At 43.5% G+C, this 72,089-nt stretch overlaps 3 protein-coding genes, 5 long non-coding RNA genes and 1 pseudogene across 8 annotated transcripts; 5 read left to right on the top strand and 4 right to left on the bottom strand.

Moving 5' to 3' along the window:
* The first annotated feature begins 40,380 nt into the window (after window positions 1–40,380).
* LOC127308443 (alpha-amylase/subtilisin inhibitor-like) lies at window positions 40,381–40,796 on the top strand. The gene is made up of 2 exons (XM_071822067.1): window positions 40,381–40,709; window positions 40,754–40,796. Exons 1-2 carry the CDS (start codon window positions 40,381–40,383, stop codon window positions 40,794–40,796), a joined length of 372 nt encoding a protein of 123 aa, XP_071678168.1.
* A 31-nt stretch (window positions 40,797–40,827) lies between these two features.
* Window positions 40,828–45,410, bottom strand: LOC139832080 (uncharacterized). The gene is made up of 3 exons (XR_011746606.1): window positions 45,149–45,410; window positions 44,580–44,704; window positions 40,828–41,416 (listed from the first exon to the last, which is right to left on the bottom strand). It is a non-coding gene; the product is annotated as an uncharacterized lncRNA (long non-coding RNA).
* Window positions 41,778–43,582, top strand: LOC127310630 (uncharacterized). Its single transcript, XM_051341287.2, has 3 exons — window positions 41,778–42,068; window positions 42,165–43,514; window positions 43,556–43,582. Exons 1-3 carry the CDS (start codon window positions 41,778–41,780, stop codon window positions 43,580–43,582), a joined length of 1,668 nt encoding a protein of 555 aa, XP_051197247.2.
* Window positions 43,602–44,558, top strand: LOC127310631 (uncharacterized). Its single transcript, XR_011746607.1, has 3 exons — window positions 43,602–43,807; window positions 43,877–44,032; window positions 44,108–44,558. It is a non-coding gene; the product is annotated as an uncharacterized lncRNA (long non-coding RNA).
* Window positions 45,411–45,725: 315 nt separating the features above from the next.
* On the top strand, window positions 45,726–50,293 carry LOC127308445 (uncharacterized). The gene is made up of 3 exons (XR_007856578.2): window positions 45,726–46,174; window positions 46,618–46,742; window positions 49,901–50,293. It is a non-coding gene; the product is annotated as an uncharacterized lncRNA (long non-coding RNA).
* Window positions 46,977–47,720, bottom strand: LOC127308444 (uncharacterized). The gene is made up of 3 exons (XR_011746605.1): window positions 47,515–47,720; window positions 47,290–47,445; window positions 46,977–47,214 (listed from the first exon to the last, which is right to left on the bottom strand). It is a non-coding gene; the product is annotated as an uncharacterized lncRNA (long non-coding RNA).
* On the bottom strand, window positions 47,742–49,151 carry LOC139832079 (uncharacterized; annotated as a pseudogene).
* Window positions 50,294–54,110: 3,817 nt separating the features above from the next.
* On the top strand, window positions 54,111–57,602 carry LOC139832331 (uncharacterized). The gene is made up of 2 exons (XM_071822066.1): window positions 54,111–55,833; window positions 57,568–57,602. Exons 1-2 carry the CDS (start codon window positions 54,111–54,113, stop codon window positions 57,600–57,602), a joined length of 1,758 nt encoding a protein of 585 aa, XP_071678167.1.
* Window positions 57,603–61,768: 4,166 nt separating this feature from the next.
* On the bottom strand, window positions 61,769–64,926 carry LOC127308446 (uncharacterized). The gene is made up of 4 exons (XR_007856580.2): window positions 64,474–64,926; window positions 62,446–62,605; window positions 62,195–62,310; window positions 61,769–62,021 (listed from the first exon to the last, which is right to left on the bottom strand). It is a non-coding gene; the product is annotated as an uncharacterized lncRNA (long non-coding RNA).
* Window positions 64,927–72,089: the final 7,163 nt, after the last annotated feature.

Here is a 72,089-nt window from a genome sequence, read left to right as displayed (position 1 = left end):
CAACCTAAGTCCAACTTCCGACGATGCTTCGTCCATGAACACGGAGGAATTCAACAAGGCTTTGAAGGAGTTAGAGGGCGAAGTGGAAGTGATACGTCTCCAACGTATCGATAATTTCTTATGTTCCATGCTTGTTTTATGACATTACTTACATGTTTTGTTCACACTTTATGTCATATTTATGCGTTTTCCGGAACTAACCTATTGGCGAGATGCCGAAGTGCCAGTTCCTGTTTTCTGCTGTTTTTGGTTTCAGAAATCCTAGTAAGGAAATATTCTCGGAATTGGACGAAATCAACGCCCAGTATCTTATAATTCCACGAAGCTTCCAGAACACCCGAGAGGGACCAGAGGAGAGCCACAGGCCCACCACACAGGTGGCCGGCGCGGCCCAAGGGGGGGAGGCGCGCCCCCCTATTGTGTGGCGCCCCCGTAACCCTTCCGACTTCGATTCTCCGCCTATTTAAGCCGTCCTGACCTAAAAACTTCGGAAGAATAAGCCACGGTACGAGAAACCTTCCAGAGCCGCTGCCATCGCGAAGCCAAGATCTGGGGGATAGAAGTCTCTGTTCCGGCACGCCGCTGGGACGGGGAAGTGCCCCCGGAAGGCATCTCCATCGACACCACCGCCATCTTCATCACCGCTGCTGTCTCCCATGAGGAGGGAGTAGTTCTCCATCAAGGCTAAGGGCTGTACCGGTAGCTATGTGGTTAATCTCTCTCCCATGTACTTCAATACAATGATCTCATGAGCTGCCTTACATGATTGAGATTCATATGATGAGCTTTGTATCACTATTCATCTATGTGCTACTCTAGTGATGTTATTAAAGTACTCTATTCCTCCTCCATGATGTAATGGTGACAGTGTGTGCATCATGTAGTACTTGGCGTAGTTTATGATTGTGATCTCTTGTAGATTATGAAGTTAACTATTACTATGATAGTATTGATGTGATCTATTCCTCCTTTCATAGCCTGATGGTGACAGTGTGCATGTTATGTTAGTACTCGGTATAATTGCGTTGGTCTATCATGCACTCTAAGGTTATTTAAACATGAATATCGAATGTTGTGAAGCTTGTTAACTCCGGCATTGAGGTGCTCTTGTAGCCCTACACAATTAATGGTGTTCATCATCCAACAAGAGAGTGTAGAGTGGTTTTATTATGTGATCAATGTTGAGAGTGTCCACTAGTGAAAGTATGATCCCTAGGCCTTGTTTCCAAATACTGCAATCATCGCTTGTTTACTGTTTTACTGCATCTGTACTTCCTGCAATATCTCCCACGTCAACTGCACGCCAGCAAGTATTTTCTGGCGCCGTTACTACTGCTCATATTCATTCATACCACTTGTATTTCACTATCTCTTCGCCGAACTAGTGCACCTATACATCTGACAAGTGTATTAGGTGTGTTGGGGACACAAGAGACTTCTTGCTTTGTGATCGCAGGGTTGCTTGAGAGGGATATCTTTGACCTCTTCCTCCCTGAGTTCGATAAACCTTGGGTGATCCACTTAAGGGAAAACTTGCTGTTGTTCTACAAACCTCTGCTCTTGGAGGCCCAACACTGTCTACAGGAAAAGAAGAGTGAGTAGACATCAAGCTATTTTCTGGCGCCGTTGCCGGGGAACGAAGAAAAGCTACACCACAGAGATTTCTACCTCCCACGTCAACCACGCGCCAGTTGTGGACAGCAGGAAGCCGAAGCGGAATCTGCTCCACCTAAGGAGGTCCTAGCGACTATAACTGGGTTAGGCGAGGACGCTAACGAAGAAGAGACTCCCACCAGCGTAGCCCTCCCGAGACCGTCCACTTCGGATACTCCGCCATCGCGACCTCGTCGCCACGGCGCGTCGAAATCCGGAGAAGACAACATCTCTGGGGACAAGGATACCTGACCCCGGAAGAACTCGTGGAGCAAGCAGGCATAGGAGCCTTAATTCACACAGAAGTCCTCAAAAAGCCTATAACTCCGGAGGAAGCCGCAGATCCGGTAGCTCTAGAAGCTGCAAGAAAGGAGATGCTGGCTACCGCCAAGAGAATTTCCACCACCGCAGCGGCGATGCTCGAAGAAAGGCATGAGGCTCAAGAAGTAATGGATGGTTTCCTCCAAAGAGAGCGCGAAGCTGTTGACTCTTTGCAGAAGGCCAAAAAACTCTGAGAACATTGGGAGTCTATGATGAAGGACGCTCAGAAGGAAGCAGACAAGATCCGACGGGACGCCATTAGCCCCCGCAAGATCACCTTCGCGATCCTTCTAATCAGCAGCCGCTCACAACTCCAAAGGAAAACATGAAGAAGGCCGCTGAGATCTTGGCCAAGAACAATGAGGAAATCGACATCAACCACCTCCGCACACTCGTCGCTTCAGCGGTACGGCAGCAGAGCAAGGCAGACACTTCGCACAAGTTGGAATCTAACCCAGAGTTATGCGTGTCCACTGCGCAAAAGGACGCCTCCAGAAGCAAACACCGCGACGACGAATCGCGCACCGGGTCCTCGGAGCGCAGAAGGAGAACCAGTGAACACCAAATCCGATCCCTGTACCGTCAAAGACGCCTCCGTCAGACCCGAAGAAGGGAAATGATGCGATGTACACTGGCAGGGACAAGTACCGGAACCCGTCACCTCCGCCCAATGGATACCCGCGTCCTCCACCTCCTCGCCGCCGTAGTCCAGCCGGAAACACTAGACCCCACGGGCCTAGTGGAATAAACATCCGCGACAACGTGGTCCCTTAGAGGAATAGGAATAGGGAGCGCACGCCGGATCCCCGTCGGAGCAGGAACGAGGAGCGCGACCCGGAGCCTCGCAGAAGCCGGAACGATGGAGGCAACCAGCACCATGGTGAAGGTATCCATCGAAGCCGGAGTCTGCAGCGCGTAGGACGAGGAGAATCTGAAGGCGGAAGCAAGAGGTCGCATCGGCCCCCTCGCAGGTCTCCCTCCCCACCACCTAGCGGTGGAGGCGAAGGCCGGAGATCTCGCTCGCGCACAAAATCCCCCCGCAATGGCTCGCGTGACGCGCGGGAACGTCTCAACGAATACAGATCTGACTACATCGGCCCAAAGTGCTTTGGCAGGATGATCCGAGAGGAACCAAAGCAAAGGATGAACCTCAAGCTACCAGGAAACCTGAAGCATTATGATGGCAGCGAGAGGCCGGATACCTGGGTCGAGGATTACTACAATGCAATAACCTTCGCCGGAGGAACCCCTAACATAGCCTGCCGCATGCTCCAACTGTACCTTGTGGGTCCAACCCAGATCTGGCTCACCGACCTCGAGGAAAACTCAATCTTTTGCTGGTTCGACCTGAAGAACGCGTTCGAGCGACACTTCAGGGGTACCTACAAAAGGCCTGCCACGACAAGCGACCTACAGGCATGTATCCAGAAGAAGGGTGAAACATCAAGGTACTTCCTCACCCGATGGTTGCAAACCAGGAACGAGTGCGAGAATGTCGATAACCGCACAACTATGCACGCCTTCATAGGTGTATTGCAGAGGGGAGGACTGCTGCGCCACAAGCTCACCTGCTTGGTCAATGCGAACAAGCTGACTTTGGATGACATGATCATCATCGCCAGCGATCACACCGCCGCCGATGACGACGCAGGTGGAGATCTCGCAGCCACAGCCATACCCCTGCACCAACAAAAAAAGAACCGTGATAAAGGCAACAGCAACGGCAGCAAGCGGAAAAATCCCCCTGATGACAAGAGAAGCGGAGGATCCGACTTGATCGCCATGGCTTTCCAACGAGGAGGTCAAGGAGGAGGAAGAGGCCGCGGCCGCGGAGGCGGAGCCGGCAGGGGCCAGCAACGTGGTGACGAGGTCACCACTGCCGGAACCCGCGCTCCCCAAACTTACGAAGAATACAGAGACTTGCCTTGCTTAGCCCACATTGATCCGGCTACCGGCAAGTCCTCTCACACCAATCGCAACTGCAAGTGGGTCAATGATCTCAAAATTGACCCGGAAGCAGGATACAAGCAAGCCCGCAAGCACCGCCCACACGACAAAGGAGGCAAGGGCAAAAACAAGGACAAGGAGGAAGATAGTTCCGAGGCGATGGACGAGGACGATGCTTCGCCGGATCCCAAGGAAGGATCCGCAACTAACAAGTCCAACCCCTTCATCAAAAAGAGTGCGGGTGCGTATCACACCTTCCTCGGAACTCCAACAGTCCGCGCCAGGAAATTAGCTCTCCGGATCCTGAACGCCACAGTTCCGGCTGTGCCACAGTATGTCAGGTGGTCGGAAACTCCGTGTACGTTTGATAGGCAGGATCATCCTACCATCATTCTGAAAGAGTGCTATGCCTTGGTTGTAAGTCCCCGCATCGATGGGTATGATTTCTCCAAGTTCCTTATGGATGGCGGAGCCAGCTTGAACATCATGTACCTGGAGACTCTGGAGAGGATGAACCTTACCAAGGAACAGCTCAAACACAGCACCACTGAATTTCATGGCGTAGTTCCGGGTAAAAAGGCGAACTCCCTTGGCAGCATCAGACTTCCCGTGGCCTTCGGCGATGTTAACAATTTCCGTGAAGAGATGATCACGTTTGAGGTCGTGCCCTTCAAGAGCTCCTACCACGTCATCTTTGGCAGGCCCACCTACCACAAGTTTCACGCAAGAGCGTGCTACATCTACAACAAGCTCAAGATTCCGGGTCCCAATGGTATGATTACCATATCCGGAGACTACAAGAAAGCTCACGAGTGCGAGTTAGGCGAAGCCGCCTTTGCAGAATCTGTGATATCTGGAGAGGAGCTGCAAGGCTACAGAGCCGCGGTGGATCCAACACACTACCAAGAAGCAGATCTCCGAACAGAAAACTTCGTTCAAGGCCGCGATAGACATCAAGAAAATCGACTTCAAGGAAGGAGATAGCTCTAAGTAGGTGTCGGTCGGAGCCAGCATGGAACCCAAATAGGAAGACGTGCTCGTCGAGTTTCTCCGCGCTAACATGGACATCTTCGTATGGCAACCTTCTGACATGTCTGGAGTACCTAGGTAACTCGCCGAGCACTACCTTAACATAAATCCGGGGGCTAAATCGGTGAAGCAAGCTATGCGACGCTTTGGAGATAAGAAGCGCCGCGCCATAGGAATGGAACTAGCAAAGTTACTAGAGGTAGGTTTTGTAGTAGAAGTTATCCATACTGATTGGGTCACAAACCCCGTCCTTGTACCCAAAAAGAATTCTGAAATACTAAGAATGTTCATCGATTACTCCAGCTTGAATAATCATTGTCCGAAGGATCCGTTCCCCTTGCTGCGCATTGACCAAGTCATTGATTCGACGGCAGGAGCGGAACTTATGTGTTTTCTTGACGCATATTCTGGGTATCACCAGATCCGGATGAAAAAGTCCGACCAAAAGGCGACCTCGTTCATCACTCCGTTTGGCACTTACAGCTATGTCACCATGCCTTTTGGTTTGAAAAATGCAGGTGCCACCTACCAGCGTACGATGCAGCGGTGCTTGAAGGACCAAATTGGCCGGAATGTACACGCTTACGTCGACGACATCACGGTCATGACCCGGAAAGGATCCGACTTGATCAGCGACCTCATAGAAACCTTTGAGAACCTCCGAAGGTACAAGATGATGTTAAATCCGCTGAAGTCCGTCTTTGGCGTACCAGCTGGAAAACTCCTTGGCTTCATCGTCTCTCACAGGGGCATTGAAGTTAACCCGGAAAAAATCAAGGCAATAATGTGCATCAAAAGGCCAACTTGTCTCAAAGATGTGCAACGACTAACTGGTTGTGTTGCAGCAATCAGTAGGTTTGTTAGCCGTCTTGGCGAGAAGGCACTACCTTTGTACAAACTACTGAAGAAAACATACAAATTTGTCTGGGACGACGCAGCAGATGCAACACTTCAGGGTTTGAAGGAAATACTCACCTCCCCACCTATTCTAGCAGCTCCAAAAGAGTCAGACCCTATGCTCCTTTACCTGGCGGCTTCCAACAAAGTCATCAGCCTCGTCATCGTGGTGGCGAAAGGAAGAAGGTCATGAATATGGAGTCCAGAGGCCAGTCTATTACATCAGCGAGGTACTGACGAAATCCAAACAAAGATATCCTCACTTTCAGAAGCTAGCCTACGGCGTATTCCTAGGTAGCAGGAAGCTGAGACACTACTTCCAAGAGCATCCCATGACAGTCGTGAGCAAGGCTCCACTATCAACGATTCTTAACAACGCTGACGCAACAGGACACACATCAAAATGGGGCATTGAATTATCTGCCTTCGACATAAATTACAAAGCCAGGATTGCGATCAAGTCCCACATCCTGGCAGATTTTGTCGCGGATTGGACAGAAGCTCCGGATGCAGATCTGGAGCCGGAACCTGAAACTTGGGTCATGCACTTTGACGGATCCAAGCAGCATCAAGGCTCAGGAGCTGGAGTCACTCTGAAGTCCCCTACCGGAGAAGAACTGCAATACGTATTGCAGATTCACTTCGAAGCTACAAATAACATGGCGGAATATGAGGCTGTACTACACGGTCTGCGCATCGCTGAGGAAATTGGGATCAAGCACATCATATGCTGCGGAGATTCCGACCTGGTGGCACAACAAGTAGCCGAAACCTGGAACGCCAGAAACTCCGTTATGGCGGCTTACAAAGACGAAGTTGATGAGATCGCCAAATGCTTCCTCGGATACGAAGTCAAGTACTTCCGGAGAGATGATAACACAGCGGCTGATATGCTATCCAAGCTCGGATCTGGCAGGAAACCCATTCCGCCCGGAATTTTCCTTGAGCACTTACGGATACCCTCGGTAAAGGGCGCTAACCCGGAAAACCCAGATGTGGCAGTTTCTCCAGCTAAGGAGGTGATGGTAATCACTCCGACTTGGACTAAGCCTTTCCTGGACTACCTTTTGGACCGCAATAAGTTGCCTGAGGATGAGGTCCTCGCACGACAGGTCGTCAGACGAGCAAGATCCTACACAATAGTTGATGGACAGCTCTACAAATGAAGCACAAACGGGGTGTTTATGAAATGCGTCTCAAATCAGGATGACATCAAAATCCTCAGAGAGATTCATGCTGGTGATTGCGGGCATCACGCCGCTCCCAGATCCCTCGTTGCAAAAGCGTTTCGACAAGGATTTTACTAGCTCACAACTAAAGAAGATGCTGAGAAGTTAGTGAAAACTTGTCGCGGCTGTCACTACTATGCTACTCAACCAAGTGCTCCAGCTCAGGAGCTCAAAACCATCCCTATCACATGGCCGTTTGCGGTCTGGGGGCTTGATATGGTTGGGAAGCTGAAAAAATCATCTCCTGGCGGTTTTGAGTACCTCTTGGTCGCTATTGACAAGTTCAGTAAATGGATCGAGGCAAAGCCAGTGAGAAAAAGCCGATGGTGCTACAACACTAAAATTCTACTGCAACCTCGTTGTGAGATACGACATCCCACACAGCATAATCACAAACAATGGCACAAGCTTTGCTCAAGGAGAACTCAAGGATTATTGTCAGGACGTAGGGATCCGGCTTGACCTAGCATCTGTGGCGCATCCGCAGTCCAATGGACAGGTGGAGCGAGCCAATGGTCTCATACTAGGCGGAGTCAAGCCTCGCCTTGAAGAACCGCTGCGTCGCGCAGCCGGAGCTTGGGCAGAAGAGCTAGATGTTGTTCTGTGGAGTTTACGAACTACCCCTAACAGATCAACAGGGTTCACCCCTTTCTTCCCAGTATACGGATATGAAGCAGTGCTTCCCTCTGACATCATCCACGATTCACCGCGAGTTTCCGCCTACAACGAAGATACGGCTGACGAGGCCAGACATCTATCTGTGGACCTGATCGACAAAGCTCGGAATTTAGCTGACCAGCGTACAACCATTTACCAGCAGAAACTCAGACGCTATCATAACCGTCGAGTTCGGAATCGCTCGTTTAGGGTAGGCGACCTGGTCCTCCTCCTTCGACAGGTGAAAGAGCATAAGTTGCAATCTCCATGGGAAGGACCCTTTGTCATCAGCAAAGTGCTACACAATGGATCATACTACCTCGTAGATTTCCGCGAGAAAAAAGATAGACCTGCAAACTGGTACCGGAAATGAAAATGAGAGGATCCGGATGACATTTACGATGAGACAGATCGTCCCTGGAATATAGCACAACTACGTCCTTTCCACACTTAGCAATTTTTCTGAATTACATATTGTGTAATAGTTATACATGATCAATGAAATAAAGCATATGGTTCACTCTTTGAGTCTTTTACCTCTTTTACTTGTTCATTTTTAGATCATGTATGTTTTCTGACTAAAACTGCAGAGCTGGATATTTCCGCCTAGGCGTGTATGAAAGTTGTGATTTTCAAAATCGTCCTTTAGGATGTAAGCTTAAGTTTTCTAGTGGATAAATTTTCCGTTGCGAACTCATGGATTCCTGGTAGCGATTTCCGGCACCTTGGCTGGGGGCTTGTTTCCGCGGTTATTGACAGATTGCCAGTGGGCTTTGTCGCCGCAGGTGAGCGTTTCCAGCTAAAGGTCTTCCAGCTCGTGGAAGGTCAAGTGAGCAAGCCGAAAAACTTAGAAAGTAGCACTTGCTTTTTCAACGAACAAAACACGCATTCATAACATATAAAGGATCGCAGGATAAGTTTTCCACCCACATGCAGTCGTTTCATCCCTAGCTACTTAAAAATATTTAAGTCTTATTACAAACCCACTCCGGGGTCAAAATGATGCATTTCATTGTTTTATGACAGATTTAGTCGGAGACATGGTCTTCATCCTCCGAAGCAACATACGCGGAACCGTCACCAGAATCATCGCTGGAATCTTCGTTCGAGTGGTTGGCGCTGGATCCATAGCCTTCCTCGACGTCCTCATCTTCTTCATCCTCCTCCGCGTCAGAAAAACCCTCGGGAAGATCATATTTGTTATACCAGAACGAGTGATTAACTCGTTCGGCTAACATCCTATCATACCCTTGGGTTTCCGCGAGGGCGACCATGATGTTGGTATCCTTTGGAACTCCGCGCGTGACGCTCGCGAAGTCCATGTCACGGAAATGAGCTTTGCACATTTCCAAGGTGAGGGAGGCGACCCCGCGGGAGGAAGACGCTTGCTAGTCCTTGATGAGTTCCGGCACCATCCGCATGAGCTTGGTCATTCTATCGATGAGTGTGGTTCCGACTCTCTTCAGGTTCAAGGACTTGGCGATTTCACGACAGGCTTCGAAAAGATCGTTGATGGAATTACACGCCTCTTCATATGCCTCCAACCTTCTGAGGGTAGACTCTTTGGTCCACTCGAATCCGAGAGATGTTGTGAAATAATGCAATCAGTTTCTTCCGCGATAGAGGCAGAATAAATATGAAAAAGCCAGAGAACAGCGAGATGCCCTTATGGAAGATCATTTTGTAAATGCTCTCCGCCTCTTCGTCTCGTAAGTCTTATTCTTTGCCGCCAAAGTCTTGATTCTCTGGTGACTCTTCTTGAGATTCTCAACCATATTTGATACTTCCTGAGCGTGTTTCTCCTCGAGTTCTCTTTCCATTTTGGTTTCCTTCTCGGAGGATTCCTTGAGGAACTTTTGGAGGGAATCACGCTCAACCTTCACGACTTCGAGGTCGGTGGAGATTTCTTAGATGGAGGGGAGGTTGGAAATTTCTTCTAAAAAGCATAAAGTGCAAAAACAAACACAGTTATACATTATACTCGTTCACATCAGGAATGTGTTGAAAAGCTTGGGGCCAATCCGGAATCCTTACCTTCGTGTTTCTTCACACGGGTCTCGAGGATTGAAATAGCCTTCTAGCTCTCCGCATAGCTTTTGAGCAGCCCTTCAATCTCTGTCTTTTGCTCCAGCACAAGAACGCGCAGATCTTCGTGCAACTTCCGAGTGTTCTGAGAGGCAGGTACGAGTTAGCTGGAAATTCAAATTTCTGGGGGCTGGACGCGAAGTTAAAATCCTTAGTCTGGGAAAAGTTTAAATTTCCGCTAAGGTACACAGTTAAAAGCATCAGCTCACACATATTACCCGGGAAATTTATAAACCAACGCTTGGGGGCTGGTGTTACCTGGTGCACATTCCTGTGCTTTGCAAAAAAGACTTTGAGGCTGCCCTCGAGGTCGATCAAATCTTGTTGCTCGGTTTCCGAGGGACCCCACACTTCGTTTATTAGATTGGAAATCTCCGCGTGACGTTGTGCTAGGGGGACTTTTTGCAGAGTCGGAAAGAACTGAGGGTGCGTCTGGGGCGTACCAGTTGCACGACTCAGAAGCAATTTATTTTCGGCATCATGAGCCGGAGCTTCAGCCAAGGTGACATCAGGTTGTTCAGGCGGAGGGTGAGACGAGGGCGTGCCCTTGCCGGATTCAGCGTTTGGCTCCTCAAGAAGGTCATCAAGGTCGCTGACGTCCTTTGGATTCGGCGGGGCGGACGAAGAGGCCTTTGGCGGAACCTCCACTTCCGATTTAATGGGCATTGAAGCCGGAGACGGCTTGGCCTTCTTCTTGGGGTTCTTGGGGAGGTTGCTTTCGGAACTTTTGCTGCGTACAAGGAAGGACATAGCACTTAGCATATGCCGGCTAATGGTAGCGAAAGAATTTTATATGAAAATCAAGCACTTACGAAGACGTCAGGAAAAACTGATCAATATTGGGCTGGGATTTCTTGCTGGTGTCAATTTGCTTGAGGCGTTGCTTTTCTTTCTCCGCCCTGCGGGTAGCCGCAACGCTTGGCGTTTCGCGGGCACGCTTTGAGGCTGGCCCGGAGGGTGCAGCTCTCTTGCGCTTGGCGGGACCTGAGGTTTCAGGGATTTCCGCGTCAAAAGCGGCCTCGGGGTCGGTGGTTCCGGTGTGAGGGACTCAAATTAGAGTTCCGAGATCCTTCTCCTCGAGGTCCTCCAGCTGAACACATAAATACTTAGACAAATATTGCAAGAACAAAAAGGAACTGGTGATTAAGACAAGAAACATACTGCATCCCGGAACCGTTGGTGTGGATGTCAATGTTGCACACGTGGATCCGAAGATCACGCGGAATCTTGATCAGCACCCGGATCCGTGACACGCGTACAGCACGCGACCGTTGGGAACCCCAAGTGGAAGGTGTGATGCGTACAGCAGTAAGTTTCCCTTAGTTAGAAACCAAGGTTTATCAAACCAAGTAGGAGTCAAGAAGCACGTTGAAGGTTGATGGCGGCGAGATGTAGTGCGGCGCAACACCAGGGATTCCGGCGCCAACGTGGAACCTGCACAACACAACCAAAGTACTTTGCCCCAACGAAACAGTGAGGTTGTCAATCTCACCGGCTTGCTGTAACAAAGGATTAGATGTATAGTGTGGATGATGATTGTTTGCAGAAAACAGTAGAACGAGTATTGCAGTAGATTGTATTCGATGTAAAAGAATGGACCGGGGTCCACAGTTCACTAGTGGTGTCTCTCCCATAAGATAAATAGCATGTTGGGTGAACAAATTACAGTTGGGCAATTGACAAATAGAGAGGGCATGCCCATGCACATACATGATATGATGAGTATAGTGAGATTTAATTGGGCATTACGACAAAGTACATAGACCGCTATCCACCATGCATCTATGCCTAAAAAGTCCACCTTCAGGTTATCATCCGAACCCCTTCCAGTATTAAGTTGCAAACAACAGACAATTGCATTAAGTATGGTGCGTAATGTAATCAATAACTACATCCTCGGACATAGCATCAATGTTTTATCCCTAGTGGCAACAGCACATCCACAACCTTAGGGGGGTTCTGTCACTCACCCAGATTCAATAGAGACATGAACCCACTATCGAGCATAAATACTCCCTCTTGGAGTTACAAGCATCAACTTGGCCAAAGCCTCTACTAGTAACGGAGAGCATGCAAGATCATAAACAACACATAGATAGATTGATAATCAACATAACATAGTATTCTCTATCCATCGGATCCCAACAAACACAACATATAGCATTACAGATAGATGATCTTAATCATGTTAGGCAGCTCACAAGACCCGACAATGAAGCATAATGAGGAGAAGACAACCATCTAGCTACTGCTATGGACCCATAGTCTAGGGGTGAACTACTCACTCATCACTCCGGAGGCGACCATGGCGGTGAAGAGTCCTCCGGGAGATGATTCCCCTCTCCGGCAGGGTGCCGGAGGCGATCTCCTGAATCCCCCGAGATGGGATATGCGGCGGCGGCGTCTCTGGAAGGTTTTCCGTATCGTGGCTCTCGGTACTGGGGTATTCGCGACGAAGACTATATGTAGGCGGAAGGGCAGGTCAGGGGGCCACACGGGGGCCCCACACACTAGGGCCGCGCGGGCCCCCCTTGGGCCGCGCCGCCCTACTGTGGCGGCGCCCCGTGGCCCCACTTCGTCTCCTCTTCGGTCTTCTGGAAGCTTCGTGGCAAAATAGGCCCCTGGGCGTTGATTTCGTCCAATTCCGAGAATATTTCCTTACTAGGATTTCTGAAACCAAAAACAGCAGAAAACAACAACTGGCTCTTCGGCATCTCGTTAATAGGTTAGTGCCGAAAAATGCATAAATATGACATAAAGTATGCATAAAACATGTAGATATCATCAATAATGTGGCATGGAACATAAGAATTTATCGATACGTCGGAGACGTATCAGCATCCCCAAGCTTAGTTCCTGCTCGTCCCGAGCAGGTGAACGATAACAAAGATAATTTCTGGAGTGACATGCCATCATAACCTTGATCATACTATTGTAAGCATATGTAATGAATGCAGCGATCAAAACAATGTAAATGACATGAGTAAACAAATGAATCATAAAGCAAAGACTTTTCATGAATAGTACTTTCAAGACAAGCATCAATAAGTCTTGCATAAGAGTTAACTCATAAAGCAATAATTCAAAGTAAAGGTATTGAAGCAACACAAAGGAAGATTAAGTTTCAGCGGTTGCTTTCAACTTATAACATGTATATATCATGGATATTGTCAATGCAAAGTAATATAACAAGTGCAATATGCAAGTATGTAGGAATCAATGCACAGTTCACACAAGTGTTTGCTTCTTGAGGTAGAGAGAAATAGGTGAACTGACTCAACATAAAAGTAAAAGAAAGGCCCTTCGCAGAGGGAAGCATTGATTGCTATATTTGTGCTAGAGCTTTGGTTTTGAAAACAAGAATTTTTTTTTGTCAACGGTAGTAATAAAGCATATGTGTTATGTAAATTATATCCTACAAGTTGCAAGCCTCATGCATAGTATACTAATAGTGCCCGCACCTTGTCCTAATTAGCTCGGATTACCTGGATTATCATTGCAATGCATATGTTTTAACCAAGTGTCACAAAGGGGTACCTCTATGCCGCCTGTACAAAGGTCTAAGGAGAAAGCTCGCATTGGATTTCTCGCTATTGATTATTCTCAACTTAGACATCCATACCGGGACAACATAGACAACAGATAATGGACTCCTCTTTAATGCATAAGCATGTGGCACAATTAATGTTCTCATATGAGATTGAGGATATTTGTCCAAAACTGAAACTTCCACCATGGATCATGGCTTTAGTTAGCGGCCCAATGTTCTTCTCTAACATTATGCATGCTCTAACCATTCTAGCGGTAAATCTCCCTTACTTCAGACAAGACGGACATGCATAGAAACTCACATGATATTCAACAAAGAGTAGTTGATGGCGTCCCCAGGAACATGGTTATCGCACAACAAGCAACTTAATAAGAGATAAAGTGCATAAGTACATATTCAATACCACAATAGTTTTTAGGCTATTTGTCCCATGAGCTATATATTGCAAAGGTAGAGGATAGAAATTTAAAGGTAGCACTCAAGCAATTTACTTTGGAATGGCGGAGAAATACCATGTAGTAGGTAGGTATGGTGGACACAAATGGCATAGTGGTTGGCTCAAGGATTTTGGATGCATGAGAAGTATTCCCTCTCGATACAAGGTTTTAGGCTAGCAAGGTTATTTGAAACAAACACAAGGATAAACCGGTGCAGCAAAACTCACATAAAAGACATATTGTAAACATTATAAGACTCTACACCATCTTCCTTGTTGTTCAAACTCTTTACTAGAAATTATCCAGACCTTAGAGAGACCAATTATGCAAACCAAAATTTAGCAAGCTCTATGTATTTCTTCATTATTAGGTGCAAAGTATATGATACAAGAGCTTAAACATGAACACAACAATTGCCAAGTATCAGATTATCCAAGACATTTTAGCAATTACTACATGTATCATTTTCCGATTCCAACCATATAACAATTTAACGAAGAAGAAACTTTCGCCATGAATACTATGAGTAAAGCCTAAGGACATATTTGTCCATATGCAACAGCGGAGCGTGTCTCTCTCCCACACAAAGAATGCTAGGATCCATTTTATTCAAACAAAACAAAAAACAAAAACAAACAGACGCTCCAAGCAAAGTGCATAAGATGTGATGGAATAAAAATATAGTTTCAGGGGAGGAACCTGATAATGTTGTCGATGAAGAAGGGGATGCCTTGGGCATCCCCAAGCTTAGACGCTTGAGTCTTCTTGAAATATGCAGGGGTGAACCACCGGGGCATCCCCAAGCTTAGAGCTTTCACTCTCCTTGATCATATTGTATCATCCTCCTCTCTTGATCCTTGAAAACTTCCTCCACACCAAACTCAAAACAACTCATTAGAGGGTTAGTGCACAATCAAAATTTACATGTTCAGAGGTGACATAATCATTCTTAACACTTCTGGATATTGCACAAAGCTACTGAAAGTCAATGGAATAGAAAAATCCATCAAGCATAGCAAAACAGGCAATGCGAAATAAAAGGCAGAATCTGTCAAAACAGAACAGTTCGTAAAGACGAATTTTATTGAGGCACCAGACTTGCTTAAATGAAAATGCTCAAATTGAATGAAAGTTGCGTACATATCTGAGGATCACTCACGTAAATTGGCATAATTTTCTGAGTTACCTACAGAGAATTAGGCCCAGATTCGTGACAGCAAAGAAATCTGTTTCTGCGCAGTAATCCAAATCTAGTATGAACCTTACTATCAACGACTTTACTTGGCACAACAATGCACAAAACTAAGATAAGGAGAGGTTGCTACAGTAGTAACAACTTCCAAGACTCAAATATAAAGTAAAAGTACTGTAGTAAAAACATGGGTTGTCTCCCATAAGCGCTTTTCTTTAACGCCTTTCAGCTAGGCGCAGAAAGTGTGTATCAAGTATTATCAAGAGACGAAGTATCAACATCATAATTTGTTCTAATAATAGAATCAAAAGGTAACTTCATTCTCTTTCTGGGGAAGTGTTCCATACCTTTCTTGAGAGGAAAATGATATTTAATATTACCTTCCTTCATATCAATGATAGCACCAACAGTTCGAAGAAAAGGTCTTCCCAATATAATGGGACAAGATGCATTGCATTCAATATCCAAGACAACTAAATCAACGGGGACAAGGTTATTGTTAATGGTAATGCGAACATTATCAACTCTCCCCAAAGGTTTCTTTGTAGAGTTATCAGCGAGATTAACATCCAAATAACAATTTTTCAATGGTGGCAAGTCAAGCATATTATAGATCTTCTTAGGCATAACGGAAATACTTGCACCAAGATCACATAAAGCATTACAATCAAAGTCATTGACCTTCATCTTAATTATGGGCTCCTAACCATCCTCTAGCTTCCTAGGAATAGAAGCTTCGCGTTCTAGTTTCTCTTCTCTAGCTTTTATGAGAGCATTTGTAATATGTTTCGTGAAAGCCAAGTTTATAGCACTAGCATTAGGACTCTTAGCAAGTTTTTGTAAGAACTTTATAACTTCAGAGATATGAAATCATCAAAATCCAAACCATTATAATCAAAAGCAATGGGATCATTATCCCCAATGTTGGAAAAAATTTCAGCAGTTTTATCACAGGCAGTTTCAGCAGTTTCAGGCAGTTTTTCGCGCTTTGCATTAGAAGTGGAAACATTGCCAACACCAATTCTTTTACCATTATTATTATGAGGTGCAGAAACATGTGGAGCATTTGAAGGAGATATGCCCTAGAGGCAATAATAAAGTGGTTATTATTTATATCTTTATGTTTATGATAAATGTTTATATATCATGCTATAATTGTATTAACCGAAACATTAGTACATGTGTGATATGTAGACAAACAAGAAGTCCCTAGTATGCCTCTTAAACTAGCTTGTTGATTAATGGATGATTAGTTTCATAATCATGAACATTGGATGTTATTAATAACAAGGTTATGTCATTGTATGAATGATATAATGGACACACCCAATTAAGCGTAGCATAAGATCTCGTCATTAAGTTATTTGCTATAAGCTTTCGATACATAGTTACCTAGTCCTTATGACCATGAGATCATGTAAATCACTTATACCGGAAAGGTACTTTGATTACACCAAATACCACTGCGTAAATGGGTGGTTATAAAGGTAGGATTAAGTATCCGGAAAGTATGAGTTGAGGCATATGGATCAACAGTGGGATTTGTCCATCCCGATGACGGATAGATATACTCTGGGCCCTCTCGGTGGAATGTCGTCTAATGTCTTGCAAGCATATGAATGAGTTCATAAGAGACCACATACCACGGTACGAGTAAAGAGTACTTGTCAGGAGACGAGGTTGAACAAGGTATAGAGTGATACCGAAGATCAAACCTCGGACAAGTAAAATATCGCGAGACAAAGGGAATTGGTATTGTATGTGAATGGTTCATTCGATCACTAAAGTCATCGTTGAATATGTGGGAGCCATTATGGATCTCCAGATCCCGCTATTGGTTATTGGTCGGAGTGAGTACTCAACCATGTCCGCATAGTTCACGAACCGTAGGGTGACACACTTAAAGTTGGATGTTGAAATGGTAGTACTTGAATATGGAATGGAGTTCGAATATTTGTTCGGAGTCCCGGATGAGATCTGGACATCACGAGGAGTTCCGGAATGGTCTGGAGAATAAGATTCATATATAGGATGTCATTTTATGTGAATTAAAATGTCGCGGAAGGTTCTATGGAAGGTTCTAGAAGGTTCTAGAAAAGTCCGGAAGAAACCACCAAGGAAGGTGGAGTCCACATGGGACTCCACCTCCATGGCCGGCCAACCCTAGTGGGGGAGGAGTCCCAAGTGGACTCCCCCTTAGGGGGCCGGCCACCCCCACATGGGAGGTGGAACTCCCACCTTTGGTGGGAGTCCTAGCTTGGCTAGGTTTCCCCCTCTTATGGAAGGTTTTTGGTTCGGGTCTTATTCGAAGACTTGGACACCAACACTTGGGGATCCACCTATATAATGAGGGGCCAAGGGAGGGGGCCGGCCACCCCAAGACCACAAGCTGGCCGCCCCCCTTGAAGTGGCCGGCCACCCCTCCCAAACCCTAGCCGCCCCCCTCTCCTCCATATCTCCCGCGTAGCTTAGCGAAGCTCCGCCGGACTTCTCCACCGCCACCGACACCACGCCGTCGTGCTGTCGGATTCAAGAGGAGCTACTACTTCCGCTGCCCGCTGGAACGGGAGGTGGACGTCGTCTTCATCAACAACCGAACGTGTGACCGAGTACGGAGGTGCTGCCCGTTCGTGGCGCCGGTGATCAAGATCTTCTACGCGCTTTTGCAAGCGGCAAGTGAACGTCTACCGCAGCAACAAGAGCCTCATCTTGTAGGCTTTGGAATCTCTTCAAGGGTGAGACTCGATAATCCCCTCGTTGCTACCGTCTTCTAGATTGCATCTTGGCTTGGATTTCGTGTTTGCGGTAGGAAATTTTTTGTTTTCTATGCAACGTTATCCTACGGTGGTATCGAGCCGTGTCTATGCATAGATGGTTGCACGAGTAGAACACAATGGTTTGTGGGCGTTGATGCTCTTGTTATCTTTAGTTTGAGTACTTTGCATCTTTGTGGCATAGTGGGATGAAGCGGCTCGGACTAATTTTACATGACCGCGTTCATGAGACTTGTTCCTCGTTCGACATGCAACTTGTATTGCATAAGAGGCTTTGCGGGTGTCTGTCTCTCCTACTATAGTGAAGATTCAATTTACTCTTCTATTGAAAATATTAGTATCAACGTTGTGGTTCATGTTCGTAGGTAGATTAGATCTCTCTCGAAAACCCTAAACCACGTAAAATATGCAAACCAAATTAGAGACGTCTAACTTGTTTTTGCAGGGTTTGGTGATGTGATATGGCCATAATGTGATGATGAATATGTATGAGATGATCATTGTTGTATTGTGGCAACCGGCAGGAGCCTTATGGTTGTCTTTAAATTTCATGTTGAGTAGTATTTCAAAGTAGTTGTAATAGTTGCTACATGGAGGACAATCATGAAGACGGCGCCATTGACCTTGACGCTACGCCGACGATGATGGAGATCATGCCCGAAGATGATGGAGATCATGTCCGTGCTTTGGAGATGAAGATCAAAGGCACAAAGACAAAAGGGCCATATCATATCACATATGAACTGCATGTGATGTTAATCCTTTTATGCATCTTATTTTGCTTAGATCGCGACGGTAGCATTATAAGATGATCCCTCACTAAAATCTCAAGATAATAAAGTGTTCATCCTTAGTAGCACCGTTACCAAGTCTTGTCATTTCGAAGCATCTCGTGATGATCGGGTGTGATAGATTCAATAAGTACATACAACGGGTGCAAGACAGTTTTGCACATGCGGATACTAAGGTGGCCTTGACGAGCCTAGCATGTACAGACATGGTCTCGGAACACGTGATACCGAAAGGTAGAGCATGAATCATATGGTTGATATGATGAACACTTTGAGTGTTCGCCATTGAAATCACACCTTTTCTCGTGATGATCGGGTTTAGGTGCGGTGGATTTGGTTCGTGTGATCACTAAGACAATGCGAGGAATATTGTTTTGAGTGGGAGTTCACCTAGATTTTTAATTATATTGAATTAAAATTTGAACTCAATTTGTCATAAACTTAGTCTAAACTATTGCAAATATATGTTGTAGAGATGGCGTCCTCAATCAATTTTAATCAGTTCCTAGAGAAAGAGAAACTTAAGAGCAACGGTAGCAACTTCACCCACTGGTTCCGTCATGTGAGGATCTTCCTCTCTGGCGGAAATCTGCAATTTGTGCTTGATGCACCGCTAGGTGACCCTCCTGCAGAAACTGAAACCAATGAAGTAAAAGCTGTTTACGCGACTCGGAAAACTCGGTACTCTCAAGTTCAGTGTGCCATCCTGTGCAGTCTGGAATCCGATCTTCAAAAACGTTTTGAGCACCACGATCCTCATGAGTTGATGAATGAGCTGAAAGCTATATTCGAGACTCATGCGGCCGTGGAATGCTATGAAGCATCGAAACATTTCTTCAGCTGCATGATGGAAGAAGGCAGCTCCGTTAGTGAGCACATGCTCGCCATGACCGGGCATGCGAAGAAACTCAGTGACTTGGGAATAGTGATTCCTAACAGACTGGGGATTAATCGTGTCCTTCAATCACTGCCACCAAGTTACAAGAACTTCGTGATGAACTACAATATGCAGAACATGAACAAGGAGTTACCTGAACTCTTTGGCATGCTAAAAGCTGCTGAGATTGAGATCAAGAAAGGTGGCAAGAAAGCTGCCACGCCTCCTATGAAACCTAAGAACGGCCCTAAGCCTGATGCTGAGTGCTATTACTGCAAGGAGAAGGGACACTGGAAGCGTAATTGCTCCAAGTATCTGGCTGATCTGAAGAGCGGCCTTGTCAAGAAGAAGAAAGAAGGTATATCTGATATACATGTTATAGATGTTCATTTCACTGGTTCTCGTTCTAGTACCTGGGTATTTGATACTGGTTCGGTTGCTCATATTTGTAACTCGAAACAGGAACTAAAGAATAAACGACAACTGCTGAAAGATGAAGTGACGATGCGCGTTGGAAACGGATCCAAGGTCAATGTGATCGCAGTCGGCACACTTCCTCTACATCTACCTTCGGGATTAGTTTTAAGCCTAAATAATTGCTATTATGTACCTGCGTTGAGCATGAACATTATATCTGGATCTTGTTTAATGCAAGACGGTTATTCATTCAAGTCTGAGAATAATGGTTGTTCTATTTTTATGAATAATATCTTTTATGGTCGAGCACCACAAAAGAATGGCTTATTTCTGTTAGATCTCGATAGTAGTGATACGCATATACATAACATTGATGCTAAGCGAATTAAATTGAATGATAATTCTACTTATATGTGGCATTGTCGTCTTGGTCATATTGGAGTGAAACGCATGAAGAAACTCCATACTGATGGATTACTTGAATCACTTGACTTTGAGTCACTTGATAGATGCGAAGCATGTCTAATGGGAAAAATGACAAAGACTCCATTTTCTGGTATGATGGAGCGAGCTACTGACTTATTGGAAATCATACATACCGATGTATGTGGACCAATGAGCGTAGCATTGCGCGGTGGTTATCGTTATGTTCTAACCTTCACAGATGATCTGAGTAGATATGGGTGTATCTATTTCATGAAACATAAATCCGAAACTTTCGAGAAGTTTAAGGAATTTCAAAGTGAAGTAGAAAATCAAATTAACAAGAAGATCAAATTTCTACGATCTGATCGTGGAGGTGAATATCTGAGTTATGAGTTTGGCATGCATTTAAAGAAATGCGGAATACTTTCACAATTGACACCGCCGGGAACACCTCAACGTAACGGTGTGTCCGAACATCGTAATCGAACTCTCTTAGATATGGTTCGTAGTATGCTGTCTCTTACTGATTTGCCGTTATCATTTTGGAGTTATGCATTAGAGACAGCCGCATTCACTTTAAATAGAGCACCATCAAAATCCGTAGAAATGACACCGTATGAATTATGGTTTAATAAGAAACCTAAGCTGTCGTTCCTGAAAGTTTGGGGTTGCGAAGCCTATGTAAAGAAGTTACAACCGGACAAGCTAGAACCCAAAGCGGAGAAATGCGTCTTCATAGGATACCCTAAGGAAACTATAGGGTACACTTTCTATCACAGATCCGAAGGCAAAATCTTTGTTGCTAAGAACGGAACCTTTCTTGAGAAAGAATTTCTCACTAAAGAAGTGACTGGAAGAAAAGTAGAACTCGATGAGATTGATGAATCTATACTCGTTGATCAGAGTAGCGCGATGCGGAAGTTGTACTGTACCGCCTACACCGGCAACGAGAGGAAGCTAATGATAATGATCATGAAACTTCGAACGAGGAAACTGCGAACCTCGCAGGATCGACAAGGGAACGTACCACTCCTGATTGGTATGATCCTTGTCTAAATGTCATGATTGTGGATAACAATGATGAGGACCCTGCGACGTATGAAGAAGCGATGATGAGCCCAGATTCCAACAAATGGCAAGAAGCCATGAAATCCGAAATGGGATCCATGTATGATAACAAAGTATGGACTTTGGTAGACTTACCTGATAGCCGAAAGGCTGTCGAAAATAAATGGATCTTCAAGAGAAAAACAGATGCTGATGGTAATATTACTGTCTATAAAGCTCGACTTGTCGCAAAGGGTTTCCGACAAATTCAAGGAGTTGACTACGATGAGACATTCTCACCTGTAGCGAAGCTAAAATCTGTGAGGATTTTGTTAGCAATAGCTGCATTTTTTGATTATGAGATTTGGCAGATGGATGTCAAAACGGCGTTCCTTAATGGAGACATTGAGGAAGAGTTGTATATGGTACAACCCAAAGGTTTTGTTGATCCTAAAAATGTCGACAAAGTATGCAAACTTCAGCGTTCAATCTATGGACTGAAGCAAGCATCAAGAAGTTGGAACCGACGCTTTGATAAGGTGATCAAAGACTTCGGGTTTATACAGTGTCATGGAGAGGCCTGTATTTACAAGAAAGTGAGTGGGAGCTCTGTAGCATTCCTGATATTATATGTAGATGACATATTATTGATAGGGAATGATATAGAACTATTAAGCAGTGTTAAAGGTTATTTGAATAATAGTTTTTCAATGAAAGACCTTGGTGAAGCATCGTATATATTAGGCATCAAGATTTATAGAGATAGATCAAGACGCCTAATAGGGCTATCACGAGTACATATCTGGACAAGATTCTAAAGAAGTTTAGAATGGACGAAAGTAAGAAAGGGTTCTTACCTATGTTACTGTGCAAGGTATTGAGTAAGACTCAAGGACCGGCTACGGCAGAAGAAAGAGAAAGGATGAGTAATATCCCCTATGCCTCGGCGATAGGATCTATCATGTATGCCATGCTATGTACTAGACCGGATATAGCACATGCTTTGTTAGTTTAACTAGCAGATATCAAAGTGATCCGGGAATGGAACAACTGGACAGTGATTAAGAATATCTGAAGTACTTGAAAAGAACTAAGGATATGTTTCTTTGTTATGGAGGTGACCAAGAGCTCGTTGTAAACGGTTACACCGATGCAAGTTGGAACACTGATCCCGATGACTCTAAGTCACAATGCAGGTACGTGTTTATATTGAATGGTGCTGCGATGAAGCTGGGCAAGCTCAAAGCGGTGCACGGTGGCGAAGTCTTCAACGTAATCGAGTACATAGCGGCTTGGAAGGCTTCATCGAAGCGGTATGGATGAAGAGGTTCATTGTAGAGCTCGGTGTGGTTCCTAGTGCATTGGACCCATTAATCATTCTTGTGATAACATGGGTGCCATCGCCAATGCACAAGAGCCAAGGTCACACAAGAGGCTGAAGCATATCAAGCTGCGTTACCACTCGATTCGCGAGTACATCGAAGATGGAGAAGTAAAGATTTGCAAAGTACACACTGATCTGAATGTAGCAGATCCGTTGACTAAAGCTCTCCCTAGGGCAAAGCATGACCAACACCAGAATGCCATGGGTGTTAGGTATATTACAATGTAATCTAGATTATTGACTCTAGTGCAAGTGGGAGACTGAAGGAGATATGCCCTAGAGGCAATAATAAAGTGGTTATTATTTATATCTTTATAATTATGATAAATGTTTATATATCATGCTATAATTGTATTAACCGAAACATTAGTACATGTGTGATATGTAGACAAACAAGAAGTCCCTAGTATGCCTCTTAAACTAGCTTGTTGATTAATGGATGATTAGTTTCATAATCATGAACATTGGATGTTATTAATAACAAGGTTATGTCATTGTATGAATGATATAATGGACACACCCAATTAAGCGTAGCATAAGATCTCGTCATTAAGTTATTTGCTATAAGCTTTCGATACATAGTTACCTAGTCCTTATGACCATGAGATCATGTAAATCACTTATACCGGAAAGGTACTTTGATTACACCAAACACCACTGCGTAAATGGGTGGTTATAAAGGTAGGATTAAGTATCCAGAAAGTATGAGTTGAGGCATATGGATCAACAATGGGATTTGTCCATCCCGATGATGGATAGATATACTCTGGGCCCTCTCGGTGGAATGTCGTCTAATGTCTTGCAAGCATATGAATGAGTTCATAAGAGACCACATACCACGGTACGAGTAAAGAGTACTTGTCAGGAGACGAGGTTGAACAAGGTATAGAGTGATACCGAAGATCAAACCTCGGACAAGTAAAATATCGCGAGACAAAGGGAATTGGTATTGTATGTGAATGGTTCATTCGATCACTAAAGTCATCATTGAATATGTGGGAGCCATTATGGATCTCCAGATCCCGCTATTGGTTATTGGTCGGAGTGAGTACTCAACCATGTCCGCATAGTTCACGAACCGTAGGGTGACACACTTAAAGTTGGATGTTGAAATGGTAGTACTTGAATATGGAATGGAGTTCGAATATTTGTTCGGAGTCCCGGATGAGATCCCGGACATCACGAGGAGTTAGGAATGGTCGGAGAATAAGATTCATATATAGGATGTCATTTTATGTGAATTAAAATGTCGCGGAAGGTTCTATGGAAGGTTCTAGAAGGTTCTAGAAAAGTCCGGAAGAAACCACCAAGGAAGGTGGAGTCCACATGGGACTCCACCTCCATGGCCGGCCAACCCTAGTGGGGGAGGAGTCCCAAGTGGACTCCCCCTTAGGGGGCCGGCCACCCCCCCACATGGGAGGTGGAACTCCCACCTTTGGTGGGAGTCCTAGCTTGGCTAGGTTTCCCCCTCTTATGGAAGGTTTTTGGTTCGGGTCTTATTCGAAGACTTGGACACCAACACTTGGGGATCCACCTATATAATGAGGGGCCAAGGGAGGGGGCCGGCCACCCCAAGACCACAAGCTGGCCGCCCCCCTTGAAGTGGCCGGCCACCCCCTCCCAAACCCTAGCCGCCCCCCTCTCCTCCATATCTCCCGCGTAGCTTAGCGAAGCTCCGCCGGACTTCTCCACCGCCACCGACACCACGCCGTCGTGCTGTCGGATTCAAGAGGAGCTACTACTTCCGCTGCCCGCTGGAACGGGAGGTGGACGTCGTCTTCATCAACAACCGAACGTGTGACCGAGTACGGAGGTGCTGCCCGTTCGTGGCGCCGGAACCGATCGTGATCAAGATCTTCTACGCGCTTTTGCAAGCGGCAAGTGAACGTCTACCGCAGCAACAAGAGCCTCATCTTGTAGGCTTTGGAATCTCTTCAAGGGTGAGACTCGATAATCCCCTCGTTGCTACCGTCTTCTAGATTGCATCTTGGCTTGGATTTCGTGTTTGCGGTAGGAAAATTTTTGTTTTCTATGCAACGTTATCCTACAGCATTAGCATTGCTAGTGGTGGTAATAGTCCAAACTTTAGCTATATTATCTTCTTTAGCATTTTCTTCTTTCTCCCACCTAGCACGCAATTCGGCCATCAATCTTATATTCTCATTAATTCTAACTTGGATGGCATTTGCTGTAGTAACAATTTTATTATTATGATTTTCATGAGGCATAACTTTCGATTTCAAAAGATCAACATCAGCAGCAAGATTATCGACTTTAGAAGCAAGTATATCAATTTTCCCAAGCTTTTCTTCAACAGATTTGTTAAAAGCAGTTTGTGTACTAATCAATTCTTTAAGCATGGCTTCAAGTCCAGGGGATGTGTTCCTATTATTGCTGTAAGAATTCCCATAAGAATTACCAAAGCCGTTGCCATTATTATAAGGATATGGCCTATAGTTGTTACTAGAATTGTTCCGATAAGCATTGTTGTTGAAATTATTATTTTTAATGAAGTTTACATCAACATGTTCTTCTTGAGCAACCAATGAAGCTAACGGAACATTATTAGGATCAACATTAGTCCTATCATTCACAAGCATAGACATAATAGCATCAATCTTATCACTCAAGGAAGAGGTTTCTTCGACAGAATTTACCTTCTTACCTTGTGGAGCTCTTTCCGTGTGCCATTCAGAGTAATTAATCATCATATTATCAAGAAGCTTTGTTGCTTCACCAAGAGTGATGGACATAAAGGTACCTCCAGCAGCTAAATCCAATAGGTTCCGCGAAGAAAAATTCAATCCTGCATAAAAGGTTTGGATGATCATCCAAGCAGTCAGTCCATGGGTTGGGCAATTTTTAACCAAAGATTTCATTCTTTCCCAAGCTTGTGCAACATGCTCATTATCCAATTGTTTAAAATTCATTATGCTACTTCTCAAAGATATAATTTTAGCAGGGGGATAATATCTACCAATAAAAGCATCCTTGCATTTAGTCCATGAATCAATACTATTCTTAGGCAGAGATAGCAACCAATCTTTAGCTCTTCCTCTTAATGAGAAAGGAAACAATTTTAATTTTATAATATCACCATCTACATCTTTATACTTTTGCATTTCACATAATTCAACAAAATTATTGAGATGGGCAACAGCATCATCAGAACTAACACCAGAGAATTGCTCTCGCATAACAAGATTCAGTAAAGCAGGTTTAATTTCAAAGAATTCTGCTGTAGTAGCAGGTGGAGCAATAGGTGTGCATAAGAAATCATTATTATTTGTGGTTGTGAAGTCACACAACTTAGTATTTTCAGGAGTACCCATTTTAGCAACAGTAAATAAAGCAAACTAGATAAAGTAAATGCAAGTAACTAATTTTTTTGTGTTTTTAATATAGCAAACAAGATAGCAAATAAAGTAAAGCTAGCAACTAATTTTTTTGTATTTTGATTTAATGCAGCAAACAAAGTAGTAAATAAAATAAAGCAAGACAAAAACAAAGTAAAGAGATTGGGATGTGGAGACTCCCCTTGCAGCGTGTCTTGATCTCCCCGGCAACGGCGCCAGAAATTTAGCTTGACACGCGTACAGCACGCGATCGTTGGGAACCCCAAGTGGAAGGTGTGATGCGTACAGCAGTAAGTTTCCCTCAGTTAGAAACCAAGGTTTATCGAACTAGTAGGAGTCAAGAAGCACGTTGAAGGTTGATGGCGGCGAGATGTAGTGCGGCGCAACACCAGGGATTCCGGCGCCAACGTGGAACCTGCACAACACAACCAAAGTACTTTGCCCCAACGAAACAGTGAGGTTGTCAATCTCACTGGCTTGCTGTAACAAAGGATTAGATGTATAATGTGGATGATGATTGTTTGCAGAAAACAGTAGAACGAGTATTGCAGTAGATTGTATTCGATGTAAAAGAATGGACCGGGGTCCACAGTTCACTAGTGGTGTCTCTCCCATAAGATAAATAGCATGTTGGGTGAACAAATTACAGTTGGGCAATTGACAAATAGAGAGGGCATGACCATGCACATACATGATATGATGAATATAGTGAGATTTAATTGGGCATTGTACATAGACCGCTATCCAGCATGCATCTATGCCTAAAAAGTCCACCTTCAGGTTATCATCCGAACCCCTTCCAGTATTAAGTTGCAAACAACAGACAATTGCATTAAGTATGGTGCGTAATATAATCAATAACTACATCCTCGGACATAGCATCAATGTTTTATCCCTAGTGGCAACAACACATCCACAACCTTAGGGGTTTCTGTCACTCCCCCAGATTCAATAGAGACATGAACCCACTATCGAGCATAAATACTCCCTCTTGGAGTTACAAGCATCAACTTGGCCAAAGCCTCTACTAGTAACGGAGAGCATGCAAGATCATAAACAACACATAGATAGATTGATAATCAACATAACACAGTATTCTCTATCCATCGGATCCCAACAAACACAACATATAGCATTACAGATAGATGATCTTAATCATGTTAGGCAGCTCACAAGACCCGACAATGAAGCATAATGAGGAGAAGACAACCATCTAGCTACTGCTATGGACCCATAGTCTAGGGGTGAACTACTCACTCATCACTCCGGAGGCGACCATGGCGGTGAAGAGTCCTCCGGGAGATGATTCCCCTCTCCGGCAGGGTGCCGGAGGCGATCTCCTGAATCCCCCGAGATGGGATTGGCGGCGGCGGCGTCTCTGGAAGGTTTTCCGTATCGTGGCTCTCGGTACTGGGGTATTCGCGACGAAGACTATATGTAGGCGAAAGGGCAGGTCAGGGGGCCACACGGGGGCCCCACACACTAGGGCCGTGCGGGCCCCCCTTGGGCCGCGCCGCCCTACCGTGGCGGCGCCCCGTGGCCCCACTTCGTCTCCTCTTCGGTCTTCTGGAAGCTTCGTGGCAAAATAGGCCCCTGGGCGTTGATTTCGTCCAATTCCAAGAATATTTCCTTACTAGGATTTCTGAAACCAAAAACAGCAGAAAACAAAGACAGCGGCTCTTCGGCATCTCGTTAATAGGTTAGTGCCGGAAAATGCATAAATATGACATAAAGTATGCATAAAACATGTAGATATCATCAATAATGTGGCATGGAACATAAGAAATTATCGATACGTCGGAGACATATCAATCCGCTTGTCCAAGGCATCGGAGGAGAGGTTATCTTTGGAGGCGCGCATAAGGTCATCGCGCCCCGTGTACTGGAACATTAGGCGGTCCCGGTGCTGTAGAGGTTGGATCCGCTTCGTGAACCAGGACATTGTAAGGTCCGTCCCTGACAAGCCATCTTCCGTCAGCTTGCAGATCCACCTTACCGCTCGAGTCAGTTGAGTAGACTCGGACAGATGATGGCATTGGGTCCAGGCCAGAGTCTCGCTAGCGGGGCCATCCTTGAAAGCTGGTAGCACCCTTGTGCTGGTCGGGTCGGAAGCGTCCTTCAGATAGAAGAAGCCTCCAGACCAGTACCGCGCAGATTCATGGCGGTCAGTGAGCGGATAGACGCGGGCAGGACGGAGCTTGAACGTGATAGTTCCACAGGTGTCCAAAGAAGAAGTTTGTGGAACTTTCTCCTTCTTGATGGAGAAGTAGTATTGGAAGAGAGAGTTCTGGGGTTACCCGGAGGTGGCCTACACACAACGTTACATGGTTGGTGATGGCCAGGATGCTGTTCGGCGAAATGTTATGACGTTGTAGCCCGTACGCCTTCAGGATTTCGATGAAGAAGTCGCTGGGCGGAAAGGCGAAGCCCCGGTCGACGAGCGCCTTGGTCGCCACCCATTCTCCGGCTTCGGGAGCAGGAGTCAGGGAACCCGGAATCGTACGCCAGGATCTGGGCCTTAAGAATCCCTCCGCCTCGAGGTTGCGAAGTTCAGTTTTCGTGGTGGTGCAGCGCCACCACTTTCCCTTGGCTTTGCTGTCTCGCGCGCGAGCCTTAGATTTCTTGGCGGCATCTTCTTCCGCCTTCTTTTCCATTTGATCGGCTCCGGTAGTTTCTTCCGGATTTGCCGATGCCCCCTGGATGTCTTTGCCGGAGTCCTTTGAAGGCTCCAGCTGGACTGGGACAGAGGAGGAGGGGCGGAGGAGATTGGCGTCGCCATGATTGGTTCAGACGCTGATGGAGGTGGAGTTGAAGAAGATATCTACGAGAAGATGTGAGTTGACTAAACTTAGTCGGATGCGTTATTAATTCCCTAGTCATCCCTACCAAGTACGGCGAGAAGATGAAGCTCGTAGGACTTACCGGAATGGTTTCCACGGTGGTCGGAGTCGCCGGCGGTGAAGTTTTCGCTGTGGTGGTTCGCCGGACTTAAGAACAGTATGAACTGGATGAACAGCTCACAGTGGCGCTCGAACTCCGGTGATCTTCCGGCGGGTTCTGGCACGACGAAGGAGGAGCTCGGAGGCGGCGCTGGGACGAGAGGTGAAAAGGGGGGGTGAATGAGAGAATGGGGTGAACAGTGAGATATTTATAGGCTGAGGGAAGAGATTCGTGCTCTGCATCCTGTGGTCAGAACGCAAGCGTCGCGCCGTTGGATGGCTGACATGTGTCAAAAACCCTAAGCGGTGAAAATGGCTAAGGATAAGTTACCGCTCAAATCGCCCGAAAATGGCGCCAAAATTGGCGGAACCGTTTGAACTTTTCGAGGTTTCGGGTAGCAGTTTGAAAACTATCAACCGTTATCTCAGCAGGGGAGTAACCCAGAAACGCATTGTAAAAATGATGTTTATGGATGAAGACCCGCGGGATAAAGGTATTTTCCGACTTAAAAGTTGGGAAGAAGAAAAAATGAAGTTGGAGTTCTTCATGTTTCCCCATGTTACCGAGAGGATTGTCGGAAACCCCAAATCTTTGGCAAGGCGGAAACAAGAGGTGAATCTCGAAGAACTCTGGGGGCTACTGTTGTGGGTATACTTCATGGGTGTACCATCGACAGTGCCTAGATCTGGCAAGCCCGGGTGGCCCATAGATGGTGATATGGCATGTGGCCCATCGGGCGGCCCAGTTGCTGTAGATCGTAAAGGATGAAGTCCAGCCCAGGAGCAGGGAGCCGGATCCCAACCGACCTACGAAGGAGGATGGATCCATGGAGGCCCGTAAGGTATCCGGATCCGGTACAACATTGATGGAAGGCGGAACCTTGACGTACACGGCAAGACATTGTATCGTAGTTAGGCATCTTGTATTCCGGCTAGGACTCTCCATGTAAACCCTAGATCCGTGCGCCTTTATAAGCCGGATCCTGGGAGCCCTAGAGGTACAACCACAACTCATTGTAACAACGTGAAAGCGCCCATATAATTCCAGACAAGCAGCAGTAGGCCCTATCTTCGAGCAGGTGTTCCGAAGCTGGATAAATCGCGTACCACCGTCCCGAGGACTCTGCGCCCTATGGCCCCTACTTCTTCCCCCCTCGTGAGGATTCCTCCTCCAGGGTACCGTTGAATAGGCAACGACAGAAATACTTCTTAATACTTAAGTGATATGTTCTTCAAAAGTTATTCTTTTGAAGTAAATAAGGAGTAGCCATCAACATGCTTAATAGGATCTATAAACCCTAGCCAGTTATCACCAGCAAGATATACCAATCATGATAACAACCATGTATAATTAATTATTTAGAATGTGTATACTTAAGTAAAACCATACAAGCTCTAGATGCTGATGAATCCAACATTGTTGTGATCCATCTAATCCTTACTCTAGAAACTAATTAGAACCATAGTAAACCATTTAACTCCACAACCCTCATTATCATACTTGTTCTTTATTAAAGAACATTTTCTTCAAAAGTTATTCTTTTGAAGTATATTATAAGTAATCATTAACCATGCAATATAGTACTAAAACCAACAACTGTTCATTACATGTTATGACTATACCAAATCTTGTTATTGTGTGCTAGTAATATTATTGTTGCGATGTATTGCACTACTTATTTAGGATACCAAATAATCAACCTTAATAAGAACCTTGTTTGTAAACCATCTCTAAAAGTGCAACACACCCTAAACCAATCACACCAACTAACTAATCCTAAATCATCGGGGTTATGTCACATTTAGAGCGATTGCATCTCATAATTATGCATTATTGCATCCTTACCAATCTTTTAAACATCATCCTTACCGGACGATGATGCTATTTCAGAATTTGGAGTTATTGCGTATCGAAGACCTTGACTGCATAATCTTGCAGTCAAGAAAGGCAAGTTCATCACTTGCTCATGTCATTTGAGTATTTTTACCAAATTACTTGCAAAGTACTATACTTATCACTCTTGCATGAAAAGCAAAAATGCTATTTTCATAACTATGAATATGACTATGTGGTTGGCAATGGAACCATGTTATGAGTCCGGTGGAGGTTCCATTGCCATGGGTTTATATTCACATAGGAATAACAACAACTGTCGTTCAATGGTTCTTGCGCCGTAATAATCGTGTTTACCATAAGATCTGGAGTGGGATGGAGTAGTCAGCTGTTCTTTTCCCTCTCACATATCAACGGGTACAACCGTAGGTGGCCAGCTGGGATATGCTTAGGCAGGGAGGAAGCCCCTGAGGACAAAGCTCATTGCTTCTACTACGGGTTGTACCTATGATGGACTGTAACGGGCTGGCCCAGGGGTTGATCGTATGAGTCAGCCGAGGCCAGTGGATTACAAAAGGGTGGGTATGCGGGGTTGCAGGAAGGCCCAGTGATTGGTTATGACTTATACCTGGGCCTCACACCAAAGGAAGTGTGGATGGGGATATACTCCCGGTTGGCAACAAGGATAAGTTTTCTTATGGGTAAAGTAACACACCTCTGCAGAGTGTATCAAATTGTGGCTTTTCACTCCCTGTTCTGGGTTTGGAACTGCGAACGCAGCTGGAAAGGAACTCAATGAAGTTCTAGTGACCGGTGAAGGATGGCGGACATAGCTCTTCAGAATAAAATCAACCTTTTGAAGAATTGTTTAAAAAACTTGTATTGCCTATGACTTTCTGGTCTACGGCTGTAGCTAGTGCATTAAACACCTCTTTCCTATAATGAACTTGTTGAGTACGCTCATAATCATCCCTCTTTGAATCCCCTACTTAGATCTGAAGGCATTAGAGGAAGATCTACAGTGCAACTCGAAGACCGAGGAGTCAACCAATTACTTCAAGAGATAGGATCCTTCCAGAGGAATCAAAAACCACATCCACCATGGAGAAAACCTAGATCAGTAGTAGAAGGGAACTAGCTCCCTAATCCTAGCTCCTAATTAGCTAGAATCCATTCAAATCCTTTTTAGCCAGTCAAGTACTTCTTTAGATAGAGTTTGTGATAGATTAGACTATGAGTCATTCTTCTGGAGTTTATTTGCAGTCTTACCTCATTGTAAAGTAGGAGGCTGTGTTGATCTTCTGTAAAGAGTCGGTGTTGTAATTCTATAGACATACCTTGGACCCGCATATGTTTCTGTTGTACCACTCCGAGGGATGTAATACTAGTGAAATGGTGTTTCATTGGTGTTATGTCAATGACTTGCATACTACAGTGTGTGTGGGGGGATTCATTTTTTAGATGAACTCATAGGCTTGATTTCTTGTGATCTGTTTGGGTAGTCATGAATCATACATGGTAATCTGGAAAACACTTTCTAGAGATTGTGTGTATTTTTTTAGACGGGTGATGTTAAATTGTGCATTATCTTGATGTGAACTTCCCCTCTCACTTTTGCAAATTTCTTCCTGCAGAGGCAAGTGTCATGGTGGTCGCTTGCACTACAAGCATTGCTAAGGTTGTGGCGTCCCCTTTGTCAGCCAAGTACTGGTACGCCAACTTTCCTGAAATACTACTTTTCATTTTAGAAATGGAAGTTCACTTATCCGGCATTCGCAGTTCACCTAGGAAGCATCAAAGTTCACTTTGGTAGTTTTAGCTGGCTCACTTATTCAGCATCTGCAGCTCGCATGAATATGAGAAGCAACTCACATTTGGCATCAGTGCAGTTCACTGTTAGCCATGGTGCAACTCGGTTTGCCACAGGTATGCTGGCTCCTTTGAACTTCTATACTGTTGCAGGAATTTTTCTTTACAAAACAAACTACAACATTTCATAGTTTCTTCACATATAATCTATGTTGTGTGTCATTGGAAAATTTAATTTAATTTTTTCCAGGGGAGTTCACTTCAGCCAAAGGCAAAGTTAAGTTTTTCTTAGCGGAACGGTTCAATTCACAATCAACTAGTTCTTCATTTATTTATCATAAGAAAAGATGCACACAGAGACAAAGGTAATGTTGATACAATTCCAGGGGTTATTTTGACAAACATAATCAACTAGCTATTCAAAGTCCACTTCGTTTGTTACGGAAGCCCACCCCATTTTGTCGAGAAGTTCATATTTACCCTTTTCTGTTCAGAGTAGTTAGCATTGAAGTTCACTTGGTTCTCACACGAAGAATTGTTGAAGTTCGCTTTTATTGGCGGGAGAATTCACTTTATTTTTCAGAACAAGTCCAATTGGTCTAGTGCGGACAATTCACTTTTTCAGCATAAAGGGTTCAATTCATGCACGAGGAAAACATTCTGAATTTTTTTGTCACGAAGTTCACTATTTTGAAATCCCGAAGTTAGCTTCTGTTGCTAATTTTTCTTCTACTTCTGCATGGTGCGTGGTACTAATTAAATTACTCTCTGTTAATGTCACTTGCATTTTTCTTTGATGTCTCAAATTGTATGGTGTAATCAAGCTTGCTTGTAACTATGATGAGGTTGTAGTAAACGTGGAATGTTGCTATGCTGCCCGGTATTTAGTACGACAACCTGCTTTTAGCACATGTTTGGATAGAACAATATACCAATTTTTTATATCTTTGTGCCAGATTCACCTGCAGTTCACTTTGTGTAAAATGGCAAGTTTACTTTTTATTTTGGGGAGTTCGTTTTATGCGTTCTGTTGTTATTGATGTGTGGCTGATAGAAAGAGAATAGAAGTTCACTTTTTTCTATTGACAAGTTCGCTTTTATATTTCTAGGAATTTGGGAAGCACCAAACAACTCTCTATTTGTTGTTCGGCTGGTGGAGTCCAAGAAGTTCAGATGGAGGATCCCAACATCAAAAGGTAATCGAGACCCATGTTGTCATGTTGTTCACAATAATAGCGGAGTTATTATCTTCTCACATTCAAAACTGCTCTAGGAAGCTCCCTGCATTTCGTTCTTGCTGCGCAGATACAAAATAGAGAGTATGATGTGAATATGGAACCTCCCTTAAGCTAAATCTTTATTTATCTTATTGCATCCAATTCTATCATTGCTTGTGTTTATGATTTATCTTTATTTATTTCACTAACTAATATTGTAGTGAAATATTATTTTCTGGTACATCAGGTTTTAGAGATACACTATATTTGTGGCTTGTAAGTGTTTGTGTTTATGCTTTATAGAAGAAATTTTATTTTTCTTTGAAATTTAGATGCAACTAATAGACTTGATCCCTGTGATCTGTTTGTGTAGAATGAATCATGCATGTTAATCTAGAAAATGCATTGTTGCTTGTGGATGATCTATTTTTTGTGATTTTTATGCCGATAAGATCTATGGAATTTATTTTTTGAAGTTCACATTACTTGATTGGCGTAGTACACCTTATATAATATGTAAAGTTTGCTTTTTATATGACTTAACTATCATCACAGTGCCCAGAAGCAGCATTGCAACAAGCTGGGAGTTCTTTGCGGCTGGCTCCCACGATTTTCACTGCAAGTCATGCTCTTCATTGCGTTTGGATGAAGCGGCCAAGCACAAGTGCACAACAGGAATAAATATGTGGAGATGAAGAGCTCACTTTTCATAATCCGTGGAGTTCATTTCTCCTAATTTGTGAAGTTCACATCTCCTGCTACTTTAGTTCAGATATTCTTCCTAGATGGACTATTAGTTCATTTCTTTTTGATAGTGTAAAGCTCCATGTACATAAATGCAGCTACACTGGAGTTTCACTCGCGTATCCTCGACAGTCCAGAGTGCTTCTCGATGGAGTCCAACACATGACCGCATCTTTCGACAGTCTAGGGTGTGTCGCTGGGAAGTCCACCTGCGGCTCCCCTGGCAGTCAAGTGCGCTCCAAGAGGAAGTACACCTTCCGTGGTGGAAGTACACCCCAAAACATGGCATTATTATGGTATAAGTAATTGAAGTGAGCTCCTAGTTATATGTTGTTATTTTCTTCTACCTCTGCTTCTAGCAGGTGCCTTCCTGTAGCCCTTAAGCATCATCCCCTGCTGGAAACTGATTTCATGGAAGTTTGTCTCTTTTCTCACAGGAGTTTGCTTCATCGACTATTATGTCGGCCAAAAGCACAGTGGAAGTTCACTTTTTCTTGGTGTGAAAGTTCAGCTTTATATAGTCGGGGAGTGTAGTCCATCCACATTTACGTTCAAGGTTTGTTTTGATCTTTCTGTCACCTCCTCTGAACTAATACAAGTGCACACTGAATGGTCTGAACTTTAAATATCTTGACTCATATGTACGCTATATTTCCTATTTGAATCTAACATGGTATGCTCCGAGTCTTAAGTTCCAAAATGAGCTATCAAAATATAAACTCGAATAATTTGTGTTTGCAAACAAAATAGTTATTAGTATAGAGTTCTTTGATAGTGACTGACATCTTGTTTCGTCAGATAAAAATAGTTAATAGCAAATGTCTAGATACAATGACATCTCTAGATTCTCTTATAATAGCAAATTAGTAATTTTAGTGAGATCTGATACAAACTTAATATTTATGCAAATTGGAATAGATGAAATGACATCTCTAGAACCTCACCTTTCGAGGACGATTCAGGCTGGGAGCTCATGCATGCAACCAGAAAAATTGCAGCATCTTCTTCTCCTCGGTGCGCTGCGATATACTTGAAGTTCAGAAAGGGAGACCAAATAAAGTTTAGAGATAACGATTCAACCTCTCCTGTTTAGAGCAAGCGTTACCAGTATGAAATCCAGCGAGCGCCACTCTGTACTCCAACGCCCGTAGGCATGAGCCGCCACGAGCACCAGCATGGACTCCAGAGGGCACCGATAAGAACTACCCTAGGCTGCAGGTGAGGTTCTGCCCATTGTTTGATGTCTCCCAGTAGTACAATTCGTGTAAAGCTGCTGTTTAGCATTTCTTATTGATTTGGCAGTAGCAATTTGGAAGTCTAAAATTTCTTGTTCGAAAGTTCAGAAACTGAGTATAAGTTTGATGACATGTTACCTGTGTGGCTGTGTAGTGTTTATTCATCTATGTTACATGGACAAATTGCATGAAGTACAGTCGTTCAGCTCAAAAGAACTCCATGTATTTATAACATGAAATCCATATTAGGTTTATAACAGGAAGACCATGTCATGTAAGTTCAAGAACATGCTAAGTTTGCATTTCTAATTTATTCTCTCACTCTCGCTAATTGGTTTATACATCAGACACTCACCCTTTGCATCAATTGATTAAATAGCTTCAAAGATAGAAGTTCACCTTGTCCATGCCCGAAGTTTAGTTATTAGTTTTTGGAAGTTTATTTATTTCTGTTTGTAAGTTCACCTTGTCGATGAGTTCACTTCTTTATACTGACAAGTTCAATTTCATATTTTGGGTACTTCATTTCATCTAGGTGACTATTTCATCTAAAACCGCTCAAAAGATATAGTTCAAAATATTTTGTGAAGTCTTGCAAATGTCCGGGAAGTTTACTTGCGCATTAGCATGCCAAATATAATGTTATGAACCTAGATATAGCTTAATTGGTTGAACTGCACACTAGTAAGTTTGTTGTTGCTTTATTTCAGTTGTTGTTTTCATGAATACAGTATTTTAACCTCCTTACTATGCCAACAATTTATCTGTTCATCCGCACTCACTATTCTGCTCCTTATTGATAACTATGCTGTTTAGCTAAATAGACCATACTCGACAGGAAGTTCAGATGTTTGAATATCACAGTTACATGCCACCTTGCCTAGTCGCTATGGATTTTATTGATCTTTCTAAATTCTGATATAACCATCTCTTGTTTCTAGTTTTTTACCCTCTCCTAGTCACACACACCTACAAGAGTCTAGAATGGGTCGCCAGAGAAGTCCAGCGATCTGTTCCTGGGAGTCTGCACTTGGTGACTGCTGGAGTCCTTCGACCTGATCCAGCGCCAACCGTGGCCATCCATCCCGACAATGGATGGAATTCCTTCTACGTGGCAGTGGCTCCAGTGGCTTTGTCGGCCACCTGAAGGTGTGCCTCAACACAGAGAACCCTCACTAACGGTGTTGAAGTGCAAACTGCTGCCGTTACCGAGCGTCTGTGAGGCTGCTTCTGAACTTCTTATGTCACTGTAATTTTATTTGATCTCAATTTCCACGAGCTACTGTGTGTGTGTGTGTGTGTGACTGTGAGAGTGTTTTTTAATAGAGTGTGTGGATTCCCAGCCGTGCACCGCGCAGATGTGTGCAATGTCTGGACTGCACGGCTAGACTTGCTGAAACTAAACTGCTAGATGCACCAGATGTTTTCAGATATTTTCACATATTTTTTGGTTGCTTTTTCTTTAAACTTGAACTGAAGTTCAATCTATATTTTGAAGAGGTACATTTGTTGCATCGAGGGACTGCATATTTTTCGGATTTATCAGCCCTGATTGTCGAGAAGTTCATTTCCAAACGAACATAAGTTCGATCTTTATTTCTGAAAAGTTCATTCCGCAAAGAATATAAGTTCATTATTTATTTTTGAGAAGTTCATTCCGCAAAAAAGCATAAATATTCACGTGCAAAAATACTAGTTCAACCTGTGAGAACCCACGATAAATCCGTCCATGCTAACCATCTCCATGTTAACTGCAATGTTCAGGCCACGCGAATTGCAAAGCTAGCTCGATCATGTGAACTTTCTATCCAAAGCTGTCACAGCGGACTTCAGAGCAAAGCACGTCCGAGTTCACATTTATTGGGAATCATTATAAAATTTATTTCTAGGACTATACATCATGCAGAATGTTCAATAAGAAATAAAAAACATCAGCATTTTTTGCGCAAACATAATTTAGAATTTAGGCAGCAGCACAATGGTACACCTCCGAGTAGTTTCCTCCGAACTTTCTATACACACGGTGGCGCTGTCAGCGGTGGGTGTTTGCGGCGGCGGGTGGCACACTTGGCAGGTGGAAGGCAACGCATGCGTAGGACGTGGAAATTATACATGCAGACAGATATCGTTCCTGTGAAGTATAACTTTATTACATTTCTGAAACTTTTATACCGCGATCGGAAGTTCACTAACGATACCAAAAAGTTCACTTCTATATTCGAGCACCTCATGCACTCTGTTTTTCTGGATGGAAAGCATACGCATAGGAATCGTCCGTACGACCATCGATTGCGCAAATCGACCAACTCAACGTACAATTAGCACTAATATAACTCTATTAATACTCCAACATACCGCAATTTCACACCTAATCAATCTAGATGAGCCAATTTTGAAATGTTTTCGTGTCGGCGTTATCTTCACTTTTATGTATTTCTGAAATTAAGCTAAAACCATTTAGAATTTGGAAAACCATTCAACATGAAAAAGATTCGCCTAATTAATATCTTTTCAACGCAATATCATTTGGAACATTCCGATAAGTGGTTCGGAAATAATCCCCAAAAAAGTTTGAAAAACCGAGAAGTTTGAAAAGTGTAATCATGTATTTTCAAATATGCTCTTAAACTATATTTTTTTAGAAAAGTGTTCTTCATAAAAAAGGTGCGCCTAGTCAGCACCTTTCCAACGGCATATCATACGCATTATTTCGATAAACGTTTTGAAAACTGGAACCCCAAAACTGTACAAAAATAGAGAAATCCGTGAAAACGTTGTTTTGTATATTTCAAATTAGTTTTAATAAATACAGAATTTGGGAAAACAATGAACACGAAAAAGTTGCAAAATTTCCGTACAAATCCAATGGAATATTATACGCATCAATCCGATAAACAGTTTGAAAATCAACATGGAAATACTGTGCTCACGAACATGCAATTCTGGTATTCCGTCGAGAAGTTCACTAGGAAACACCCGGAAGTTCACAAGTGGTTCGAGAATAGTTATCTATTCTCGAACCGGTTCGAGAATAGCAGACCTAGATACATACATACATACATACATACATACATACATACATACATACATACATACATACATACATACATACATACATACATACATACATACATACATTAACATTGTCTCTATTTCTGATAATTGGAAAGTGCATTCTCTCTCTTATTGATACTTGGAAAGTGATTTTCTCTCCTTTATACACCTATGATGCAATCTGGCACCCACGATGTAATTATACGGTCATGATGTATGGTGCCTGGGCACCATGGTGCCCCAATTGAGCTTCCTATATATAAATATAAATATAAATATATATATACACACACCATGTCATTAAATGTTGCCATTTAAGCAGCTCGCACCATCTAAATATACTAATGCTCTCCCATGTGATTAAATGGACGAACGCCTACCAATTAAGGCTAGTTATAGTGGGTAGTATCATATACTCCTTCCTGCCAAGAATACATTGCATATAACATTTGGTCAATGTCAAACCTTGTAAAGTATAACCAGGTATGTTGATCGAAATATAAATATATATAATAAATATATTTTTGTAATTATTATGAAATATATTTAATATTATATGTATTTGGTATAGTAGATCTTCATATTACCACATATATTTTTGGTCAAAGTTTGCAAACTTTGACTTGATTGAAAAATTATATGCACATAATATGGATAAGACGACTAGTAGTATCATGCATACGATACTATCTCTATAATGAACGATATCATGCAGTAGTATGTTAATCTCATTGATTTGTAGAATTTTAATGCAAAAGGGTGTACAAAATTTATTTGACATTAATCTTTTTAAATTAACATGCTATAGTATAGTATCTACTATCAACAAATATGGATAGGAGGGACTAGTAGTATCATGCATATGATACTATCTCTATAATGAACGATATCATGCAATAGTATATTAATTTCATTGATTTGTAGAATTTCAATGCAAAAGGGTGTACAAAATTTGTTTGCTATTAATATTTCTAAATTTACGTGCTATGGTACGATATTTACTATCTTTGATACTGCTATGATCTCTCTCATTATTAATTGCAGTGACACATTAGATATTTACATGCATGAAATACATAATATCTCAATATGGTTACAATAAAATGGTTAAAGGTATTGCATGGTTTGAACTTAGGCAATGTTTATATAAACCCAATCAATTGCATATAAAATGTTGCCGGTGCTAGTTGATAAAAATAATATAATAATAAACGAGGTCTATATATACGAAAAATGTGTTGCAAAATTCAGCCTAAAAAAAGTGTTGCAAAAGGATCCTACATATAACAATAAACTAGTGATATGCATATCTATGTTGTAAATGTTGCTAATTAAACATCGGCTCGCAACATCTATATAAGGCCACTCTCTAGATGCCTTTCAATCATCACCACTAGTATCTCAAGCAACCGCAAATTGTCTTTCATTGTCATGGAGCACTCTTTCTTCCTTGTCATCATCCCGTTCTTGGGCTTGGCCATGGCCTCCCAGCTAACCGGCCTTTGCGACGCCGCGCAGGTGCAGGGGCAACCAATCTACGACACGGACGGCCACGAGCTGACAAAGGACAACCTCTACCAGATCCTGCCGGCCGACCCCAAAATGAACGGCCTATGCCTCTTCGCCGGCAGCCTATCACCGGCCGACTGCCCTCTGCGTGCGATCATAGCTCGGTGCTGGTCCAAAAGGGGCAACGCCGTGATGGTCATGCCGGCGGAGGCGAGCGGTGGCTCCGTGCCACGTCTCTCGAGCGACCTCCTACTCACCTTCAACCACACCATCAACAAGTGCATGATGCAGCTCCAGTGGTACGTCGATGATTACTTCGACACGGACCAGATGCACGTCACAGTCGGCCACACCCTTGGGGTACCGGTGCCAGAGAAGACAGATAGGACAGAAAGGTTCCGGTTCCATGCAGAGAGGCACGGGATATTTTATAATTTGCCACACATTACATTGGATCTTTATAATTTGCCACACATTACTTTGTCTTCTACTATTTGCCACACATTACACTCATTCCTTTATAATTTGCCCTATACCTCCCTTTACAGCTCTATTAAATTATTTTACTCCAAAATACTTTGTGAAATACCGTAACTGTACGTATGTGGCTGGAACGATCACCTAACGGATTAGATCTGCACTCAATCGATTGGTCAACCAAATCAATCCTGAAACAGAACAAAACCGTCCTCTACAGTTGTTCCTTTTGCAGCAGCGGAGAAACAGGATCCGCGAAACAGAGAAGCTGAGTGGGATCACCGCCGGCGGCAACGGCCGGACCACCGGTGGCGCAGCCATGATCAGCGATCATGAAGGACAGCCACGGTCCATGTAACACATTGTTCTCTCGATCTTCCCTCCTTCCCATCAATATTTGCCCTATTTCCCTTGAGTGGCAGCCACGATCTATGGCATGGCAGATAATTGAATTACTAGAAATCTCATCATCTTGCCAAGATCCTCATCTTGCCTTTGTTTCTGTACTGCACCATGCTGGCATGTGTTCCTGTGTGTGCATATTAGATATTAGATGTCAGTATCAGTAGCATAATATTACATTCAATGCTCACTTATGTTTCCGCATAAACTAATGAATTGCTATTTTGTTTTTGACTAGGGCATCGACGACAGATACTACCGACTTGTCTACTTTGAATATTTCCCGATCCAATGATGGAAGTAGTTCAGTTGATAGAGTCATCGATTGGTCTCAAATTGAGATAGCACCTGCGAATGAAAATGAAATTGAAGTTCCTGTAGCAGAAGAGAACTTGTGCTTGATACTTGGAATTGATGATAAATTCGGGCATCAACGAGCTATAGCTGGAGCAGCGATCGAAGCTTCCATTGCAAACATCAATGTCAGTATGGATGATATTGACCAACATTTACTTGCTGATGCAGCTGTCCCTGTGCCTGACCATATGCCTGAAGAGAAACACTTTTGGTATGACAAAGAGCATCCTGTGATAGAGGAAGGTTCCTTATTTACTTCAATGGAAGAGTTTAGGATGCTATTGAGAACATTTGCTATTAGAGGCAAGTTTGACATTCAGATACAGGATAGTGACACTACTCGATTTATAGGCCATTGTAAAGGAAATATATGTCGTTGGAGAATAACGGCTAGGACAACAGAAGATGGAAAAACAGTCAGGGTAATAACTCATCTAGCATCAACCTTTTATGTTGTATGTTGCAACTATTTTATAAAGTTACATGCAACTTACAGATTATATTGTGTTTTCATGCAGGTTAACAAAATAGTAAAGCCTCATAATTGTTCATCAACAGCTGAAGTGGTCTCAAGCATGGCAGATCAAGCATGGGTGGTAGAAAAGTCAATTGGAATACTTCGGACTGAACCAAATATAGGTGCTACTGATCTCCAAAAAAGGTTAAAAGACGAGTACAAAGTTACTACTGGGTATCAAACTGTTTGGAGGGCCAAAGAAAAGGCCATGGATAAATTATATGGTACATGGGGAGAGAGCTTTCAGAATCTCTGGAACTTCAAAGCTGAGATTGAGAAGAGATCTCCGGGTAGCATTGTAGAGGTTGATGTGAAGAGTGAAGGAGGTAAAGTGTATTTCTGCAGATTTTTTATGGCACTCAAGCCAAGCATTGACGGATTTTTGAAAGGTTGTAGACCATATGTTAGTATAGACTCCACCTTCATGAACGGAAAGTGGAATGGTCAGTTAGCAGCATGTACAGCTCTAGATGGACATAACTGGATGTTTCCTTTGGCATTTGGATTCTTTGCTTCAGAGACTGAGGATAATTGGACTTGGTTTATGCAACAATTGCATAGGGCAATAGGACATCTTCAAAATCTAGCTATTTGTACAGATGCATGCAAAGGCTTAGAGAATGCAGTTAAAAAAGTTTTTCCTCAAGCTGAGCAGAGGGAATGCTTTAGGCATCTAATGGAAAACTTCAAAAAAAAGTTTCATGGAGACGTTTTTGGTCGGATGTGGCCAGCAGCCAAGGCTTATCGCGTAGAAACATTTAACTACCATATGGCAAAGATATTTGAAGCTAAACCCGAGGTAGCTACCTACTTGAGTACTTATCATAACTTGAAGTGGATGAGATGTGACTTCAACACTGAAATAAAGTGTGATTACATTCACAATAACCTAGCTGAGAGCTTCAATAGCTGGATTAAAGGAATGAAGGACCTTCCTCCGGATGAGCTAGCTGACTCACTAAGAGAGAAAATCATGAAACTTTTTCATAGGCGGAGAGAGGTTGGGAAAATTCTCACTGGAAATATACTACCTGCGATCATTCAACAGATAAATAATAGGACCAGAGAACTTGATCATTTCGATGTTGGAAGATCAACAGGAGAAAGTTGTGAGGTTAAGGACACGAACAAGAATAATCTTAGGCATGTTGTGAAGATAGGTAGCCGAGAGTGCACTTGCCTAGAATGGCAGCACACCGGGAAGCCTTGCGATCATGCACTTGCATTCCTTATTGGGACGGCAAATACAAACTTTCATCCATATGTGCATCAGTACTACTCAGTGAGTATGTTCCAAGCAGCATATGCTGGAGAGATTGAACCCATCACAGACAAGTCTCAGTGGCCTCAGGTCAAATTAGATTTTGATATGGTGCCACCGATTTCAAAGAGGCCTATAGGGAGACAGAGGAAACTTAGAATCAAAGGTTGCCTTGAAGACGGTGGTAGTAGCAGTAAAGGGAAGAAAAAGCTACATGACAAAGGAAAGGAGCAGGACGATGGTGGTGAAGAGAAGGCACAAAAAAATGGAGTCAAAGGGAAGCCAAAAGAGAAAAAGAGATTTGGCACCACAAACAGATGCAAAAAATGTGGAGAGTTGGGGCATAGGCAAACAAAATGTCCAGAAAATGAACCTAGAGAAAGGTAATATTTGTTTTTTTGTATTACTATCATATCTGTAATAGTCTCTTATTTCATTGTGTACTGAAACAGAAAGAAGAGGGCGAAAAAAGTTCATGAAGGTGACGATCAACTACCTAGAGAGGTACTTGAGCAAGAGCTACTTTCTACGGCTGTTGGGACACCGAAAAGAGACACAATCACACTGCCTCCTAGCCTTCATGACAGCCCTGGGGTTATTACACGGAGGTAATGCTTCTGCTTGTTTTCATATGCTCAAAACCATGGGAAAAAGCAATTTTCTAACCTAATGTTCAATTGTAGGAGACTTGCTATGGCCTTGGCTGGAGATGGTGCATCACCGCCACCTGTGACACCTACTAAATCTCCAGCGAGACCTACTTTTGATGTGCCTTCAAGTTCAAATGCTTGCAAGAAAAAATTAACTCCAAGGAGGAGGAAATAGTGATTTTATTGCGTCGAGACTATGTTTTCAATTTTAAGATAGATGTTTGATGTTTTCAAATCTGTATTATTTAAGCTCGGCATATTTCTGGTGATGAGTTGGTGATCTTCGTGTGATGAATGATATCAATTCCATGTAATCCAACAGATTTTGTGATATATGGATGGATGCTATTACCTATTGTCTTAAATGCTTGTACATACACTTGTACAGAAGCATGCTTCATGTGCAAATGCTTCAATAGCTGGAGAGCAGGTTATAACTACTAAGATTTATGCCGAAAGGTTTCCTGGAAACAAACAATTATTCAACTCTTTCCAAAGAAGATACCTGCTGATATTGTGTTCACTCCGATTTTGTCTTTTTGACCTGCTTCATAAGCAAGAACCTACATAGAACATACTCTGGTATCGCTCTCAAGTGCTGCCTTAGCTGAACTCATGCCACCACCGTACCTACAAAGCAACCATCAAACAGAACATAAGTACAAGTAATTCACTTTATAGCCTCGAAATCAAATAGTTCTTTCTGAAGCAATGTGAGCTTGGTCACCTCCAGTTAAATATTGGAATTAAAGAAGAAGTGCAGGAACATGTTTGCTATCACTGAACTTGCTATCACTGAACAAAATAACAACAGTTTCATTAACAAAATGATAGCATATGCTTTCAGGGATGTGCATTACAGGCAGCAGGGAAAGTAAAAAAAACAAAGTCGAACACATCTATTCCGTATAGACAAGTAGTAGCTGTACACACAACGATTTTCAATTGAGAGGGATGTATTTCCATCTTGCACACATGTGTGCTTTCCGTAGTGTCTATCCACTCATTCGATTCAGCAGAAAAAATAAGTAAACATCAACAATAATAGATCGAGGGGAAGTAGAGATAGTTTACCGGCATGGCAGCAGCTAGTTGGGGATGTAGCTGGGAGCAGCATATCCAAGAGGTGGCCGGCGGCATGAGCTCGTGGACATCGCCGCGAACATCAGCTTTCGGAGGTGTCGCCGGAAGTCGCCGGTAGCGGCTTCGGGTGGGCAGCGGCAAAAGCAGCTCGATGCAAGCGATTGCCAGCTCTTCCTCGTCGCAGCAGCCGCGTATGCTGCCGAGCACCACCATGGCTCCATTTGGGGGTCCCCGCCCGGCCCCAGTACCACGCGTTGAGGAGCTCCAATTCTCTCCCACCCACTAATTAAGGCTAGTTATTATGGGTAGTATCATATACTCCCTCCTGCCCAGAATGGGATATTTTATAATTTGCCACACATTACATTGGATCTTTATAATTTGCCACACATTACTTTGTCTTCTACTATTTGCCACACATTACACTCATTTCTTTATAATTTGCCCTATTTCTCCCTTTACAGCTTTATTAAAAAAAGTTACTCCAAAATACTTTGTGGAATACCGTAACTGTACGTATGTGGCTGGAACTAGTTGAACCGATGAACAAAACGAATCAAATCCCCATTCATTTGGTCTGTCAACCACTGCTATTCCCCATTCCTCTTCCTAGTGACCACAGGGGAGAGCACCATCCGACGAGGGAGCGTGCCAAGGTCCGCGCCGGCTGGCCGGCCGCCATGCTCACGCTCGTCCCGTGGCCGGTCGAGCGACGGCGAGCTCCCATGGCAGGGGAGACAGTGGAGCTCCTCAACGCGTGGTACTGGGGCCGGGCGGGGACCCCCAAATGGAGCCATGGTGGTGCTCGGCAGCATACGCGGCTGCTGCGACGAGGAAGAGCTGGCAATCGCTTGCATCGAGCTGCTTTTGCCGCTGCCCACCCGAAGCCGCTACCGGCGACTTCCGGCGACACCTCCGAAAGCTGATGTTCGCGGCGATGTCCACGAGCTCATGCCGCCGGCCACCTCTTGGATATGCTGCTCCCAGCTACATCCCCAACTAGCTGCTGCCATGCCGGTAAACTATCTCTACTTCCCCTCGATCTATTATTGTTGATGTTTACTTATTTTTTCTGCTGAATCGAATGAGTGGATAGACACTACGGAAAGCACACATGTGTGCAAGATGGAAATACATCCCTCTCAATTGAAAATCGTTGTGTGTACAGCTACTACTTGTCTATACGGAATAGATGTGTTCGACTTTGTTTTTTTACTTTCCCTGCTGCCTGTAATGCACATCCCTGAAAGCATATGCTATCATTTTGTTAATGAAACTGTTGTTATTTTGTTCAGTGATAGCAAGTTCAGTGATAGCAAACATGTTCCTGCACTTCTTCTTTAATTCCAATATTTAACTGGAGGTGACCAAGCTCACATTGCTTCAGAAAGAACTATTTGATTTCGAGGCTATAAAGTGAATTACTTGTACTTATGTTCTGTTTGATGGTTGCTTTGTAGGTACGGTGGTGGCATGAGTTCAGCTAAGGCAGCACTTGAGAGCGATACCAGAGTATGTTCTATGTAGGTTCTTGCTTATGAAGCAGGTCAAAAAGACAAAATCGGAGTGAACACAATATCAGCAGGTATCTTCTTTGGAAAGAGTTGAATAATTGTTTGTTTCCAGGAAACCTTTCGGCATAAATCTTAGTAGTTATAACCTGCTCTCCAGCTATTGAAGCATTTGCACATGAAGCATGCTTACGTACAAGTGTATGTACAAGCATTTAAGACAATAGGTAATAGCATCCATCCATATATCACAAAATCTGTTGGATTACATGGAATTGATATCATTCATCACACGAAGATCACCAACTCATCACCAGAAATATGCCGAGCTTAAATAATACAGATTTGAAAACATCAAACATCTATCTTAAAATTGAAAACATAGTCTCGACGCAATAAAATCACTATTTCCTCCTCCTTGGAGTTAATTTTTTCTTGCAAGCATTTGAACTTGAAGGCACATCAAAAGTAGGTCTCACTGGAGATTTAGTAGGTGTCACAGGTGGCGGTGATGCACCATCTCCAGCCAAGGCCATAGCAAGTCTCCTACAATTGAACATTAGGTTAGAAAATTGCTTTTTCCCATGGTTTTGAGCATATGAAAACAAGCAGAAGCATTACCTCCGTGTAATAACCCCAGGGCTGTCATGAAGGCTAGGAGGCAGTGTGATTGTGTCTCTTTTCGGTGTCCCAACAGCCGTAGAAAGTAGCTCTTGCTCAAGTACCTCTCTAGGTAGTTGATCGTCACCTTCATGAACTTTTTTCGCCCTCTTCTTTCTGTTTCAGTACACAATGAAATAAGAGACTATTACAGATATGATAGTAATACAAAAAAACAAATATTACCTTTCTCTAGGTTCATTTTCTGGACATTTTGTTTGCCTATGCCCCAACTCTCCACATTTTTTGCATCTGTTTGTGGTGCCAAATCTCTTTTTCTCTTTTGGCTTCCCTTTGACTCCATTTTTTTGTGCCTTCTCTTCACCACCATCGTCCTGCTCCTTTCCTTTGTCATGTAGCTTTTTCTTCCCTTTACTGCTACTACCACCGTCTTCAAGGCAACCTTTGATTCTAAGTTTCCTCTGTCTCCCTATAGGCCTCTTTGAAATCGGTGGCACCATATCAAAATCTAATTTGACCTGAGGCCACTGAGACTTGTCTGTGATGGGTTCAATCTCTCCAGCATATGCTGCTTGGAACATACTCACTGAGTAGTACTGATGCACATATGGATGAAAGTTTGTATTTGCCGTCCCAATAAGGAATGCAAGTGCATGATCGCAAGGCTTCCCGGTGTCGCCATTCTAGGCAAGTGCACTCTCGGCTACCTATCTTCACAACATGCCTAAGATTATTCTTGTTCGTGTCCTTAACCTCACAACTTTCTCCTGTTGATCTTCCAACATCGAAATGATCAAGTTCTCTGGTCCTATTATTTATCTGTTGAATGATCGCAGGTAGTATATTTCCAGTGAGAATTTTCCCAACCTCTCTCCGCCTATGAAAAAGTTTCATGATTTTCTCTCTTAGTGAGTCAGCTAGCTCATCCGGAGGAAGGTCCTTCATTCCTTTAATCCAGCTATTGAAGCTCTCAGCTAGGTTATTGTGAATGTAATCACACTTTATTTCAGTGTTGAAGTCACATCTCATCCACTTCAAGTTATGATAAGTACTCAAGTAGGTAGCTACCTCGGGTTTAGCTTCAAATATCTTTGCCATATGGTAGTTAAATGTTTCTACGCGATAAGCCTTGGCTGCTGGCCACATCCGACCAAAAACGTCTCCATGAAACTTTTTTTTGAAGTTTTCCATTAGATGCCTAAAGCATTCCCTCTGCTCAGCTTGAGGAAAAACTTTTTTAACTGCATTCTCTAAGCCTTTGCATGCATCTGTACAAATAGCTAGATTTTGAAGATGTCCTATTGCCCTATGCAATTGTTGCATAAACCAAGTCCAATTATCCTCGATCCTACGAAGCAAAGAATCCAAATGCCAAAGGAAACATCCAGTTATGTCCATCTAGAGCTGTACATGCTGCTAACTGACCATTCCACTTTCCGTTCATGAAGGTGGAGTCTATACTAACATATGGTCTACAACCTTTCAAAAATCCGTCAATGCTTGGCTTGAGTGCCATAAAAAATCTGCAGAAATACACTTTACCTCCTTCACTCTTCACATCAACCTCTACAATGCTACCCGGAGATCTCTTCTCAATCTCAGCTTTGAAGTTCCAGAGATTCTGAAAGCTCTCTCCCCATGTACCATATAATTTATCCATGGCCTTTTCTTTGGCCCTCCAAACAGTTTGATACCCAGTAGTAACTTTGTACTCGTCTTTTAACCTTTTTTGGAGATCAGTAGCACCTATATTTGGTTCAGTCCGAAGTATTCCAATTGACTTTTCTACCACCCATGCTTGATCTGCCATGCTTGAGACCACTTCAGCTGTTGATGAACAATTATGAGGCTTTACTATTTTGTTAACCTGCATGAAAACACAATATAATCTGTTAGTTGCATGTAACTTTATAAAATAGTTGCAACATACAACATAAAAGGTTGATGCTAGATGAGTTATTACTGACTGTTTTTCCATCTTCGTTGTCCTAGCCGTTATTCTCCAATGACATATATTTCCTTTACAATGGCCTATAAATCGAGTAGTGTCACTATCCTGTATCTGAATGTCAAACTTGCCTCTAATAGCAAATGTTCTCAATAGCATCCTAAACTCTTCCATTGAAGTAAATAAGGAACCTTCCTCTATCACAGGGATGCTCTTTGTCATACCAAAAGTGTTTCTCTTCAGGCATATGGTCGTGCACGGGGACAGCTGCATCAGCAAGTAAATGTTGGTCAATATCATCCATACTGACATTGATGTTTGCAATGGAAGCTTCGATCGCTGCTCCAGCTATAGCTCGTTGATGCCCGAATTTATCATCAATTCCAAGTATCAAGCACAAGTTCTCTTCTCACAGGAACTTCAATTTCATTTTCATTCGCAGGTGCTATCTCAATTTGAGACCAATCGATGACTCTATCAACTGAACTACTTCCATCATTGGATCGGGAAATATTCAAAGTAGACAAGTCGGTAGTATCTGTCGTCGATGCCCTAGTCAAAAACAAAATAGCAATTCATTAGTTTATGCGGAAACATAAGTGAGCATTGAATGTAATATTATGCTACTGATACTGACATCTAATATCTAATATGCACACACAGGAACACATGCCAGCATGGTGCAGTACAGAAACAAAGGCAAGATGAGGATCTTGGCAAGATGATGAGATTTCTAGTAATTCAATTATCTGCCATGCCATAGATCGTGGCTGCCACTCAAGGGAAATAGGGCAAATATTGATGGGAAGGAGGGAAGATCGAGAGAACAATGTGTTACATGGACCGTGGCTGTCCTTCATGATCGCTGATCATGGCTGCGCCACCGGTGGTCCGGCCGTTGCCGCCGGCGGTGATCCCACTCAGCTTCTCTGTTTCGCGGATCCTGTTTCTCCGCTGCTGCAAAAGGAACAACTGTAGAGGACGGTTTTGTTCTGTTTCAGGATTGATTTGGTTGACCAATCGATTGAGTGCAGATCTAATCCGTTAGGTGATCGTTCCAGCCACATACATACAGTTACGGTATTTCACAAAGTATTTTGGAGTAAAATAATTTAATAGAGCTGTAAAGGGAGGTATAGGGCAAATTATAAAGGAATGAGTGTAATGTGTGGCAAATAGTAGAAGACAAAGTAATGTGTGGCAAATTATAAAGATCCAATGTAATGTGTGGCAAATTATAAAATATCCCGCCCAGAATATGTTCCATATAACATTTGGTCAATGCCAAACCTTGTACTATAAAGTATAACCAGATATATTGATTGAAATATAAATATATACTTCAATATATGTTTTTATAATTATCATGAAATATATTTTTATATTATATGTATTTGGTATAGTAGATCTTCATATTACTATATATATTTTTGGTCAAAGTTTGCAAAGTTTAACTTGAATGAAAAATTATGTGCACATAATATGGATAGAAGGGGTTAGTCTATCTCTATAATGGATGATATCATGCAGTAGTATATTAATATCATTGATTTGTAGAATCTCAATGCTAAAGGGCATACACAATTTATTTAACAATTATTTTTTAAATTTACGTGCTATGGTACGATATCTACTATCTATGATACTGCTACGATCTCTCACACCATTAATTATAGTGATATATTAGATTTTTACATGCATGAAATACATGATACCTTAATACGGTTACGATAAAACGGTTAAAGCTATTGCATAGTTTTACCTTAATTAGGCAATGTTTATATAAAACCAACCAATTGCAAATAAAATGTTGCCCGGGTTACTTTATAAAAAGAATACAACAGTAAATGAGGTCTATATCTACGAACTAGTACAAATACCCGTGCGTTGCAACGGGTTCTTAAATTTTATTTTTCGACACACATATATAATTCACAACTCACTATAAAAATTAAAAATAAACCAGGGATATCATAATGTGCTATAACATGATAATACCGAACGCAATAAAAGATATCATTGTTGTGCATCTGCGATATTCTAAGTTCTAGGTCTTCATGTTACTCTTCGATGGTAAGTTCCACACATGTATTTTGGGCCATCATAACTGAAGAAATACTTATTTTTTCTGATTAGTCCAGACAATACTTTAATATTTATAAATGTAATAACACATGTCTTTGGAATCCTACTTGTCTTCAATCAAATTGATTTTTTACCTTTTACCTATGTATGGTTTAATTATATACTTAAATAAGTTATATGGCCTAACGGTGTAAGCGTGTGCATGCAATCGCACGATCCACACACAACTGTTTAAATTTTAGCTCGAATGAAATAAACATTGTCTTGAAATATGACATATGAATTTGACAAATAGTACTTCAAATTAATTGACTTCACTTTGTTTAGATACAAATATATCTAGTCAATAAACACATCTAGTTATACCTGTATCTAAACAAAATAAAGTAAATTAGTTTAGATCGGTGGAGTAGTAATAAGTAGCAGGTAGAGTTATTTTTTACAATCATAATTTAGTACGGAATAAGGTTCCTATTACCTAAGTAAATACATGTTCAAAATTATGAAGAAAGTATCTCTCAGTCCTATATTTCGTCAAGTTTAACATCCACACACCGCAGATGACTTAAGTCATCACGGAATTTGCATGATGCAATTTGTTAAGAACATGTTGATTTTTTTAAAATAATCAATTTAAAATAGTCATGAAAAAAGATTTTAGAAGATTTTAAAATTTAAAAGCAAGTGTAATGCTTAAAATCCTAATATAATTCTAAGACTAGTCACAATGCATAGTATCATATAGAAGTATCATGTGTATGATACTTATTATGTTCACAATGCATGGTATCATATGCTAGTATCATAATCTTTTTTATATTAATTGATTTATAGAATCTCAATGCAAATGTATGTACGGAGTACAAGATTTGTTTGGCATTAAATTTTCTAGTACTATGTGCTATAATACGGTATCAACCTATGATACTACTATCATCTCTCTCATCTTTAATTGCACTGCCACATCAGCTTTTTCCATGCATGTGATGCATGATAGTACCTATAATACTCCCATTGTGAGTAGTCTAATGCTAGCTGGACGAAAGCAAATCTAACATTTATCTCGTTGCCTTGTTGTCAGACTGTAGATAAGAAAAATAAATGAGAGCTGTATGCCCCACTATGGATTACGTGAAGGAAAAAAATGATAACACGGCGGACACATCACACTCTCAACCTCCGCCACTGTCTTCTCTTTCCCTCGTCGAGCCACGTCGACCATCCCCTCCATTGCCTCCCTGTCGCCGGTGCCGATGGCTGCCCCTTATCTGCCTCCCCACCGCTGGTGAGAGGATCGGCTTCTCCACTGCCTCCACCGTTGCCGCGATTTTTTCCCCTTCCTTGCCACTGCAACGAATTCTGCTCCCTCCCCGATGCTGGCGAGAGGACCGCCCCCTCCCCTGACTCCTTGCCACCAGAGGCACGCCCCTGGTATCTTATTATCCCTAGTCGTGGACTCCAGTCACCAAAGATCCCGAGGAGGCACTGGAGGTGTGGAGCACTCAAGCTTGACATGGTACAAGCCAGGCGACGGTGACCTGGCGCCAATGGAGGTGGAGGCAGAAGCGCTGACTTCTTGTCCACCAGATCCGCGGCTGCGTCCAACACGCGCACGTTTGAGGGCTCCACAACGCCGGCCTCTTGCCCCGCAGGACAAGCCGGTGAACTGGAGTGTGCTCAGATGGTCTGGAGAAGCCCAGTCAACAGTTCGCTCTCATCTCCGCACTTGCGACATCCCAATGTTCGATTTTCCCTTGTTGAATTTGTGCAGTTTATATGTCTTTTCCAAATTGTGAACAAGTTGCTGTCTTGCACTATAAACAATTGGTCGGAGAGCTAATCCCTTGATTTTTTTATTGTGGAGAATCATATAGGAGTTTCATGGTGGATGGATGCCAAAGCTTTTGGGAATAAAAGGTAAATCTTTCTTAGCTAAGCTCCACTCTTTTTTATATGGAATAGTGGTATTTCATTGGTTCTGTCAGAACCAAATCAGTGTATGGTGTCTAACATAGCATCAGGATGTAGTAGAAACGGTACTCTCACCTAGATTATACTACAAAAGTTTGAAGTTCAATAGACCCACCCATATTCTAATATGGGTGCCATTCAAATATATTCAGGTTTGTTGTGAGGTGTATTTACCCACGTGAAACTGGGCTAGTTGTTCGAGTTAATTCACACAGGTGTTCCAGTTGCCTAAGAATTGGAGACTGGAGAACTCGACATTTTGGTATCGTTTTACATTTCGATTAGTTTTGAGCTTTCAAAATATAAATTTTCATATGCGGGATAAAAAATATGGACACACGGGTCAAACAATTATTCCAGCTTACAAAAATGTGTCTAACAGCATATGAAACTAGATGATTTCCCACGCTTTGCTGCGGAAAAATATGTTTAGAAAAAGGAAACAACCGGTGGAATAAAAACCTCATTAGAGCAGTTCATGTCAAGGAAAGAATATTGTGACCGTGGAACCTCTGTTTTCTCCTGCTTGTGTTGATATATGGAAACAGTAAGTATTATTTAGCCAAACAAAGCCAATACAACAAAAAAATATTGTAACTGGAAATACTGAGAGAAAACTACTGTAACGGAAATTCAGTTCCTACTGTAAAAATTACTCTCTTGAGCATAAATATAACATAAAAACTGAAATTCTGAAAAATAAGAACTTTATATAAACTCCGCCTATGTTGTCTCAACATAGCCGGTCCCAAGCCCGGGTAAAGGATGAGGGTTGTGATAGGCGAGGCGAGCCAACGTAAAAAACCCAGCCACGCTTATGGAGATGAAACCCAAAGGAACCTCGTTGGGGCGTAACCCTCTTAGCGACGCGCCACATCGGAACCCGGGTGTGGTGTCAAATGGGCAAGGGCCGGGCCGTCACCCCCTTGGTGGCGCGCCGTATCTTGATCTGGATACGGTGATAAGTGAGCAAGGATCGGGTCGCCGCATCCTTAGTGGCGCGCTGCACCGACGCCCCGGTGTAGTGAAAAATGAGCAAGGGTCTCCGCATTTGACTCGACGAGTGCGGAGGGTAAGGAAGTTAGCCGAGCCTAGGAGGATACGCTTAGGTAGCTGGAACGTAGGGTCCCTGACGGGTAAGTTACGGGAGTTAGTTGATACAGCGGTGAGGAGGCGTGTTGATGTCCTATGTGTCCAAGAGACCAAATGGAAGGGACAGAAGGCGAAGGAGGTGGAGGATACCGGTTTCAAGTTGTGGTACACGGGGACAACTTCAAACAAAAATGGAGTAGGCATCTTGGTCAATAAGAGCCTCAGGGATGGAGTTGTGGACGTCAAGAGGCAAGGGGACCGGATGATCCTTGTCAAGCTGGTTGTTGGGGACTTAGTCCTCAATGTTATCAGCGCGTATGCCCCACAAGTAGGCCACAATGAGAGCACCAAGAGGGAGTTCTGGGAAGGCCTGGAGGACTTGGTTAGGAGGGTACCTATTGGTGAGAAGCTCTTCATAGGAGGAGACCTCAATGGCCATGTGGGTACATCTAACACAGGTTTTGAAAGGGTGCATGGGGGCTTTGGCTATGGCATCAGGAACCAAGAAGGAGAAGATGTCCTGAGCTTCGCTCTAGCCTATGACATGGTCGTAGCTAACACCCTCTTTAGGAAGAGAGAATCCCATCTAGTGACGTTCAGTAGTGGTCTACACTCTAGCCAGATTGATTTTGTCCTCTCTAGAAGAGAAGACAGACGCGCCTGCATTGATTGTAAGGTGATACCTGGAGAGAGTGTTGTCCCTCAACATAAGCTGGTGGTTGCTGACTTTCGCTTTAGGATCCGTGTCCAGCGGGGTAAGCGCGCCAAAGTCGCTAGAACAAAGTGGTGGAAGCTCAAGGGTGAGGCATCCCAGGCTTTCAGGGAGAGGGTTATTAAGGAGGGCCCTTGGGAGGAAGGAGGCGATGCAAACATGATGTGGACGAGTATGGCGACCTGCTTACGGAAGGTCGCTGTAGAGGAGTTTGGGGTGACTAAGGGAAGTAGAAGGGAAGCTAAGGATACCTGGTGGTGGAACGATGAGGTCCAGAAGGTTATTAGGGAGAAAAAGGACTGTTTCAGATGCCTATATCTGGACAGGAGTGCAGCTAACATGGAGAAGTACAAGGTGGCGAAGAAGGCTGCAAAGCGGGCGGTGAGTGAAGCAAGGGGTCGGGCGTATGAGGACCTCTACCAACGTTTAAACACGAAGGAAGGCGAAAGGGACATCTATAAGATGGCCAAGTTTAGGGAGAGGAAGACGAGGGATGTCAACGAAGTCAAGTGCATCAAGGACGGAGACGATCAGCTTCTTGTGAAGGATGAGGCGATCAAGCGTAGATGGCGGGAGTACTTTGACAACCTTTGCAATGGAGAGGCTGAGAGCTCTACCATTGAGCTAGACGACTCCTTTGATGATACCAACATGTGCTTTGTGCGACATATCCAGGAGTCTGAGGTTAAGGAGGCGTTAAGGAGGATGAAAGGTGGCAAGGCGATGGGTCCTGATGGTATCCCCATCGAGGCGTGGAGAGGCCTTGGAGACGTAGCGATAGTATGGCTAACTAAGCTTTTCAACCTCATTTTTCGGTCAAACAAGATGCCCGAAGAATGGAGGCGGAGTATTTTAGTACCAATCTTCAAGAACAAGGGGGATGTTGAGGACATGGGCATAGCCCAGTGGTTGGGGTCGTTGTGGCGCACCCCAACGACCAGAGTTTGAATCCTGTCAGGAGCGAATTTCTGGAATTCTCACGCCGAGGTCCCGCTTCTACTATATCATTTAGTGTCTAGTTCCTCCTAGCACTAATTCATTTTTTTTTTTTAAGAACAAGGGGGATGTTCAAAGTTGTACTAATTACCGTGGAATCAAGCTGATGAGCCATACTATGAAGCTATGGGAGAGAGTCATTGAGCACCGCTTAAGAAGGTTGACAAGCGTGACCAAAAACCAATTTGGTTTCATGCCTGGGAGGTCTACCATGGAAGCCATCTTCTTGGTACGACAGCTGATGGGAGAGATACAGGGAGCAAAAGAAGGACCTTCATATGGTGTTCATTGATTTGGAGAAGGCCTATGATAAGATACCTCGGAATGTCATGTGGTGGGCCTTGGAGAAACACAAAGTCCCAATAAAGTACATTACCCTCATCAAGGATATGTATGATAATGTTGTGACAAGTGTTCGAACAAGCGATGGCGACACTGATGACTTTCCAATTAGAATAGGGCTACACCAAGGGTCAGCTTTGAGCCCTTATCTTTTTGATTTGGTGATGGATGAGGTCACAAGGGATATACAAGGAGACATCCCATGGTGTATGCTCTTTGCGGATGATGTGGTGCTAGTCGATGATAGCCGAACGGGGGTTAATAGAAAGTTAGAGTTGTGGAGGCGAACTCTCGAATCGAAAGGTTTTAGGCTTAGTAGAACTAAAACTGAATACATGAGGTGCAGTTTCAGTTCTACTAGGCACGAGGAGGGAGAGGTTAGCCTTGATGGGCAGGTGGTACCGGAGAGAGACACTTTTCGATATTTGGGGTCCATGTTGCAGAAGGATGGCGATATCGATGAAGATGTGGGCCACCGAATCAAGGCTGGTTGGATGAAGTGGCGCCAAGCTTCTGGCGTACTCTGTGACAAGAGAGTGCCACAAAAGCTAAAAGGCAGGTTTTATAGGACAGCTATCCGACCTGCGATGTTGTATGGCACTGAGTGTTGGCCAACGAAGAGACGACATATCCAACAGTTAAGTGTAGCAGAGATGCGCATGTTGAGATGGATATGTGGCCACACAAGAAAGGATCGGGTACGGAACGACGATATACGGGAGAGAGTTGGGGTAGCACCGATTGAAGAGAAGCTAGTCCAACATCGTCTTAGATGGTTTGGACATATCCAACGGAGGCCTCCGGAAGCGCCAGTGCATAGCGAACGGATAAAGCGTGATGAGAATGTTAAGAGGGGTCGTGGTAGACCAAACTTGACATGGGAGGAGTCCGTTAAGAGAGACCTGAAGGTTTGGAATATCGACAAAGATTTAGCCATGGATAGGGGTGCGTGGAAGTTAGCTATCCACGTTACGGAACCATGACTTGCCTTCGAGATCTTATGGGTTTCAACTCTACCCTACCCCAACTTGTTTGGGACTGAAAGGCTTGATTGTTGTTGTTGTTGTAAGAACTTTATATAGTACACTATACCACAATGAATAACTATACAACAGAGCAAATGACTTTGTAGGTCTACGTGTAAGACTGCAGGCGCTGACAACCTGAATTGTCCATCAATCAAAGATTGGAAGTATATTTTCCGTAACACTGTCGGAATGGTAATTTCCTTGTCGTATAATCTGTTTATGTCAACAGTCTCTCTGTCTCCGATAATTTGAGCGTAATCCCAAGAATTGTTGGGTGCATAGCAAATAAATAATCCCATAAAAGGTGCAACAATTGGTTTCCTCAAAAATGATCATGGTGTACTCTGGGTTGATGGAAGAAGTTTGAGCTCCAAAGAAGTTTATACTGGAGCTAATTCTGAATGGTTACTGCTCCTCAAAGGAGGTGCCAGCAAATACCTTGTGGTCAGGCACCAGAGCTGACAGTAGATTCCAAAGCCAATATAAATGGCACGGACTTGAGAGGTGCCGATCACAAATAGAGTATTTCATTTGGGCAAAAGAGAATGTGTTCCACATCTTAGTCCTCTTATCTGGGTTTGAAGTAAGCTATTCATATTCCACCAGAACCTGACCCTGAATAAATTGCTTGTAAGCCAGAAATAAGGCGAGGAAACGGAACGCATTTGACAAATCCTTAGCTGAGTTTGATGAGTACTACTACTTATATCAAAGAAACCAAAGAATGAAGCTATGGAATTGGTCAGATGATTAAGTAGTTATACTCCACCTGTCTAGCCAGCAGACTTCTCAACTTCTACTTTGCCCACCAAAGGCACTGATGCACACAACACACCATGGCATAGCAATGGAGGACCAATCAGTGTCATGGTTTATAGAGGATTTTAGGTAGATATGGTGTCGCTTGCAGCCTGCAGCCAAAACTGAACGTGAGTTAGAGATAAACCATTCCAAAGGAAATAAAACAGGACGATAGAGCACTCGGAAAAATATCAGGTTGACTATATCCAGACCAAAATCAATCCAAAATACACCAGGAAGCAAGGCAAGCACAACTGGTGGTAGCCTCTCGATCCACCCCCAAGCGCCATTGGTAGTACTGAGTGGGTGGAGATTTGGAAGGATAAATAGAAGAGAGGAGGGGGCATGATTATTATAATCACGTAGGAGAGAAGATAAAAGGTGTGAAGGTAAGGGAAACTGAACAGTAAAGAGGAAAATGAAGTTGAACAAAGATAGTGTTAAAGGTAAGTGATCGCACAAGATTTCAGGTGTCGCTTTAATAAAAGAAACATGTGGAAATTGGCGTACGCAGCTCTGTTTACAAAATTAATTGAGGAAAAACATGATGTTGTGGCAGGTTAGAACTGACATGTGGATGCTTGCTGATGTGGAGGGCTTGCATGTTGAGAGAAATTACTTAGTGGGTTGCTCCTATTTAGTAATTCTAGATATCTCTCTCACCTCTTTCCACCTCGGCAACTGGTGTGTCTACTTAACCATCTTCTACTTGCAAGAAGATAAATCATCATTTTTTTGTCCACACCCCTCCTTCAACTGCCCTAGATCAATATAATCATCGCTTGAAAAGAGCGCCATCTCTGGAAACTCCTAACTCAACCCAGGATGGTCTGCTCCCTTTATGTGTGTGCTGGAGATTACTCTGCATGCATTCAATGCGAACTGTCGGTACGCCGGTACACGATCACACAATATCTCTCTCTTACTCACATAATCATCCTTCTCCTTTACCAACAACTTAGCTACTCACATAATCATCCTTCTCTTTACCAACAACTTAGCTCAGCTTCACCTCTATTGTCATTCCGCCATTACATAGACACCAACTGAATGGTCTGACCAATATCAACGCTTGACCAACTACAATCAGTCTGTGATATCACGAAGAAATAAAGATCACACTCCCAGCTACAAAGAAACATAACAATCATCTTGTTCCTGCATTTCACACAATTAATCCTGACAATATTACATGGATTATATAGCTTCTTCCTTCTATAATTTGCACAGCCATGACATTATTTTTCTAAACTCATGGAAATGGATTTAAATAGGTATTTGATGTCTTACCAGTAGAGATGCAACTTCCATTTCGCTTAAGATAAACAACATACGGAGTGGGACTAAAAATAAAGAGGTACATAAACTTGACTTGTCTGCAAGACTGCAAAATAACAAGATAACTCATATCTTTTCAGGATTGAGGGTAAATAACAGATGGTTCCAAAAAATATAATTTGACAATTAATGTGTTCTCTTTTGGAAGCACTGATCGTGTTATCATCATTTTCAACAGCATAAGACTCGAGAATCACTTAACTTCAAAACCCACATGCCAATTTCTAATAAAAATGGAACGACAACAATTGATTGGTGAACTTTGGTCCCCAAACAATATGAACTACCAGTACTTTCCCCAATAATTTTCAGAAACAATATGAACTGTAGTCATCCTAAGCATTGCAACTTAGGTGTGAGCAACAAAGTTAAAGGGAAGTCTCCATAATTATTAATTTATTATCACCCCAGATCATCAAACTTGTAATGAAATTCCTGACTACCTGATCATAAAACGAATTTGTAACGCCATGAGATCACCGAAGAAAATATTTTAACCGTGCAAATATGTGCTATTTATTTGTCGGAAAAAACAAAGTACAGAACATGGCATCATAGACTCTTGGTAGAAAAAGAAAATACAAACCACAAAAGGCCACGGGTGTTTCTGCACCCGGGTGCATATGCACCCTTTATTTGAAATACATATTAAATATATTTACAAATGTCAAAAAAATATAAATAAAAATGCCGCATGTATACCTTGACATGTTACATGCTCACAAAGTTGTCTCAGCAAAAATCAAGATGTTTTGTACCCTGTGCAAAAAAGACAAATTTTTGGTGCTAAAATAGTCTATTTCTCGAGGCATTATTTGTCTTTTTTACACAGGGTATAAAAATTATCGGTTTTATGTGAAACTTTACGTGCACACATAGAACATGTCCCTCTACATGCTAAATTTTTTTCCTAAATTTTTTATGTTTTTGAAATATGTTTTATACATACCGGGTGCATATGCACCCGGGATCAGTTTTGGTTTTCCGCCACAAAAGTTCTTTCACCCGGAGAGCCAAATGTGCTTCATGTCTGATGGAACTCAATAGCCAGCAAAAATTATTAACACGGATACATTATTCATGGAGGACAAAGGACAATTTTCAATAAATATGGTAGCCTTGGTTATCAAGTTAGCACCTGATACTACTATGTAACTTATGTGTGACCACAGTACTCTACATTGTGTACGCACCCAATGGAGCGCAACAAGGCATCAATAGTGGTTAGAGTATTAAAAAAATAACTAACTCTAGGTACTTAAGAATAGACCTGGCCATGGGCAGCCCGGCCCGGTCCGAAATTCCCGGACCAAGCCCGACCCGACCATGCCTCTGGGCCGGGCTTGGGCCTAATTTTTTAGCCCGATGGTTAGGATGGGCTGGGCCCTCAATTTGTGCAATTTAGTGAAGCGGCCCGGCCTGAGGCCCGAGGCCTAATGGGCTTTTAGTGTGATGGGCCGGGCCTGGGCCTATTTTCCGGCCCGACGGTCGGGCCGGGCCGATATTTTCCGCATCGGGCCTTGGTTGGCCTGGCCCGAGGCCCGGCCCAGCCCGAGAAATGCTCAGCTATACTTAAGAAAGATTAGAACACAATAATGGAAAAACATACATTAACTCAGATTTCAATTGGAAAAAAGAAAAGTTGCAGACCATTATAAATACTAGAAAGCGAAGGCGCAGCGGCACGCCGCGCCGGATTGTGTTAATTATCTAGTTAATCTTGCTATTTAGTAACGTTTGCCTTTTTACTTTTTTTGTGTGGAGGTAGCATTTGAGGTGTTGGCCTTAGCGCAGCTGTTTGCTCATCTTGGCTTTCTGCGATTGTTGAGACGTGCATGCGATTTGGGATGATATGTCTGTTTGAGCGGTGGTGTTAAAGCGGTGGCTAGTAGTGCATTGTGGATAGAAATGGGTCAATGACTGCTGAAGTTTTGCAGTGTTTCAGGCTTAGGGGTATGCGCTTGTTTTTGTGCTATGGTTGATTCAGCGTTGTTCAGAGGGAGAGGCAGTCTCTTCTTTTCATGGATCGGCAGCAACGCCGCGCCCTTGAGACCCTTGAGATGATCCTGACCTTCCTAAGAATGTGATACGTAGTAAGCGGACTAATTGGCAAATTGAGTTCTCCTAAACCTTTGAATTAACCGTAATATGTGAGTACAAACATGATTCAATGGAAAGAAACATATAAGCAGCAACGGGCAGAGTGCATTATGAGTACAGAAGCTGAATATTATTCCACAGCTGTTTGCACGTACACAAACTGAGAACCAAAACCAAATACTCAACCTAGCTCAATGTTGGTACTATGTACAATGCCACAGGAATACTTCAGGACCACCGGGTAAGAGATAGCAAGATAGCAAGATTCCAATTCGGGGTAAAGCTCGGATTTGTTGCACCTTTGAACTTGCCCTATAGCCTGAAGAATAGAATAGCATACTGTTATAGCATGGCATACTAAAACTGCAACGAACCTCGGGTTCACTTCTCTTAAAACATACATACCAGATAACTGCTGGCATGGAAATGACATGATCTTGCTAACCTCTAGTTCACCAGTATGGAATTTTTTAAAGCAGACCTACTACTAACCTCTCCAATGTCGCAGGTAGCTGTTTAGCTGATTCTTTAGCTCTGATGCTACACTCACAAATAAAGAACCTCAAAATATCGCTCATTTTATATGTCAAGGGCTAAGTGATTGGAACCTGTTAGAAGAGTAACAAACATTATTAAATAAATGAAACTTCTAGAATCCGGACGAAATTTAAATTTGAGACCTGCCAAAGCTCACAATCGGAGGACATACTACAGAAACATGTTTGAGAGGACCTACTACTAACCTCTTCTATGTCTCTGGTAGCTATTTGGCAGTTAGGCAACAAAATTTGCTAATCCTTTGGCTGGCTTTAGTTTCCTTACCGATGTTGGCACTCACAAGTAAAGAAGCCCAAAATACCGCTCATTCAACATGTCACGGGCCAAGTGACTGTGAAGTTGAACCTGTTAGAAGAGTAACAAACATGATCGAGTAAATCATGTATCTGAATTTCATAGCAGATTCAAATCTAAGACCCAATGAATAACAAATAAATTGTCTAATTTTTGTAATCATACAAATGAAGTTCAAATGCGAACACCATCTGACTTTTTTATCTTCTGAAGCCATGCACTAAAGGAAGTGATGAAGAACAGCTAATTTCGCCATATATTTAATATATAGCTAGAAAATAAGAGGTTTTGGAATATGACCTCCACTCAACTTTTCGACAACTGACATGAATCATTGATACATATCATTAGTCGTAACACTTGAGATGATATTTAGGTTCCCCGTGTCTAAATCTTCAAACAGACAGTAGAAACTTTCCTTCATCTATTTTGGCTGCCAGAGCAATCAAAATACAAATAACTACAAATATATGAAGCATCTTTTTGATCTATCTAAGCATCATGGTAGAAAGTGTACAAAACAGTAGAGGATCACATTACAACTTTAAGTACTGCAAGCTATCAAGAAAGGCGTAGATTGGCGGTCAAGGGAACAACAATCACAACATGTGTGCAGTTTGTTCTCTTGATCTACTGTAGTATTTTTCTGAAATAAAATCATAGCATCATAAAATGCTCATAGTGCTAAAAGAACCGTGCTATATTAAGTAAAATGGTTAGTAACTTTCTAAAATCATGTGGAAGCTCTCATGAAAAATGTTCTACATGGCCTGATAAATGAGTGCCGTACAAAGTCACCAAACACATATACTGCAATTATGCGCAGCGGGGTAATTTTATTACCATGAAACCAGGCCACTTTTTTGTTCCAGTCAGCAAAATAGAATGGTCAACTATAGTTAATAGCCACTATGAAGCAATAACAAAAAATTGCACTTTTAATTAGTAATAACTGAACAGCAGTACAGCCAAAAATAATTGTGGATGGATTAAGTAACTTTCTAAGTAGCATGTTTCTAAATTCTTAGAACACCGTGGCTACTATGCTGCCTTCTGCCCGTGGCACATCATAAGCTGATACGAACATAAACTAAATTTGTTGTTTATGGCAGCTAGTAAATAGTCTCTAATATTCATCTTATAGGTAGAAGTATAAATTGGGAAACATTACTCTGTAGTGTGGCTCTAGATATTAATATGTAGCTTTAGATACAATTCTACATTCCAGCAAGTTAGCGAAGTACCATTAAAGGATTATACTGTGAAGTGAGAGAATTTAAATCCATTTCTGAGAACATACCGAAAGCAAAGATCGCCCTTTGAAAATCAAACTTTCTGGAATGATGGTACGTCTGTACTATAGTCAATACAAAGCAAAGGCACATCCATGTTGATATCTATCCAGAACTCAAGTCTACATGGCTGGCAAATAATTTTAAACGGTCAGAGGATTTGTCTAGGTTTATTCTCTCTTCGTATGCCCAATCCATCCGTCTACACTCCATTTTCAACGCTTTCACTCACTGGGAGCCTCTGTGACCTACCATTTTGGTACTGTTCTCGAGCATTCATTCCTAGTAGCAACTTTGTGAATAAAACATCAGGCTTAATCTTGGGAAAAACAAATGTTGAGTGTTTTTTGTATGTGAATTCATTTATCTTGCTGAATAATCATGTTTTCCTCATACATGATAGATGAAAGACAATTAGATTGTGACATAGCACAAATCTCTAATACATGTTGCATTTGCTCATTTGACACTAATGGTCCTATTTGCAACATTTTAAAACAAAAATTAGCAAGAAATGACACTTATCATTGTAATCTACAATTCACTTCTTAACAAATGTTTACTTGCTCACGCACAACCAAAACCACAAAATAAATGACATGTAAAACAAAGTTCGTGACATAACACCTGAAGAAGAGCACTCTGCAAAAGGAGGATAAGCAGAGCCACCGAGAAAGTCCATGATTGCTCAGCAGAGTCACCCGTGGCAGAATCACCTAGAGAGAACAACAAAACAACAAATTATGAGCAAAATGGTGAGATATATCATAATGTATGAATACATTGAACAACCATTATAAAGGCAACTAAATACAACAGGGAGTGCCCCACGCAAATATAGAAAAAATGCAGCCTGACAGCCAGCATTGTCCAAAAATAGGAACTACTCCGCTCCACCGCGCCTTCTCTTTCCCATGTTCGACTGCAAGTCTCCCGCATCCTTCTTTTTTCCGTGGAGAAAAAATACATCCGCATCCGTGAATTACAAAATTCAGACAAAAAAGACGAAAAAGTAAAGTGCGTATCCACCATCTTATTTTTCTGTAAAAAATCTATAGTAGGGATGGATGTAAAAAAATAAAAAAATACATCTAAATCTTGGGAGAACCAACTATAATTACATCCATATCTAGGAAACATACTATTTTCAAAATCTTAGATGTAGAAAAAGGAAAAAAAGAGAGATACTGGATGTAGAAAAAGGAAACAAAATACATCAACCACTGTCATTATTCTGGATGTAAAAAAATCAAAAAATACATCTCAGCTCCAAAATTTACCAGCATAATACATAATGTACTTCAGTATTACTGGATGTACAGCTGGAAAAGCTAGGGAGCTGCTGGAGTTCCGGAGATGACGAACGGCGGTGGCGCCGCATTTATCGCCAGGAAAATGGATTCTGGAGCTAGAGGTGGCTTAGGGCTGCCCGTGAGGCTCAAGTCTGTGCTCGGGCACATGGCCATGGCGGGGGATGTTGCCGGCACCGTCCAGGACGCCGCCGATCTAGGCGAAAAGCAGAGCCAGACCTGGCCGCTGATTCGACCGTTGCGGTCGAGATTCACTGGCGGAAGTAGGCGTCGAACGCATCCTCCATCTCGCGGTCCGGCGGACGTCCGCCGCGCCGTGCGGTCCGCCCAATCCTTCCCCTATTTCTCCACTCAGTTTTGAGTTGGTTGGGCTGAGGGTGTGGGTTGGGGATTTTTTCCTTGTTGCGTCCGTGGGGGTGGAGATGTTGACTGGGAACGTGGAGAGAAGATGGATCTAGCTGCCTCTATTTGAACGGTAGCACCGCTTAGGCTGGGCCGCTTAATCAGGATATTTCTACGCGTACCAACAACAGAACCACCAGAAAAGAAGCAGACCGAGTCAAACGACTGAGGAACCACAACGCGACCCCCTACCTGCACACGAAGCAATAAAACTGCAGTGAAAAACACGTGTCATCCTGCCAGTTATGGAAAGTAAAAATCGAAAAATCCCAGAAAAATCGAGCTTGTTCCCGAATAGTATAGTTATATATTATATATTCCAGAGCGTGAAGGATCTGGTAGAGAAAGAATTGATGGTCAATGTCAGATTGACGTTGCATTGGTGGGGTCTGTATCCATTGGCTCAAAGAAACATAAATATGCTTTAAGTACCTCCTTTATGGAGGTAGCATTATATATAGATGATCCCAATTATATCAGATGTCTAAATAGCCATAGTAATATAATCTCACCGAGGATCCATGAAGCATCAAATAAGTCTCTCAGATATTGTGCATTTTCTTGATTGCAACATTGACGCTAGTATATTGGTATATATCTGAAAAAACAAATGTCTCTCAGATATGTTGTGTAGACCTAAAGATCAAGGTGGGTTAGGAATCGAAGTACTTGAGTTAAAGAACAAATGTCTACTCAGTAAGTGGCTGTTTAAATTGCTCTCGGAAGAGGGTATGTGGCAGCAACTGTTGTATAATAAGTATCTCAAGAATAAAACTCTTTCACAGGTTGAAGCAAAGCCTAATGATTCACAGTTTTGGAAAGGACTTATGCATATAAAGACAAAATTCTTTAACCGGGTTTTTTTTAAGGTGGGTAATGGAAGGACTGTTAGGTTCTGGGAGGATACATGGATGGGGAATGCCCCATTATGTCAACAGTACCCAGCATTATATAACATTGTTCAACATAAAAATGTCCTTGTTTCAACAGTTTTGGCTCATACACCCTTGAATATCACTTTTAGAAGAGGTTTAAATAATAACAAATGGGTACAATGGTTGAATCTATGTCAACGGTTAATGACAATCTCTTTAAATAATGAACCGGATGTGTTTTGTTGGGAACTCACTGATTCCGGTCTTTTTTCTGTCAAGTCTATGTATCTAGATATGATGAATGGACATGCTATTTACCTTCGTAAATATGTGTGGAAATTAAAGATCCCCTTGAAAATTAAATTTTTTATGTGGTTCCTTAGTAACAAAGTGCTCCTTACTAAGGATAACCTTGCTAAAAGAAAGTGGAAGGGGTGTCAAAAATGTTGTTTTTGTGATTCAACTGAAACCGTTAACCATTTATTTATCACTTGCCCATTTGCAAAGATTGTTTGGCGTATGGCTTATTTTACTTACAACATACCTCCACCAGCTAATGTTACTAATATGTTTGGTAAATGGCTTAACGTGGTACGTAAGGACGATAAACACAAAATCTGTATGGGTGTATCTGCTTTATGCTGGTCCATTTGGAGGACGAGGAATGATATTATCTTTAATAAACAAATTGGGACTAATTTTTTGCAGATTATCCGACGCGCTGCGCATTGGATTCAACAATGGGTTTTGCTTCTCCCTATGGAACAGCGGGAGGATATGGTTTCTGGGTGCAACCGGATGCTAGTGGTTGCTCAGGACTTCTTTTTCCGGGCTACTGGATGGCGACACATTAATAGATTAGAAAATGGATAGGCTATCTACATGTTGCATCTTTCTGTGGTTGATTCATGTATCGACCTTAGTCTCACCAGGAATGTAATCTGGATTTTTTTTGTAAACTACTTTGGTACGTTTGGTTTAATAAAATGAGCCGTGTGCATCTATTGATGCAGAGGCTGGGGCGATGCTCCCATATCTAAAAAAAAATCTGAAAAAACGGCACTATAACTTCCCTTTGCTGATGACTTCCTAAATTTTGTATCTGTTAGCATCCTGAAGGAGTCCATCTCCTATGAACCCCGAGAAAAGTACAGGAAAAGGCTTATGTAATTCCTCCTCGAAATAGGCTTTCGCCCCGCTATATTAATATAGCACACACCAATACAACATAGTAGCCATTGCTGGGGCAAACAGCACAAGCATGCCCAAAAGAAAACACAAAAGAAAGAAAAGAGAAACTAATGCCGAAAGGGTCGGATCGATGAAAACGGGAGTGTCTCGCAACCGCTGCGCCCACCAGAGAATTCCCACAAGTCACCTAGCACTCTAGAGCCCCGCGTACCAAGCAACACCTTCAAGAAGGGATTCGACGACGACGCCGTTGCTGCCCGGATTGGTCCTAGGGTTTCCCCCGGTACGCGCAAGGACATGGGAGCAGAGCATCACCCAACGCCCTTCAAGAAGGAAGGGTGGCGCCCGCAGGCGTCACCGCGTTGGTGTCGGCAAAGCCGACAGGGATTTCTCCTGACCCTTGCAACCCCGCCTAGGACGCTCCATTGCGCTCCACCACACTCACCGCCCACCACCACACGCCACCACGGCCTTGCAGGAACCACCGCCGTCTCACCGTGGCCAACGAAGTGAGGTCCGCATGGACAGGAAGGCCAACCGGAAGCGGGAGGCAGCACATCAGCAGCCACGTCGGAGGGACCCACCTCTACCACCACCTGCAGACGCCGGTCGGACGCGTCGACAGAACAGACCAGGCCCACCTGGCCCGGCCGAGCCCGAGCAGGCTCGTGAAGTTCCGTCACCATGCGCAACGTACGCGCCGCTGACCTCGCCGCCCCCAACTCCAGCCGCACCTTCGTCCGCCCAGAACAACACCGCTGGACAGGGAGCCGGCCCGCCCGGACCCAGATGGGGCCCGAAGGGCCCAGATTTGGGCCAGGCGAGCTCTGCCCCGAGCCGTTGCGCCGTCCCGCGACCAAGGGGCCACGCCACCGCCTCGTCACTACCCGCCGTCGCGCCGCCTGGAAGGAGGCGCTGCCGCCGGAAGCCCACCGGCCTGGGAGCACCACCACCTGCTGAGGAGACCCCGCGTCTCCCCTACACGCGCGCGGGGAAGGAAGCTCCGCCGCCGCCGGCACCGCGCGGCCTTTGCCCGGCGGCCTGCGCCGACGGTGGTGGCGGGGAGGGGCGGAGAGGAGCTCGGGCGCTAGGGTTGGTCGCCCTCCCGTCGCCCGCGGGGAGCGACGCGGAGGGCCGAAACGTTGATTCCAAGGCTTATGTAATTTAAGGCTTCCAAAAGGTAAACAATTTTAGAAGTAACACTGGAATTGCCAAACATTTTTACAATTTTCAGTACAGCAACAACTCACAGCATAAAATTGGCTGTGCATAGTAGACGAGGAAATATATTATACACGCCCATTAGTGTCTAGCTATACAGTAATAGCCCACTAAATATAATTAGGGGTGGCCTCTCTTTTGCATAAGTACAGCTGAAAAAATCTGCAAGGGTGAGATATCTGACCCACCTCCCAGCAAGGATCTGCTCAAAATGATAACAATGATATGACGCAGGAATAACTGGTGGCTTGACCAAACAAAAGACCATCAACATATTCGGTAGTAGCATATATAATGCTCTGGCGGTTCGAACTTTCATATTTCAGATATATTAGAACATTTTCATAAGGTTGCAACAACGTAGACAGGTTGCAAAGATTATTGCAGAGTATCTAATAGTGTAGACGGTGCTGAGTGCAAAATAGTGCTTGTAGCCCAAAAGATTATAGATAGTGTGGTCATCAGGAAGGTTGATAGCACATAATTGGTTTTTGACCTTCTCGGTTCCACTTAGAATAGGCATCCACGAACATGTTCCCCGCATTTTTTGTGAGCATCTACATGAGACAATTAATCACAAAAACGAAATATGTTCAATATCAAGAGTAGGTACGCAGACATCATGAACTGGAGCAATATGTACAGAAACTGGACTATCTTTTTTTTTTCGAGAGTACGCGGAAAGCGTGCCTTATCTTTATAGAAGAGAGAACAACAATTACAAGATAGGAACTGATACAGACATCAGTTCCAAGATCCACTCACACTTTTCTCCTACTCCCCAAACTCCTAGAGCCTACTCTCGCGCTATCTGTGGACTCCCTCCTCTCCTAGCTATCTCCCATAGCTGAAACTCCTCTCTAATAGCCTCCAAGACCTGTATGGGGTTCCTCTGCTCTCGAGCATTTCCAAACACTCGCGCGTTCCGTTGCTTCCAAAGGGTCCATGCGGTGATGATGACCATGGAGTCGAACCTCTTCCTATCTAGCTTCCTCACTCTTTTCCTCGCCTCCGTCCACCATCTTTCCAAGTTCGACTCCAAACCCGGCTCCTGAATGTTGAGAGTAGCACTGCGTAGCACCTCGAACCAGACCTGTCTCGCATATGGGCACTGTATGAGTATGTGATCCACCTTGTCCTCCTCCTGCAAGCATGTGAAACATGGGTCCGGGTTCTCCTGGAGACCAAATCTCGCCCTCCGATCAGAGGTCCAAAGCCTATATTTAAGGGCTAACCATGCAAAAATCTTGCATTTCGCCGGCGCAAAGGATTTCCTAACGGGAGAGCACATGCTCCAACTTGTGCTCCCCTTACAAAGCATCTCGTACGTGCTCTTGGAGGAGTACTCTCCCGATGCCGAGCCTTTCCAAGAAATGAGGTCCGACCTCAATGCGTCCCTCTCGACTGTGTCCACCGCCTCCCAAAGCCGGATGGACTGCGCGCCTCCCCTCTGAGATAGCTCCTCTGTACGTAATGTCATCCAGCCACCAGTTGTTCTCCATAGCCTCCGCCACCGATCTCGTGTTTTTGCGCCTTGTCTGAACTTTGGCGCACACCTTAGGTGCAAGCTCCTCTGCCGTGAAACCATTGATCCATCGATCACGCCAGAAGAGGGTTTTGCGGCCATCTCCAATGCTAAAGCTTGATAAACTCCTGAAAACCTCTTCCGCCTCCTTATCTATTAAGCTCGGCAGGCCTTGCCAAGGTCTGTCGGGATCCGTCCTCCTCAACCAACACCATCTCACTCGCAGGGCCAGCCCCTGTAACCTGAGGCATTTGATGCCAAGTCCTCCCGCGTCTTTAGGTTTACAGATGCTTTCCCAAGCAACCAGGCATTGGCCTCCATTCACTCTATCCTTGCCCGCCCAAAAGAAAGCTCTCATCCATCTGTTTATCTCCTCTAGAAGCCAAGCCGGGGCCTCGGCCACCACCATTTGGTGCACCGCCCTTGCCGAGACCACAGAATTTACAAGAACCAACCTTCCCTCTTTCTTTATGAGACCTCTTTGCCAAGCAGGCACACACTTGACCACTTTGTCCAGCAAGGGTTGCCACTCCGCCTTGGTGAGAGGCCTTAGGGCTAGCTGTAGCCCCAGGTACTTTATGGGGAACTGTGCCAGCTCACACCCCAGGATCTCTGTAATCTCTTCCTCCTGCTCCCTGTTCCCTCTGATGAGCGTTGCCGTGGTTTTTGCAAAATTGACCTTGAGTCCAGACGCCTCTCCAAAGATATTCAGGATGTGTTTGACAGCCCACAACTCCTGCCTCTCCGGTTTAAAGAACAGTATCACATCATCCGCATATATGGATATTCTCTGCAGCGGCGAGATGCTTGCAAGATTGGAGAACAAGTCCCCCTCCACCGCCTTCTTTATGATGGCCGACAGCACCTCCATTGCGGCCACAAATAACATAGGCGAGGTGGGATCTCCCTGTCTCAGACCCCTCCCATGTACAATGCGCTCTCCTGGCACCCCGTTTACCACCACTCTCGTGTTCGCTGTGTATAGGAGTACAGCTATCCACTTAAGGAACCTATCTCCAAACCCCATCCTCCTGAGCACCTCAAAAAGGAAGCTCCATGACAGAGAGTCAAAAGCACGTGACAAGTCCACCTTAAGTAAGACTCCCGTATTCCTCCTGGCGTTTATCTTCCTGGCCACTTGTCGCACAAGCACGAAGTTATCATGGAGACTCCTATTCTTCACGAAAGCCGACTGATTCATACTCACGAGCTCTCCCAATCTCCCTCTAAGCCCGTTCGCCAGAATCTTGGAGAACAGCTTAGAGAAGCTATGTACCAAGCTGATCGGTCTAAAGTCCTTCACCTCCATCGCATCTTGTCGCTTAGGGATCAAGGTGATCAGAGCTCGGTTCAATCTTCCAAACCCTCGCCCGTCTCCCACTCCAAGCTTTAACAGGCCGGCCATAATATCGTGCTTGATTACCGGCCACGCCCGCTGATAGAAAGCACCTGTGAACCCATCTAGTCCTGGGGCTCTATCCGAAGGTAACTTCTTAATCGTACTCCAAACTTCCTCCTCCGAGAAGATGCGATCGAGCTCATGTAAATCCTTGGTGGGGATGTCCAGAGCCTGGAGCTCTATACCATGCTCTCTATTATGTATAGCTCCCAACAACTCTGCGTATGCCTCGGTGAAGATTACGTTTTTGCGCTCTTGCTCCGTTACTAACATCTCCCCCACCCTAACCGCCGCGATGTAGTTTTTCGTCCTCCTCCCAT

This window comes from Lolium perenne, chromosome 6 (assembly GCF_019359855.2).
Source record: "Lolium perenne isolate Kyuss_39 chromosome 6, Kyuss_2.0, whole genome shotgun sequence".
Classification (NCBI taxonomy): domain Eukaryota; kingdom Viridiplantae; phylum Streptophyta; class Magnoliopsida; order Poales; family Poaceae; genus Lolium; species Lolium perenne.
The sequence above is the reverse complement of the archived record's forward strand: the minus strand, read 5'-3'. Positions and strand labels throughout refer to the sequence as shown.

Excerpts from the sequence above, each read along its gene's own strand:
- LOC127308443 (XM_071822067.1), top strand. The coding sequence starts at position 40,381 with ATGGCCTCCCAGCTAACCGGCCTTTGCGACGCCGCGCAGGTGCAGGGG. Across the intron at positions 40,710-40,753 it reads TGCATGATGCAGCTCCAGTG|TCGGCCACACCCTTGGGGTA; the intron begins GTACGTCGATGA and ends TGCACGTCACAG.
- LOC127310630 (XM_051341287.2), top strand. The coding sequence starts at position 41,778 with ATGGATGATATTGACCAACATTTACTTGCTGATGCAGCTGTCCCTGTG. Across the intron at positions 42,069-42,164 it reads AAGATGGAAAAACAGTCAGG|GTTAACAAAATAGTAAAGCC; the intron begins GTAATAACTCAT and ends GTTTTCATGCAG. Across the intron at positions 43,515-43,555 it reads ACAAGTCTCAGTGGCCTCAG|GCCTATAGGGAGACAGAGGA; the intron begins GTCAAATTAGAT and ends GATTTCAAAGAG.
- LOC139832331 (XM_071822066.1), top strand. The coding sequence starts at position 54,111 with ATGGAGATGAAACCCAAAGGAACCTCGTTGGGGCGTAACCCTCTTAGC. Across the intron at positions 55,834-57,567 it reads CAAGGCGATGGGTCCTGATG|GTCTACGTGTAAGACTGCAG; the intron begins GTATCCCCATCG and ends ATGACTTTGTAG.